The sequence below is a fragment of the Andrographis paniculata genome, unplaced genomic scaffold (assembly GCF_009805555.1).
Source record: "Andrographis paniculata isolate CXL003 unplaced genomic scaffold, ASM980555v1 Contig35END, whole genome shotgun sequence".
Taxonomy (NCBI): Eukaryota; Viridiplantae; Streptophyta; class Magnoliopsida; order Lamiales; family Acanthaceae; genus Andrographis; species Andrographis paniculata.
The window spans coordinates 5,465,749-5,537,837 of NW_026137568.1; the positions used below are offsets into that span (position 1 = coordinate 5,465,749).

The following is a 72,089-nucleotide window of genomic DNA, read 5'->3' on the forward strand; positions in this document are numbered from 1 at the left end:
GGACTTGGTTCCTATTTATCATGATGTTGTGAATTCTTGATGGTTAATAAGTTTGCAATGATTATGAAAGGTATGCTTGTGTTGATTTACTGAATGATTCCATTATCGTTAGTCAGTTCTATAACTTTCCAATAAAAAGGATCATAGATTAATTAGGTTCGATATTATAGATACTAATCATAATCACATGATCATGGCTGTTTTTGCTCAAAATATTATGTTCTTGGCTTAGTTTCTAAAAGTGTTATTTGTTATTTTATTATGCATTAGTTCTAGTGTTGCTAAACTCTTTTGAATTTGAACCGTCTTGCAGGATCCCCTTTCTGTTAGATATTGGCCTCGTGGCATCTTCTGCAGCTGAACGCTTAATTGTCGATCAATCTCTGCCATTGGATACGGCATGGACTACATGTTAAACGGTTTATAATATTATGGCAAGTAAACTCGCCTCTAACACTGGGCCAAGCCACAAGGAAATAGTTCATTTTCTATGCTTGGATCATATATATATATTCATTTAATTATATACAGCTTACACTATATTTAATACACTCTACCGGACATCCAGCCACTACTTTAAAGTTAATTAAAAAATCATCAATGCTAATCTGCTTCAAAAGTTTCATGCTACATAATCCCCCCCCCAAAAAAAAAGCCTTCACCGCTAAATAATTTATATTGTTTGTGTGTTATGCGGGAGGGAAGGTGATGTGGAGCACGGTGTCGGGTTGGCGCAGCTACGGCCGTTGTTGGTCTACAGCCGACGGCATTGCGGCGAGCGAGCTGTGACGGCAGTGGTTTAGTTATTTATTCTTATTATTGTATTATCTGTTATTGTCGTGTTTTATTAGTTGTGAGCCTAATTGTTAGACTTAGGGTTAATCGTTATTTAAGTGTGTGGTGAAGACATTCTTGAGCATATTTCGTTATCGAGAAAATAAACATAAGCCTTCTGGCTATTTGGCAAACGTGATGCGTTTGATTCTTTGAGTGCTAACAATTGGTGCGGTGAGCGTGGAACACTCACTCGGGATGACGAACATATGCAATGAACAGAGATTTGAGGATTTGGAGAATAGACAGGAGGAGATCAGGGCAGAAATGAAGATGATGGCGGAGAATCAGACTAAGGTAACCGAGCAGTTGAAGGAGATCGCTTGTACATTGGCCGGGCTGACGGCTTCCGTCGCTTCCATTACGGCTACCCGTTTAGCGACGGGTGAGGTGCCTGGGACGTCGACCACCCCGCGACAGCAAGCCTGCCATGATGTGGTAGACTCGGTTGCGACCGAGGCGGGACGTGAGATTAGAGCTGAAGTGAGGAGGGATATGACGCCAACGTCGCTGCCCTCTTTTGACGGGCAGATCCAATCGGCTGTTGGCGAAGGCCAATCAGCACTTTGAGTTGCACCATACATCCGAGGAGTTGAAATTGGCGGCTACAATGGTGGCGATGGAGGAATCGGCATTATATTGGTTTCCGTAGATTCGATCCAGAAAATCGGATATGACTTGGGTGGAATTTCCTCGGGTTCTGACAAACCAATTTGATGTTCATTTAAAGGAAAGCCCCTTCGAGAGGTTCACGGCAATTGCGCAAATGGGCATGGCAGAGGAATACTCCAACTTGTTTGTTCAGATGGCCAGTCAAGTTCCAGAATTGAGTGATGAATAGTATTTGGGATACTTTATGAAGGGGTTGTCAGAGAAGGTTCGAGGTTCAATCCGTCTCATGCAGCCGCCAAATTTGAAGACGGCGATGGACCTAGCAAGAGATGTTGAGTCAAATTTGGTAATTGTGGGTGGGGGCCAAGGTTGGAGGGCTAGAAGTAGTACGTTCACGCGGCCTGTTTTCTACAGCCGGCCTACGTCAGGGCAGAGTTTTCCCTCCGGGCCGAGGCCTAGTGTGCCTCATTTGGTGGGGTCCACCGGGTCGCATGGCCCAAGACCCCATAGGGAATTCAGCCAGTGCGGTTGTTCTCCGGGGTGCAGTCGGCCACTTCATCACGTTTCTCCCACATGTCTCTTCAAGAGATGGCGGAACTTCGAGCGAAAAGTTTATGCTTTTGTTGTAAGAAACGTATATGCCAGGGCATCAATGCCCTATATGGCAATTGAATATATTGATGGAAGAGGAGGACGAGGCGTTAGATCTACACTGTTTTGAGTTTCACGGTGATCTTGATCGGCAAGAGAGGGAAACAACTATAGTCGTGCCGGAAGAAGAGGAGAAGGAGGAGGCATGTTGCGAATGTACTCAATGGTGGGGTTCACCAGACCGTAAACCTTGCGCTTCGTGGGAGAAATGCTTGGGCGTCAGGTTACGGTGTTGATTGACAGTAGTGCTAGCCATAATTTCATCTCGAGTACCGTGGTGGTGGAGCTCGATTTGAAGCCTGATGAGTCAAGCCGGTTTTGGGTTCAGTTGGGCGATGGGCGGCGCTTGGATTCGCTGGGAATATGCCGCAATATTGGGTTGTCAATGGCCGGTCTCAAGTTAAAAGCGGATTTTTACGATTTTCCGCTAGGTAGAGTAGACTTTATCCTTGGGGTAGCTTGGTTGGCAAAACTTCGGGAAGTTAAGAAAAACTGGGCCAAATTGACGATATCATTTGTTTTTAAAGGAAGTCGAGTGCATTTGGGGGGAGATTCAGCTCTGTGTAGGGGACCTATTGGGGTCCGTGCGTTGGTTCGAATGGAGGAAGCAGAGTTTTTGGTTACGGTAGTATTGGGGCCACCTCTAGGGGTGTCGGAGCCTGCAGAGGAGGCTATCGTGGAGGTTTTATCACAGTTTGAGAAGGTCTTCGGGGAGCCAGAGGGGCTGCCCCCGATTGCGGTACCGAGCACAGGGTCGAGTTGGCGCTAGGTTTGGGGCCTGTATCGGTGAGGCCATATCGCTATGGTCAGGTGCAGAAGGATGAGATTGAGCAAATGGTTGTGGACATGCTCTTAGCCGGAATCATCCAGCCTAGTTCTAGCCCATTCAGCAGCCCGGTGTTGTTAGTCACGATGAAGATGGTAGCTGGCGTTTTTGTGTGGACTATCGGGAGCTCAATAAGGTGACAATGCTGAATAGATACCCCATTCCTGTTATTCAGGAGCTGTTAGATGAGCTGTCGGGAGCGGTGATATTTTCAAAGATTGACCTTCGTTCTGGATACCACAAAATTCGGGTAGAGGATCGTGGCATCTATAAAATGGCATTTCGCACTTATACTGGTCATTATGAGTTCCTGGTGTTGTGATTTTACTAATCAGTCAATAACATAATCAACATCAACTAGAATGTGTTCCAAATAAAAACAACAGGAAAGCACTAGATATTGATTCAACTTGGTATTCAACTCATAGAACACAATTTATTGTTTAAAAAGAAAAAAGGATTGAAAGCAAAAACACTTCCCTATTTCTTTTAACTCCGGACAGCGGCAATGACCAGGCATTAGCGATCGCAGTCGCAAGGTGGCATACAAAAAGAACGGCTCCCTTCTCCGGCGACTAATGGCAGCGGACGAAAAACAACGAGGATCCTCTTTCGGTGATTTCCAAGCGACCCGACAAACGATATGGGAAACTATTTTGAAGGCTCAGTCTACAACCTAATGACTCACACTTAGGGACTAACCCAACCGCCTCCAAACAAAATCCCAAACCAACGGACTCAATCTTAGAACCCTAAAATTTAATTGACCGATTTCCCCCAAAACCCCACAAAGAACACTCAAATGAACAACTTACCGAAGGAATCGAACTAGAACGACTACAATTTCGGCGAAGAAGAAAACCCCCAAACTTACCGAGAAGAATGGCAATGAAGATGAACCAGAGAGAAAACTGAATCGCGATACACACACTGTGTCTCTCATGAGAAGGGAAGGGAAGAGGGAGTTATAAGGTGTGGGTCGGGTCGGGTCAAAAAATCGGGTCGGGTTAAAGGGTTTTGGGTTGCGGGTTGGGCTTGGTATTAGGTTAAGCCAAAAAGTATCAACACTTGGTTATGCCATTTGGGCTTACTAACGCACCAGAAACCTTTCAATCCACTATGAATGATCTTTTTCGACCTTATCTAAGGAAATTTGTGTTGATATTTTTTGACATTTTGGGTTACAGCAGGTCTTGGCAGCATCATAAGGAGCACTTGAGAGAGGAGCTACAGGTCTTTCAAGATAATCAATATAAGAGGAACCAGAAGAAATGCTCATTTGGTTGCTCGAAGTTGGAGTATTTGGGTCATGTGATATCAACGGCAAGGGTGGAGATGGATCCAGAGAAGATACGGACGGTTGTGGAGTGGCCTGGTCCTCGCAGTTTCTTTGATGTTAGGGGATTTTTGGGTCTTACCGGTTATTATCGCCGGTTCGTCCAGTGGTATGGGCAGATTGCATTACGTTTGACACACTTGTTGAAGAAGAATGCTTCTGTTCCGTTTGCTTGGACGGAAGTGGCCGAGGGGCCGTTTCAAGCGTTAAAATCGGCTTTGACAACGGCTCCTGTTTTGGCGAAGCCAGATTTTCAGAAGCAGTTTGTTATTGAGTGTGACGTCTCTGGGTCTGGGATTGGTGCCGTGCGTACGCAGGAAGGGCATCCAATCACGTACTTCAGTAAGTCCTTGGCGGAGAAAACTCTTGCGCAGTCAGCATACGAGAGGGAGATTATGGGGTTGGTTTTAGCAGTGCAGCATTGGAGGCCGTATTTGGTGGGTCGCCAGTTTACGGTGAGGACGAATCATAGCAGTTTGAAGCACCTCCTATCACAGAAGATCGTTACACCCTCTCAACAAAAATTGAGTGGAAAAATTATTGGGCTATGATTTTGTTATTGAGTACAAGCCCTGTGCAACTAATTCGGCAGAGGATGCGCTTTCTCGGAAGGGGAATGAAAGAGTCTTGTTAGCACTCAGTAGTACGGATTGGGGTGAGTTGGCAGATGTGCTATCCGAGGAGGCACGCGATGGCTTCGTTCAGAGCATTGTTACTGATCTCCGTCGGAATCCGAGCAGTCGACTGGGATTTGAGACGGTCGACGGAAAATTATTCTATATGGGCCGCATTGTGCTAGCTTCTGACTCAGTGTGGATTCTGAAACTACTTCAGGAATCCTACGACACCCCTTTGGGAGACCATGCTGGAGTTTTGCGGACGTATCGCTTCGAGTGTTTATTGGAGAGGCATGTTCCGGGCAGTGCAGGACTACGTGGCAAAACACTTGATCTTCCAGAAGGCAAAATATGAGGCTCTGTCACCGGCCGGGTTGTTGCATCCGTTACCGATTCCGGATCTCATTTGGGAGGATGTTTCAATGGATTTCATCACCGTGTTGCCGAAGTCTTAGGGGTATAGCTCGGTGATGGTATGGTTGATCGCCTCTCCAAGCATGGTCATTTTATAGCACTAAAAGGCAATCTCACAGCAAAGTCGGTGGCCGAGGCCTTCATGCGTGAGGTGGTTTGTTTGCATGGAATTCCGTGGTCCATTTTTAGTGACCAGGATCCTTTATTTATGAGCATTTTCTGGAAGGAGCTTTTCAAGTTGTTGGGTACTCTGCTCAAGTTTAGTTCTGTGTATCATCCTGAAATGGATGGTCAAACAGAGGTGTTGAACTGGGTGTTGAATACTTATTTTTGTTGTTTTGCAGGGGAGCAACCGAAAAGGTGGGTGAACTGGCTGCCCTGGGCAGAATATTTGTACAATACGACATTCTAGACTGCAAAAAAAATTAAGGACATTCAAAGTTGTCTATGGGCGGCAACCCCCTACGCTCCGGAGGTACTTTCCAGGTGAGTGTCACACGGTGGCGGTGGCTGAAATGCTTTAGAGCCGAGCTGTGATGTTGACTCGTCTACATGATAATTTGATGCGTGCGAGGGAGAGAATGGTACGTGCAGCCAACCGTCATCGCCGCGATGTTAGTTATAAGGTGGGCGACTGGGTGTTCTTGAAGGTGAGTCCCCATCGACAGACGTCGTCGACAAAGACCACAAGCTCGCCGCCAAGTTCTTTGGGTCATTTGAAGTGGTGGCTCGCATTGGCCCTACTGACTACAAGTTGGGGCTGCCGGGGACTAGATGTATTCATCCAGTTTTCAATGTTTCGAAGCTTAAGAGAGTGATTAGTGACCATGACCATGCAGTGGAGGCATCTACCGGATTCCTTGGAGTTGCCTGAGGTTCCTGTGTTCGAACCCGAGGCGGTGTTGGCAAGCCGGAGCGTGGAAGAGGCTGATGTTGAGGTGATACAGTTGTTGGTACGTTGGGTTGGTCAACTGGAGGAAGACACAAGGTGGATGAGCGGGCGTGAGTTCCAACTGCTGTTTCCTTGGTGAATACCTTGGGGACAAGGTTGTTCTCGAGGTGAGGGAGTTGATGTGGAGCAAGGGGTCGGGGTGGCGCAGCCACGGCCTATGTTAGTGTACAGCTGACGGTGTCGCAGCGAGTGAGCTGGGTCGGCAGTGGTTTAGTTATTTATTCTTATTATTGTATCATTTGTTATTGTCGTATTTTATTAGTTGTGGACCTAATTGTTGGGCTCAGGATTAATCGTTATTTAAGTGTGTGGGTGAAGAGATTGTTGAACATATTTCATTATTGAGAAAATAAACAAGAGTCTTCTCGCTATTTGGCAAACTCATTATGTGTGATTCTTTGAGTGCTAACAGAAGGGCTTATGACTACTACATGGAAAATTTGAAAACTATGGGGTTTCCTATTGACGGACTTGCATTTGACCCAGAACTGGTATGTGTTATGTCTACTCTTCTATTTCTACTATTCAAGTCAATTAATCTCAGAGATAATCTGTGACCTGAGTGCAATTGCTAATACCATATCAAAATATCATAACAAGGATGTGTACTTTGCAATTGACATTAGAGCATGTCCTATTACAATGCACTTTTAGGTGATTCATGGTCTAGTGACAGACAAAGAGAAGTGAAATTACGTAAAAGCAGATCGATTTGGATATATCAAACTGGCTATGCATAGAACCAATATGTTGTCCACTCAAAAAGTGATGTGTTTCAAACTTCTCTTTGATTGTGGAAACAATTAGTCTTATAATCTACTATGTGTAAATGGTGACATATCTTCCTAGCAGCTCCAAGGGAGATATTCTAAAAAAACTTTATAATTTGTATGATTTCGTTAAGAAAATTATGTTCATTTCATGTTTATTTGAGTTTTCATCCCTTGGGTTCCAAGGAGACTTTCTTAACAATTATGGTTTTCATCCGACGATGAGTTTATGTGGTTGTGGTGCCAGCGAGTTCCTTGGATGCATTGTATAACTTTTGTTTCTGATTGTGTGCATTATTCGTTTATTAGAATACTCTTCTCCTTCCTGGAAAAGTTGGGTAAGAAGCCAGGTTGCTGCCATTGCAGTTTCTCCTGCTAACCAGACTAACATAGCTGCTTTAATTTAGACGATCAAATATTATTTCCAGCAGACACACATATCTAGCTTGTGTGTAAAATATTGTAGACACTGTCAATGAGAAAAGATAGATCTGATCCAAATATATATTATGATCGTTGAACCATTTTACTCATCTTTGCTGGAGCATGCCAACTTTTATTGCAGTGGATGCAAACTTCGTTTAGAAAATTTAAGTTAAAAACTTAATTGCAAGTCTAATGTATTTATTTTGTTGCATGTTGGCAGCAAACCACATATTTCTTAACATTGATCGAGTCTCTTAAAATGCTGATTTATTTATATGTATATATATATATATTTTTTTTTTTTTTCAATTTTGATTGTCATAATATGTGCTTATTTTGTATTTCCTAGAAGTCACTGATCAATTATGGTATTGAAATGTCCAAATTGCTTGTTTTGTAGCTATTTACCTCTTTATATTAGTGGTAAATTTCATTTTTAAAGAAATGAGAGAATCTCAATATTTGTTTTAAATTTTTTTAGTTATTTGTCTTTGTATCCTCAATACGATTACTTTATTTTTCACCATAACATAATGAGGTATAAACTAATAATATGCACAATTTATCCACCCCATTAAGCCAAATCCAAATAACATATTATTAGTTTATACCTCATTATGTTATGGTGAAAAATAAAGTAGTCGTATTGAGGATACAAAGACATTATCTATGTTCATCTGATTTGTAGCATTAATATTGAAATTTGTATTTGCATGATTAATATAAATTATCGACAAAAGGAAGGTTGAACTCTGCCCTCCGTCACCATTGGAGGATGTGGAGTTCGAGCTCCAGGATGGGGAGGACTGTGTTCAAACAGTGACATCTTGCGGGGCTTCGAGAGCGACTTTGTTTAGTATCCTTGAAAATCAGTTTGCTCTCCGATTGCTAGATTGGGGAAAACCACTTTTGTGGTACGTTAGTATAGAATTTTAGGTTCCTTGTACCAAAATTTAGGAGTCAAGTTTGTTCATGATTTTCTATCTTGTGTATTGATTTTTTATTTTTTGGTAGATAAAGTACGGTGGAGATGAAGAAGAAAAGAGAAAGTTGTAGATGGAGATTAGTCTAATGGGAAGATATTAGAGCAACAAAGGTGTTACTTCTACAATGTTGAAGTGTTCTTACACTATTTCTTGCTTCTAAATTTCATTTTAAACTTAAAGTGTCCTTCTTCTATATTTTTCCAAGTGATCTGCTGCATTTAAACTTTCTTGCAGGATAGCCGCGCCAATGTGTTTTATTCCACACCAAATTTATATAATGATGCAAAGCATGCTCTGAATGAGTCATGGCCTCTTAAATCAGATTGTTACTTTGGGAGAGTTTATGATTTTGATCATTTGAATGTCTCCACAAAATTGATAGTGTTGTGCTTACATCAATCATGTGGTAGTAATTAACTTGAATGATGTTACATCAGATATATAGATAGCATAAGTGTTTATTGGACTGAATATTTCATAAGTAGACATACATTAGTGATGAGATCTCAGTGCACTTTAGTATCTGACAGGCAGCAAGACATAATAAGTCCTATCACATTAACTTGTTCTTTTGAATTCTGTTGTTAGACTTGTTTCTTTCCATTTGAAGTGGTGCTCCTTAAACTTCTCATCCTAATGTTATGTAATCTAACCATATTTAATGGTGCAAAAAAATTTGTTGCTGCATGGAAGATTTAGTGAGCATCACTCTATGTGTCATGATCTCTACACAATCTCGTCATGAATGAACCGTTTGCTTCACTTTTTAATTTATTGACATCGTTGATATGTATATGTATATATACATATAAGAATAAGATTATATGACATAGTTGTATTCATAATAATACATATCTAGAAAGTAAATCAATAATTTTACATTTTAATTTTTTTTTTTTTTTAACTTTTGTGATTTGGTTGTTTTATCTCTAGAATGGAACATGTGGTGGGGTGGATATAGATGATAATTAGTATGAAGTAAGAATAAGAAAAAACATTTAGCATATAATGATATTGATAGTAGTATCCTTTGTCGACATAGATAGATCACAACACTAGGACAACCCTGTCACGTGACCACCACCATGCCTCCACCCCTCACAAATTTGTACTTTTTGGTTACTTACATCAATTCATATGTACATACTAATAGTCTATCATGCATCCGTCAATTGATTCTCCGAAGATATGTAATTCCTTTCTTTTATTATAATTTCAGCCTTCAAAATGGTCTTCTAAGTCGCATACAATCTTGAAGAACAACGAACAAGCTTCTAGGTAAATCTCATCTCTAAAGATCTTAATGATGGCCACAATTATTTCAATTGTGGATTGGTTTTTAGTTTAATCAGTTCTGGATTGGTTTTTTATTTAATGAGTTGTGGATTGAATTGAAAGTAGTCCCCAAATTTTTTCATGTTTTGCATTGTAAAATTGCATTGATGGGCGTACGCCTAGTGCTCCAAGGACTAACAGTTGGCTAGTGCGGTTGGAGTAACGGTTTGATTGTTTTGAGAATTATGCTCTGACGATCCTACAACAGTTTGAGAGAATGAATGTACGATCAGACCGCTAAGTATTTTGGTACTAAATATTTGAATTTTAATATTGTACGGATTATACTATTTCAAATGTACGATTATATTTACTATTTTTGTGGTATCCATCAATAACGGAATTGTGCTTATAAATATCGTGTGATTCGATCGCAGTTTGTTTATTGGATATTTGGCTTGGTTAAATTTATTTTATGGTTTGATTTGTGTTTTTGTAATATATAGTTTGGGATAGGTATGGATAAATCGAAATATAATTTTTTTTTGGGGTCGGGAAAGTTACTCACAGAAATTAGTCATTCTCAAACATCATATTGACATGTTGCAAGATAAAATTCCGTGAGTAATTTTTTAAGTAAATTATTCACGGAATTATTCATGGAATCATTCCGTCACAAATAAGGGAGTTTCTTGATTTTTACTCACGGAATTACTCACAAAATTTGTTCTGTGAGTAAATTTACTTACAAATGAAGTCCATGAGTATATTACTCACGCACAAAATTCAGTGAATAATGTTGTAAATTTACTGATGTGGATTACATGATGGAGTATCAGCAAAGTATGATGCAATAGCTGGAGTCTGTAGATATAGAACGTATAGAGGCCTTGGAACATATGATCCGACAGAACGAAGTACGGGCATGGTATTATGGAAAAAGAGTGTCTCCTCGGACTTTTCTTGAAGGATATCTAGTTTGGAAATTCTACCCACATACACGAAAGTTGATCAAATGGGTAAATGGTCCCCGAATTGGGAGGGGCCCTTCGTCATTCACAGGAAAATAGGAAATGGAGCTTTTATTATTGTGAATCAGGAAGGGAAATTGGTACATGAGAATATTAACGGCAAGTATCTGAAAAGGTATTTTCCTACCTTTTCAGAGCACTGTCGTTAATTTTTATTACAACAAATCTAAGAACCCTGTAAGGGTTCGAACCCACAGGAAGGGGTTTTATTCGTCGTCCGAAAGGGTGACGCAAACATGATCATCTTCTGGTTCAGAAACTTCATCCCAATTCGCGGAAACTATTTCAGGTTCCTCGTCCAGGAGGTCTTCTAGGTTGGGACGATAACGATCCCATTGGGCTTGCATTTCTTGAAGGTCTTGTTCGGTGCGAACTTTCATATCTTGTAAAGAGTGACTTTCCCGCTCAACAAGTACGCGTGGGGTGTGTTTGTTTGGGGGTTTGGATTTTGAGTTGAGATTTGAATAGTAAAAATTTTGAATTTGAATAGTTGTATGATGTGATATAAATAGGTGTTGATGTGATGTTTTGAATGTAAAATTGATTTTTAGTATAATATAAAAAATGAAAAATAGGTGTTTGATTTGATGTTTTTGGGGGGAAAAAATGAGATGAATAGTAAAAATCTTTACAAATCCTTCAAACAAACACACCCGTAATCTGGAGAGTGTTGATCTTTGCTGACAGAAAATATTGTTCGAGCTGAGGTCAGGGAGAATGGCCATGACATGATGGTTTATCATATCCATATGATGATCAAGGTCGGATATGCGAGTAAGAATGTCAGTGAGGGGTTTGTAGCTGGTGGACACACGCTCCATTAGGCGAATCGTGCGATGTATGATTTTCCTATCTCTGCCAAAGAACTTGAATTTAAAGTCGAGTTGTTTTAGCACCTGTATCAGGTCCTCAGCATGGTGGCCTATGAGGTGCTTGCCCACAATGAATGGTTGCAAGGAACCCTCCCAATTGGTGGCAGGTACACGAGTTTGAGGAGAAGCCATGTGTCTAAAGAATTGTGGGTTTACTGTGATTTGTTCTTTCAAGGTTTGATTTAAATAAGCAAGTCATGTTTTAATTTTGTGGTGCAAATAAGTGGATCAATAACCTTGGAAAAAAGGATAAAATTAAGGTAAAATTTACATTGTTACATAAGGTTTTGACATTTGTTACATGAGGAGTGCTTTCAGGGCGGTTACTAGATCCACCCATTTTTGCTCAATTCGAGCCATCTTTCGTTGGTGGACGGCCCTTTTGATCCTGTACCAGCCTCGACCAAATGCTTGCCTAAAGTTGATCATGGATGTTGGCGCTGGTCTGGCGTTGCTCCTCCACCAAACGACCTTCCTTCTAGATGCAGTCGTCTAGGGTCTCCAGCTCTTTTTGAAGGCTTTCAAGCTCCTTCATTTTTCTGAGAAATCTCAGCGGCCAAATTGTGGCGCGCCTTCTGGAGTTCACTCAACCTGTTGGAGCCTTCATTGAGGTCCACTGCCGCTTTTGACAGAGAAGCCTCGATGGCCGCAATATCGGGCGTGGGTTGAGACGGTGCAGGGTCGGATGTTGGAGGTCGGATCAGAGGTAGGTCAGTCTGAAGCTCGATGATCCTCTCCATCATCCGACTGAGGACTGGTGCCTCTACAGACTCAGCAGGAATCTGCACCAGTAAGTCGATGGCCACTTGAGCTAGAGAATTAAGGTCCTCAAAACTCAAGTCGGCCAGTGATAGATCGGCGCAGCGCATCACTACTGGTCGAGCAGATGCCAGTAATGGAACTCTTGTGAGAAAGGTAATCTCATGAGTAGCCTGTTAGAACAGAGTAGAGTGATCAGAGATTCAGAAGTAAAAATAAGTTAATGCGGTAATATGGAAGTTACCTGGTGGAGGATGGCCGTGGCTTCGGAAGGGGTTAACAGAACCGGGGCTAGTGGTAGAGGACCAGGTCGGATCCTCGTCCAAGCGACCGATTCGGCGGCCGCGGAATGGGGACCTACGAAGCCTGGTTCCGAATCCTGAAAAATAAAGTTTCAAGTCAAAGAAGATCGGGGTTAATACAAGAAGAATGAAGAAGGGAGAAATACTGACCACAACTTCGCGACTTTGATTAACAGAAGCATCGCCCGACTCCAAAGATGAGACTTGGACTGGTTCGGGGTCTGCTTGGACTGGTTCAGGGTCTGCTTTGACTGGTGCAAGGACCAGCGGAGCTGGCTCTACGGTCGGTTGAACCAATTCAGGAGCCACTGACGGTTGGTGTTCGGCGGAAATCGGTTCATCCGCAGGGTCGGCTGCCACAGGCCCCTGAGATAGGGAGAATAACTTAGACTATGAATGAGGAATATAATTTCACAACTCATTCCATACTCACCGGAAGCATAGCTGGTCGGGAAGGGGTAGAAGTTGATGAGGAAACCTGCCTCAACGTCGGGTCCTCCTCCCGACGGATCACTAGCAGTCCTGCTAGTGGAGCGGTCAGCTGTTGGCCGGTTGGAGCAGCAGGCGGAGAAGGGGTGATCTGTGCTCAAGTAAAGAGGCAAAGTTAGAAGAGATGATTGTGAGAGATAGAGGAGTTTGGAAAATATCTCTTGGGTGAGAGGCTGGTCGGGTGGCTGGTTGATCGGTGGGCTGGACGGCTGGTTGATCGGCCGAATGGTCGGTTGGTTGATCGGCAGGCTGGTCAATTGGTTGCTCAACAAGCGACTCTAAAGACAAGAAGTTGTCAGGAATATATATTAAAAGGAAAAAGAAAGTTAGATTATGGTTTGTCTTTACCTAAGTGTCGGCGCACATTGGTGGGCAACCAGATGGGGTCCACAGGTAAGGACACCAAATAGTCCTCCACCGTCTGCCGATCATACGCAAGTCTCGTGATGGCTTTGGTTCGGGCGGCTCTCTTTCTCTTTGGGGCACTAGGGCCTTTGGTATGAGCCGCCTGCTTCCTCTTAAGAATGGTGGCGAGAGGTGGTGCGCCCAAGGCGAGGGCTGGGGGAGGAGTTAATTTACCCAGCAATTGGTCGGTAGGAGGGGCCACCACAGCCCAAGTGGCCGACCACCAGGAGGGAAAGGCTTCGATTCTTTGGGGATTACGGCGAAAGGGAAAGTAAGAGTTGGATGTGAGATAAGATCACTCGCCCGTCGGGGCTCTGGGTTATTAAGTGTGGACGGGCGAGTGGACCCGGCAAACCTTGACAGCAGCCGAACTGTCGAGACAAAAATTGCGGCTGATAGTTCAAAGTATAAAAAGATTTATGGTTTTTCTTATCAAACTTAGGACTAGAGAAAAGAGATCGTGGTTTGAAGGCTGAGTCCCAAGAATGGGGGTAGGTCGGATGAGGCAAGGGGTCTGGATAAGGATGGGGATAGTTGGTATCCGAATAAGGTCAAAAAATTTCAGTGATGTACTGAACGTAAGTCTCATAAACAAAAAATGTTGAATTGTTGCGGTCGTCTGAAAGAATAGCCGCGATGACAGGGTCGGAAAGGTGGACTGTAGAAGAATTAGGCGTTAGTTGAGCAAGGGCTAACCCAAGAGACCTATGGGGGTTCGGAGATATGGGGAGCCGACCAAAAAAATGCTTTTGGGAAATAAAGTCTCAGCCAAAGTTCTAAAAACCAAAAAGGATCAGAGGCGGTTGTGTCCACCCTCTTAGTGTCTAGAAGGCGGTCGCCGACTCTGGATAAACCCTCGTACAAATTGGTCAAAAAGAAGGTCCCTAAAAAAAAGAAGCGACCACTGGCCAGGTGGATGGCTAAATCTACTTACGAAGTTAAAACTGATTTGGAGGAGGAAAGAATTACATATCTGAAAAGGTATAAGGATAATTCAAACCTCAGAATAAATATATATAAAACAGGTCAAGTGAAAGAGATTATGTACTTGCATAGCCAGAATGGTAGAAAGGTAGTGTGCTCCAGGGCGGTCACTGGAGAACCTTCAGCACCCTGGTGGCGGATGACAAAATTAGTCCAGCTGTGATCCTTCTCAGGGGTGCGAACAAGCAACCAGCCTTCGTGGTCTGGTGCCGGTTCCTGCCCGTCCAACAACCCCAAGATAAGGTCGTCACCAACCACGGGGAGATGGGTGATCATAGCCACATCCATCAAGGTTGGGCCAATCGGGCCAGTTGGGAGAAGGAAAATGCCCAATTGGGCATTGAAGGCCGCCATGGCTAGAAGGACTTTATCATGGAGGTACAGGGTTTGGGTGGAGAGAAAAATGGCCTTGTCAATCCCCTGTCGTCGCCATTGTTCATAAAAAACAAGAGATAGCTTGGAATACCAGGAACGAAAGGCATATTTGGGATCGGTAAGGTGTGTTTTGATGTGGTCATAAATGCGTTCAGGTTTGAAATCAGGGTTGTTAATGGCTAAGGGAGTTACAGAAGAGATGACGTTCCTCATGCGAGAAGCGTCATCGGAGGAGGTACAATAAAGACGAAGAGTGGGAGTAAGAACAACAGAAGAAACAAAGGGGACTTCTGGAATAGAGCCATCGAAGGGATGGGCAGGAACATACTGGTTGGCCATGGTTGAAAGAGGACGAAGCTTGAGTGAGGAAGGAGGAAATGCGATCGCAAAAGAATAGAGTGATTAGAAAGTGTAAGGAAGAAGATGAAGACGAAGGGGTTTTAAGTGGGATTTTTATAAAACCCCATGATTAGACAATGTAATGATGAACAGACTCCCTGACCACATCACATCTCACACTGATCGAGAAGTGACGGTAGGGAGTCGGACGGGAGGAGGCAAATTGTTAAAATATTTAGGGTTTTTATGGGTCTATGATTAGATTCTAACAGTTGGGCCCACAAATAAAACCCAAAAATGGGAAGTGGGCTTCTAAGGCTCATTTGAAGGAAAGGCCAGTTAATCGGTCGCTTGATTGAGCGACCTGTTAATTGATTGATCAATTAATTGGTCGGTCATTTGGTCAGACAGTTGTTCAGTCGCTTGAAAAGCCGGTCAGTTGGTCGCTTGATTAGGCGACCCGTTAATTGCTTGATCGATTAGTTGGTCGGTCGTGTGGTCAGACGGTTGTTCAATCGCTTGAAAGGCCAGTCAGTTGGTCGCTTGATTGGGCGACTAGGTAATCGTTTGATCGATTGGTTGGTCGGTCGTTTGGTCGGACAGTGGTTTAGTCGTTTGCAAGAGCTGGGAAGTTGGTCGTTTGATTGGGCGACCAGTTGGTCGTTTTATCTAGCAACTAGTCAGTCTCTTGATTGGTCGGTTGGTCGATCGCTTGGTTGTTCGGTGGGTTCAGTCGGAGAACGGTCCGGACATTTATCTAGTCGGGTGATGGTTTGTGATTCGTCCGAACGGGTAAAGATGTTTTCAAGTCGTCTGTTCGAGCAGACGGTTTCTAGTATAAATGCAACCGAAGACGATTTTTTAGACGGTTGTAAACACGAAAGGGGTTTCTCCGTCAGTTATAACTGATTGTGCACGATCTGATAACTTATTTAGAGGGCATATAAACAAGCGGTTCACGGGTGGTAAAAGGCATCTTCAATCTGCATCAATTTCAGTGAAAATTGCTTTGGAGATCATCTGTTATTTTTCTCTATGTATCTAGTTTAGTTTACATTTCGTACGGTGTCGATGAATAAATTCCAGATGTTATTGTAGTCAAATTCGAATTTCTTTCAGATTTTATTTTTTATTGCTGGTTGAAAAATAACATCAACAACATCTAATTTTTCCCTTTTATAAACAAGGAAAAATAAATGCAAAAGTTAGAAACTATTACATTCAATCTAGGAAATATGTGAAACAAATTAATACATAACTTATTAAACATGCTAGATTCAATGCATCCACATCTTGAAATTCTACTCTCATTGATGTCATCTTGAAAATCTACTTTCATTGATATCATCTTGGGAATCATCTCTCATTGATGTCACCTTGAAAATCCACTCTTATTTATGTCGTCTTGGAAATCCACCACCATTTATATATTTTTTTTTGAAAAATTAATAATATTTAATTCTTCTTGAAATTTCCTCTAGTCACATAAGAAATTCAAGTAGCATTAAATAAATCATTCATTGAACTCCTCTAGTGGGGCAACGAAAATGCACATTCCGAAAGTTCGTCTTGATCTCGACTTGGTTTGATTGTAATTAGGAAGGGCGAAAGAGGTCTTCATGCTTGTGTTTTGAATTTATTTTCTTCGTCCAATTTAGTTGTCAAGACTGAAACTTGATTTTGAAATTTCCGTGCGTTGCTCCAAGTTATTGGTCCCGGGGATAGTTGAGGTATTTGCATTGCCTTACTTAAGACGGCATCGTCAATTTATGGAGAGCATTTCATATATAACATTATAATATATTATAGAGACATCATTTGTTAAATTATACTCCTCATAAATTCTCGTTGTCTACGGTAATACATTCTTAAACTATACTCCTTCTAAATTATGCTGCTTAGTTATCTTAATTGTAATTTAAAATTATTTTTATTATAATATTATTATTTTCACTAATATATTCTTAATTATTTACTGATTATACTCCTCATAAATTCTCATTGTCTACAGCAAAAGAGACACCGTAACGGGGACGAAGGAAGTAATAAATACATAATTGTTTAATTAATGATAAGTTAAATTTTGAAAGTTAGAATTTTAAAAATTTAAATTTATCATAATTTATTATATAAATACAAACTTTTTTATATCCAATTTTAATATTTAAATTTTTTTAGATTTTTATATTCAATCTCTTATCAACGATTGTTTAAAAAAATTATTGAAAATGAAAAATTATTCTGACAATATATTAATCCGAATTTATTTGAATTATTCGGACTTTTAAATACCATTATTACAAATTCGAATAATTTAATATTTGATAATATAAAAAAATATACAATATTATTATAATTTATATAAATTAATGTTTTAAAATTAAAATATAATATTATATAATGAATATTATTCATATATTATTAGATAATAAAATATATAAAAATAAATAATTGTAAAAGTAATGAAAATAAAGTAAAAGAAAAATAATTCGACGGATGTTTTCTTATAAAAAATTGAAACATTATTTAGCTTAATTTAAAAATTTTTAAAATACTTTGTAAAAGACATATGAATTAAAAATTAAATATGTGGGCCTGGAAGTGTCAGCAAAAATAAGCGTCCAAATTCCTTGTAGAAGACCCTCTCTTGTACAAGTCCTTCCATTTCTCGATGCACCTCCTGATCTCCTCACTCGCACGCCTCTTCAATCAACTTGGCGTTGGTCCCTTGATCCATCCACTGCGAAAACGCCACCACTGGAGTCCACAGAGCAGTGCAGTGCAGTTGTTGTCGGACGAATCCTGACCGTCCAGGAAGGCCGAGGGAATCAACGGTCCGATGGCGATCTCTATGTGCTCCTGGAACATTGGAAGCAAGAATTTCATGGTGCCAGTGTCTGGAGAAAGAAGGGAGTTCTCGGGCAGCTGAATCGGATCGCCGGAATTCGAGATGACTTCGTCTCCGAAGCCATGGAGACAGTAATAATATATACTCCCTCCCCTTCGTCTCTTATCCATATGAAATGATAATATTTCATTTTTCTTTTGTTGTCTCACCTTAAATGATCCTTTTTTTTTTTTTTAAGTAAAATTTATCAAATCAAAATATAATTAATAATAACCATTAAAATTAATTATTTTATTCTATTATTAATATAAAATATTTTATTTTTAATATATAAATAAACAAATCCACCCAAACACATAATAGGAGTAAAACAAATAATTAAATCATAAAAATTCTAACAGTTTTGCAATTCTTTTTCCTCCCCCAACAAAAACTCTAGTCGACTTCGCAATTCTTCTCCTTCCTAACGAAAGAAAGCCGTAGTCGATTTCGCCATGGATTCTAACCCCGCTAATCCAATTTTTTATGGGTCTTGGTCAGTCGCCACCACCTCGCTGCCGAGGATGTCGAAGGGAGAAGTAATCGACTTTGATTCCGAGACCACCGGATTGTCTTTTCCATCCGTGGTTTCGACGGTTGAATATAGTGAGTTTGTTCCTGAAATTCATTTTTCCGATGCATCAGTGGCGACACTGCTTGGTGATGACCAGGTGAGCCTCTCTGGCTATGTGACTGATACCTCCACTGATTTACAAGGATATCAAAGTCTGGGTGGATTCTGATCTTCATTTTGTCCAGAATCACCATTGATGTTCAAACGACCTTTAACAATCGTGGAGGAGTTTCAATTGCTCTACTTCCCGTCAATTTTCACTCTGTGAGAATAATAATAATCTTTACTTATTTATGCTTTTTTTTCTGATTGGAGAAATTATGCCTAAATTTATTTTTAATTTTTGCAATTTGAGGCTCTTTTAGTTGATTTTGGGATATACGAACTCTATTTCTCACATGGAAATTTTATTCACAATATACTGCTTCTATGAGATTTTAGGCTCTTTCGTTGCATTAGATAAATGTGATATGCAATATATATATAAAGAAAATAACTGATTAAAAACAAGAAGAATGCTGACATATTGCAATTACACATAGCCTTTCAATTTATAATCTACAATAATGTTTTAGATGAAATTAGGAATTTACCATGTAGTACACCGGAGTATGTTAGTAGTTAGGCTTTAGAGTGCCAATTATTTTGCTAAAAAATTAATAATTTATCAACCTAAAGATTCACTGGAAAGCCACAATGATTAGATGCTTTTAAGAAAGTGTTAAAAAAAAATTAATAATTTAAACCAATAATAGCCAAGCCAGGACCCATAAACTCAATTGTTTATAGAAACATCTGCATAATGAGATATTAGTGTTAAAAGCAGTATAGAAATTAAAAATAAAAATAAAGAAAGTGAAATTTATAAAATATTGATACTTCTGAGTTCACAAAAAAGCCATTGTTTGCTTAGTCAAGAAAGAGTTATCATTGAGGAGGGAGAGATGATTGCATCTTGAACCTCAAATCCAAGTCCGGACAGCAATAGCATAACATAGTCTTCTTTTCCTTTGTCTATGAGGTATATGAGACAATTAATCACCAAATCCTTGGTTACATTCAGGTGTCTAGGCAAAGCATCCTGCCTAATAAGTGCATCCTTCTTCATGTGTGGAATTTTGTATTTATTTTGTCCTATACTCTTCATTATTTCAATCATGCACCCTTGTAAGCTCAAAAAAACTTTGTTTAGTTTTTCTGCTGTCAATTCTTCAAATGATAACACCACTGCATTCACTAGCTCATCCACGTTAGAGCAATCCTTTTCAATCTGAATACTTTGTATAGTCCTAAACCATCCAAGGTCGTTGATATTCAAATCTGGAGAGTTGGGAGGTTGTTGCACTAAAATAATGTCAAATCCATCACTTGTGGCAGCTTTTCTGAAATCGGCATCATCATTTTTTATATGTGGTCTAGCGTTATCTTGCTGAATATAGATTCTTTTTGTCATGTTGGCTGGCCATTTCTTCTTTATGGTTGGGATAATCTGTCAAAATATTGAAAAATAAATAATAGACACATTCAATCTTTTCAAAGTTAGCAAATGCATATAATAAAATAGAATAAGTTGGATTGTGTTAGTTTGAATGAACACTAGTGCAATCTAATGTTTTATAAATTCAAATAGTAGTATACTTACTTTCTCAATTAAGCAAACCTTAGTAACATCCTTTGTAATTGATTGAATAGGCTTGGTGATTAGGGATCCTGCTGCCCGATTTTTACTACTTCTTTTTGCAGCTTCCTTGTAAGTAAATGGGAAGATACCAATTTTTCCATAAAAAATCAGCAAACCATCAGCCCCATATAGTGGTCTTGAGACTGCGTACATGAACATAAATCTTGGTAATAAATGTCTTGTTTTGACATGTTCTGTGTGGATCTTTCTCTTCCAGAGTCATATAGAATCTATGTGAACCTTTAGTTATATAAAACCACTTCTCATCTATGTTGATGACATTATCCATGCATTTAAATTGAATAGCTTCTTCAATTGAAGAGTAAACAAGTTGTTCAAGTGCAAATTGTAGCCTGAATAACTTGTTTGGTGCTGTCAGATCTGGTTTAAAAGCACTTGTATATGCTCTTAAGGCTCCACTTGAAATCCACCCCCAAACAGTACTTTTAGAACAATTGATTGATGCAGCCATACTTCGAATAGAACTTCTTTTTTTGAGGGGAATACTAGCAATCAACTCATAATTTGGAAGCACTTTCTTTGGTTTAAAAACATTTTCTTTTTATAGCTTGAGTAAATTACTTCGCCATTATCCAATTGTTTTTTGGCATCCCTCCAGTACCGACTGACAGTACACTTAGAATATGAAAAAAAAATTTTGTGCCTCCACCATTTTTCCAAAAGCAGGTTTGCCATTCTTAAGATTTCTAAGTAAAAATTGAACTATTGTGTTACGCTCACTATCACTGCGATTTTTCTTCCCTGCCATTATAGGCTAGTTGTCAAGGAAAAGCTTATACTGAGATGATCACGGGGCAAGCTACAATTTGAGATAAGGTAAAAATAAATAAATGAATAAATTTTACATAGATAAATAATTGTAAAATACAATAATGAAGCAAATTTACCTTTTTCAAAGATATTCCAAAAAATTTTATCCATTCTCTACTCTACTGCATCTTGACTGATCTCTGTATTTTTTTTTAATAGCAGTGCAAAGGTTAAACTTTTTGTGGTCCCCTGTTTATAGCATATCTAATTTTGGAAGGAAACTATTTGAAGGGAAAGCAAAATTTGGGGAGTATTTGACAGAATTTCATATCCAGATTGTTTTTTGGTTACTGCAATTGACTGGTTGATGTTGTATTTGTGATTTGTTATACTCTACCCTGCAGTATCTTTTTGCTACAATTGATTCTGTATAATTTTGTTATTATCAAATTTGAAATGACTTATTACGTTAAAATTATGGTTAGAATGGTTTTTTCTAGTTCTATTATTATTGATATTATGTTTTTATTATCAAATATGAAATGGTTTATTATGTTGTGTTAAAATTGTCGCTGAAATGATTTCATAGTTATGACTGATATAGTATTTTTATTATTAAATTTGAAATAACACGTTATTTTAAAATTATAAGTTAAATGATTATAGTTTATTACAAAGAAAATATAAAACACAATATAAAACTTTTTCTATTAAAAGTAATTTTCATAAATTAATTTAATTTTAATTCAATACAGAATTTCCATTGTTAATTTTTTTTACTAAACATTTAAATTTATTAGATTTTAAAATAAAATAAAAGTATTAAATATTATTAAAATTTAAATAGTATATAAAATTATTAACAATATTATCTATATAAAAAATTAATAAACTTATAATTGTTGATACATTTTTTCAACAATAAAAAAGTAAAATTCGAAAATAGGAAAATATCTTCGAATTTGATATAATTAGTGCCTGAGATTAGGAATCTCTAAACACTGTAGAATACATAAATAAAATAGAAAAATAAAATTAAAGACTGGAAAATAAAGTGGTGATCCGCAAAAGCAATTCTCTTGAATTTGATGTCGATTGAAGATGGTTTCTTAGGTCAGGAACAGACCTATTTAAAACCCTTTAAAGAAACGGTTTGAACCGCCATCTGGTCGGTTACAGTAACCGCTGTCAACCGCCCAGAAAGTTCTCTTCTGTCGACACGTGTGTTAACCGACCCACCAAGTCGAACCTTCAAAACCGCTCACCGGTTGAAACTTCCCTCCACTATAAAAAACTGTTCTCTCGTCCGACCTGCATATCTGCTGTTTCTTTACCCGACTTGTTCATGTCCGACCTCAGTGCCCGGCCTTATTACGCCCGACCTTATCCTGCCTCATCTCCATACCAGACCTTATCATGTCCGACCTCAGATTTGGCCTGATTACGCCCGAACTTGGTGTCTGTCTTTATCGCACCCGACCTTCAATCCCGACCTCATACCGCTTTGCCTATGTGTCCGACCTTATTACGCCCGATCTTTGAGCTTGACTCAACCACGCCCGACCTCATTGTCCGACCTTACTCCGTCTCACTTCTGCACCCAACCTTGTTATACCCGAACTCCGTGTCCGACCTGATCACATCCAATCCTTGCATCCGACCTTGTCACACCTGAACTCAGTGTCTAACCTGATCGCACCCGATCTTCTTTTTCCCGAGGAAGCTATATTCGGACTTTTGAAAGCCCATTAAACTTGAATGAATCTTAACCTAATTTGGTAGGCCCATTCTCAAAAACCCTACCTACCATTTTTTTATGTTCACCAACTTGCCTCCTCCCGCCTAACGCCGAAACGTCACTCCTTGAACTGCGGGAGATGTGACGTTTAGGGGTTTGCAGAGTGTGATCGTTACACTGCTCCGCGTCAAATCAAGGGGTTTATGTAAAACCCTTCCTTCCCCTTCTCAAACTCACGCATTCAAAGTTCTGAAAATCCTTCTCTGTTTCTTCATCCAACTGCTTCCTCTGAAACTTCATTCTTCTTCGTCTTCTTCACCTCTACGCAAATGGCTAACCAATATGTCCCCGCTCTTCCTTTAGATGGGGCTGACCCCTCAGTACCTTCTGTGGCTTCGAGGGTTCTCACCCCTACCATACGCCCTTATTGCACCACTACTGCAGACGCTGATCGTATGAGATCCATTATTTCTCAGATTTCTCCAATCGTCGTTAACAATGCTGCGTTCAAGCCAGAATGTCTTTTGGACAATATCAGAACTCACCTCACTGATCCAAAAGACGCTTATCGTAAATGGTACGCGAGGCTTCTCCCCCACTTTGAAGAACAATGGAAGAACCAAGGAATTGACAAAGCTATCCTCCTCTCAACACAACCTCTTTATCTTTACGACAAGGCCCTACTTGCGATGGCGGCCTTTTGGCATTCTCAGATGGGTGTATTTCTCCTTCCTGCTGGTCCTATCGGGCTGACCCTGATTGACGTGGCCGCCATTGCACACTTGCCAATCGTAGGCGACGATCCTGTTCTAGTCTTTTTTGAGGATCGAGAACCTTTACCCAACCATGCTGGTTGGGCCTTGGCTAAGCTCCCTGAAAAAGAAAGGGGTTGGACCAATTTTGTTAACAAATACGAGGGTAAGGAAGGCACCCCTGTTTCTGAACTGGAACGTACAGCCTTCCTCCTTTTCTGGCTCTACAGGTACATCTTCTCCCTTTTTAATCGCGTACGTATTTTTTAAGTTGGATGTGCTGATTGAATCCTTTTTATTTTCTTTACAGATACATCATTCTTTCCCCTTCTAAACTAGTTCTCTCTTCACAAGTTGATCTGGCTATTCAATTGGCCTGCGGCCAATTTTTTTCGTTGGGAACCCTTTTTTTAGCTAACCTTTTTTAGGGTTTAACCCGAGTGAGCACCCCTCTAACCGACACCAAAAAGGTAGACACTGCAGCTTCGGGACCATTCTGGTTCCTAGAACTGTGGCTCCGTCTGTACTTCCCCTCTGCATTCTTTGGCCGACTTCCTATCGCTCCAAACCCATACAGGTCCATTGGTTATGCCTTAGCCAGATTAACCCCTAATTCTTCCTATCTATATCCATCCGACCCTGTTATTACCCAAATTCTAACTGAGGATCGTAGCAATTCCCGCTTTTATGTCTACGAAACTCTGATACAATATTCGACTGATCTCTTTTAACTTAACCCCGACATATCTCCTTCTCAAACTCATCCCGATCTTCTTCCTTATCCGACCTATTCTTTTTCTTGGGATGTTGCCATGAAACCCCGATCTCTGTTTTCCAGTAGGAGGTCGGACAAGAAAAACCGCAGATTATTTTATACTTACAATTATCAACCCCAATTTTTGGCCCGACAGTTTGGTTGCTATCAGGGCATTCCGGGACCACTGGCTCGACCTCATCTGATACCTCAAAGCCCAGACGGGCTAGTGATTCCCGAGCTTATCCCGACCTACGTTTCCCATCTCACTGACTACATCACCTCCCACTCATACTTACTTTTCTGCCTAAAACCTTCAGCGACCGAAACTTTTCCTACTTGGTGGTCGGCTACCTGGTCTTTGATTGCTCCTTCGACCGACCAATTGGTTGGGAGACTTGCCCCACCTCCTATCTTGGCGCTTGGCTCTCCTCGATTGGCTACTGCCCCAAGAAGAAAAAGGCAGACTCCTGCTGTAGGCGAGTCTGGGGCAAAGAAGCAAAAGCAGAAGGTCACCCCTACCATTGACAGACAGGCTATCGAAGAATATTTGGCATCTCTGCCAGTTGACACCAGTGGAATGCCAAAATATTTGAGGAAACAATTCGGTAAGTCTGTTCCCTTCTATATTTCATTTTCCGTGCAAACCTTTCTTAACTTAAAATCTTCTATTTCAGAGGGTCCTTCATTGCCGCCGACCACTGCCCCATCTATTTCTCAACCAACCGAACATCAACCAACCGAACATCAACCGACCATATCTCAGCCAATTGCGGCGCAATCACCGATCAATCTGACTTCGTCTCAATCAACTGTCGTCCCAACCACAGACCAACCGACTGTGGTCCCGACCGCCAGCCAACCGACCTCGGTCCCGACCGCAGACCAACCGACTATGGTCCCGACTGCAGATCAGCCGACCTCGGTCCCGACCGCAGACCAAACGACTATGGTCCCGACCGCAGACCAGCCGACCTCGGTCCCGACTGCAGACCAACCGACTGTGGTCCCGACCGCAGACCAGCCGACCTCGGTCCCTACCGCAGAACAAACGACTGTGGTCCCGACCGCAGACCAGTTGACCTCGGTCTCGACCGCAGACCAACCGACTGTGATCGCGGCTACGCCCGATCGACTCGTTGCTTTCCCCGATCAAGTTGCGGAACCATCACATGTAACTATTAGAATCTTTCCATATTTTTCTTTTACAGAACCTCTGACACTTGCAATTTATTCCAACAGGAACCTATTGTAATTGCGGTGGTACCCGAACCTGACCAGGTCGTAGAATTGCCCGACCCAGTCGTGGCACCACCCGACCAAGCTGCTGCCGTGCTACCCTTACAACCAGCCGCTCAACCAATCGATGAGGTTCCTCCTGCTGCTCCTCAACCAGTCCAACCAAACCTACCGCCTCACGATATAGAGGAAATCTCCTCTTCGAAGTCAGGCGAGGCTTCCGTCAATTTTGCCCCAAGGGGTTCGGTCAGTGATCTCTCTTATCCTTTTTTTTTTCCCTCCGTTTTTGCTTAACACTCTTTGTTTAGGGAATGGAACTGGCTGTCGCCCATCACCTTCAACCAGGGGATGAGTTGACTGCTGGCCCGACAACTCATTACGGTGCCTCTACAGCGTTCCAACTCATGGCCCCTTCCGAAGCCACGGCCGCCCTAAATCAGGTAAACTTTAACCTTACATCGTAAAGAGTTCACCATGTCTCCCCAACTTACTATCTTCTTTTTGCTTTAGGCTACCCAGGAGATGAATATTCTGGCTCGAGTAAACCTCCCGACCTCCATCAGAGCTATTGTAGAACGCTGCACCGACTTGGCTTTTGTTGACTTTAATATAGCTGACCTCTCGGCACTAGTTTAAGTCGCAATAACCCTGTTGGTTCAACCCACCTTGGAATCAGGAGCTTCCCCCGTCCTTGATCGGATGATGACCAGAATCACCGAACTTCAGGCCGAACTGCCTCTGATCCACCCCCCATCATCCGAGGCCACTTCATCTCAGCCGACTGCTGATCCGACCAATCTTAAGGCAGACTTGAAGAAGGTCGATCAGGACCTTAATCTTGCTAAGGCCAAACTGGACGAACTCCGACAAATGCGGCATATATTAGTGACTGAGATCTCCCAAAAGACGGAAGAACTTAGACGCCTCCAAGAACAACTGAAGTCCCTGGATGATAGCATTCAGGAAGGGAGTCGTCTGGTTGAGGCACATTGTCTTAATCAAACAAGTCTCTGCGAGCAACTCCAGACAACTATACAAATGAGACTTGTCCAGAGACACCAGGAAGCTTACCAACGTCGGCGGGCCATAAAAATCAGAACTAAAGTGGACCAACCTCCGGACTGCTTTAAGAGCCCTGCTTTCTATGTAACCCGACACGACTTGTATAGAGTTCCAGACTTAATTTATAAATTTCCTATTTTCAGAACATAGATCCTATGTTTCTTGCGCTTATACTAAGTCTAACATAAACATAGATCCATATTTCTTGCCTATTTAATAAACCACCTAAATTAGATATCTCAACATCTATATAAACTCCATACCTCTTACTGCAAACTTCATCATCATTTCTCTTTCACTCAACATGGTTTCTCCTCGCCTTCGCGTTCCTTCTTCCAACTGAGAAGGTTCTCTCCAACCATTCTTAGTAGGAAAACATCCCAAAGGTCATCATGCTGAAGATATGATATAGGTTCTGAAACAACTGGATTTTAAATTTAGGTTCTCCGGCAGAGGCAGGAGAACCATTCATCGTACGATCCGACTAATGGAACGTATATCCACCAGCTACGAATCCTTCACCGACATACTCACTCGTATATCTGATCTTGATCATTATCTGGACATGATAAACCATCATGTATCTGCCATTCTCCCAGATCTCAGTTGGAACAACATTTTCCACCAACAAAGATCAACACTCTCCAGACTGAGTGTCCTTGCTGAACGAGAGAGTCAGTCCCTGCAAGATATGAAGGCCCGAACCGAACAAGATCTTCAAGACATGCAGGATCAATGGGAATGCTACCGCTTGGATTTGGACGACCTCTTGGATGAAGAACCTGAAATGGTTTCTGCGGGTTGGGACGAAACCTCTAACCTTTCTGATCAATAGAGAACCCTTTACTAATAGGTTCGAACCCTTTGGAGGGTTCTTAAATTTAAAACATAAGAATTAATGACAATGTCCTAAAAAGGCAGGGTAATACCTTTTCAGATACTTAGCATTAATATTCTCATGTACCAGCTTTTCTTCTTGATTTATGATAATAAAAGCTCCATTCTTGATTACTTTATGAATGATGAAAGGACCTTCCCAGTTGGGAGACCACTTCCCTAATTGATCCACCTTCTTGTAGGTGGGCAGAATTGTCTTCTAGACCAAATCTCCTTCTGTAAAAACCTTTGGGAACACTCTTTTCCCATAGTATTTAGCCCTAATCTCACTCTGTCTAACCACTTGATCCAAAGCGTTTAACCGATCCGTATCCACTTCTTCCAATTGCTGCCACATCCTTCGTGCATACGCCTCGTCGATACATGTTATAGTATTAGTCACTCTGGGTGAAGAAACAACAAATTCTGCAGGTAACACAACATCTTGCCCGAACGTCAATTGGTATGAGGAAAATCCAGTATAAGTATTTCTACTATTTCGGTGGGCCTACAATGCTTGAGACAACAACGTGTGCCATTTCCTTGGATTTTCTTCTACCATTTTTCGGATAATGCCAATAACGATTTTATTCGCTGCTTCAGCCAACCCGTTGCCTGTGGGTAAATATGGTGAAGAGTGATGCAACTTGATGTTAAATTCGGCCAAAAACTCAACGAATTTTTCCCCAGTAAACATCAACCCTTGATCGGTTGTAAGAGTGTGCGGAATTCCAAACCGATACACGATGTGATTAAGCACGAACTCGATTACCTCTTTCTGCATCGCATTCTTTAAAGGAACATCCTCTACCCATTTGGTGAAGTAATCAGTCGTGACCAGAATGAATGAGTGTTGCTTCGATGAGGTCGGATAAATTTTCCCAACTACATCCAACGCCCAGGCTTTGAATGGCCATGGCTTAACCATCGTTTGCAATTCTACTATTGGCAGATGATTTAACGGACCATGTCTCTGGCATTCCTGGCATCCCTTAGCAAATCTGATGCAATCATAAAAAATCTTTGGCCAATAAAATCCCATACGATGGATAGCCCATCGCATATTTAAACCTGCTCGGTGTGCCCCACAGATTCCACCATGAACCTCCTCCATTACTTTAATGGATTCTTCTGGTCTTAAACACCGCAATAACACTCCTTCAAATGTCCTTTTATACGGAACCCATTCGATAAGCTGGAAGCGTAAGGCTTTCAACCGAATGCCCAGAAATGTCGCAGAACTTGGTGATTCCAAATACACCATAATTTCTGTTCTCCAATCAATCCTGAAATCGATACTCCCAATCATTTGTCGGCAGGCACTCTGAGCCAAATTGTCTGCCAACCGATTTTCTGTTCTCGGTACATGCTAAAAAACTACCTCTACAATCTTGTATAACAGATGGAATACCACATCTCGGTATCTACGCAGATGAGGATAGTTACAAGCGTACCATTTCAACACTTGGTTAATGACGAGTTGGGAGTCTCCACAAATTAGGACAGATTGTACTCCTTTAACGATAAGCGCTTCCAAGCCCAAAATTAATGCTTCATATTCTGCGGAGTTATGTGTCATCTCTTCCATTTGAAGCTACAAACTAATTTTGCTGCCTCATGGTCCTTCTAATATCACCCCCGCTCCCGACTTTCCTTTCGACCGAGAACCATTAAAAAATATTTTCCAAGGACTAGTGCCTATATACGGCACTAATTTGTTTTCCAATGGTTCAACACTTGCAAATTCAGCCAACAAGTCGGTTACAACCTGCCCTTTCACCGCTTTGAGAGGTCGGTGTCGTAACGCGAAAGGAGCCAACTTGATAGTCCACTTCATTAATCTCCCTTGCATGGTTGGTCTGTGCAGAATTAATCTGATTAAATCCATTTTAGAAACCACCTCGGTTTCTCTTGGCAGAATATAGTGCTCCAGCCGAGTACACGCAAAAACTAAAGAATAGCACATTTTTTCGGGCATAGTATAATTCAACTCTGGTCCTGCGAAAGTTTTGCTTAAATAATAAATAGCTATTTCCTTACCATCCTCCCGTTCTTGCACCAACAAGCTACTCACGACATCAAAGCTATTTGCAACATACAGCCGAAGGGGGCGATCCCCTCTTGGAGGAACCAACACAGGTGGTTTTATTAACGCCTGCTTGATTTTTTCTAATGCCTTCTGCTACTCCTGACCCCACGCAAAGTTAGTCGCCTTATTCCGTAGCAACTTTGTGATAGGTTTTAAGTTTCCTGCGGCGTTTGATATAAAACGCCTTAGGTAATTTACCTTTCCCAACAAACTTTGTACTTCTTTGACCGACTGAGGCGACCGCATTGTCAAAACAGCCTTAGCTTTGTTCGCATCAATTTCTATCCCTTTTTCATGTACTAAAAACCCTAAGAAATTCCCTGCCGAAACTCCGAAGGCACATTTCGTTGGGTTCATTTTTCGGTTGTACTGCTTCATTTGAATAAAAGCATTTTTTAAATCAACCAGATGTGTATCGAAGTCGGTGGACTTAATGATCACATCATTAATGTATACCTCCATCGACTGCCCGATCAGATCATGAAAGATGGCATTCATCGCCCGTTGGTATATTGCTTCAGCATTCTTTAAACCGAATGGCATAACCGTCCATTCGTAGATTCCCAAGGCCCCTGGGCATCTGAACGCGGTTTTGGGCATATCTTCTTCTGCTAGAGAAATCTGATTATACCCTGCATATCCATCCATTAAACTCAAAATCCGATGCCCTGCTGCCAGGTCGATCAACATGTCTGCTATGGGCATGACATACTCATCTTTTGGAGTGGCGAGATTGAGATCTCTGAAATCAATGCAGATTCGAATTTTTCCATTTTTCTTGGTTACCGGAACAATATTGGCTAACCGTTCTGCATATCGACATGGTCGAATGAATCCAACCTTCAACAGCTTCTCGATTTCTTCTTTGATCTGGGGCATCAATTCTTGACTCACTCTCCTAGGTGGTTGCTTATATGGTTTAAACCCTTTCTTAATAAGCAACCTATGTTCTATCAGATTGCGTGCCAATCCGGGCATTTTAAAATAATCCCATGCCAGACACTCCTTATGATCCCGAATTAACGATACAATCTGTTCCTGTTGGTTTTTTGACAATAAACCACTTACCCTGACCATCTTAGGTATCTGTTCGGTTCCTACATTATACTCAATGAGAGGATCTTGACTCAACAAAGAAGTTTATGTCTTCTCCAAACGATCAGGCTAGCGAAAACCTTCTCCCTCGTCTATATTATTGTTGGAGCCCTCATTATTATGTAACCTAACCATTAATTGGTTTAAATAAAACTGCCTAATGAGGTTATCGCATTTTTTTATTTCTTCCATAATTAAAACTTAAAAATGAATAAAAGTTTTTGGCTAACAGCAGAGCCATAAAGCAGAAGATTTTTTCTAATGAAACACATAACCCTGCGCAGTGAGCCTACAGCCCTTCCAGGGATGCTCATCTACCACAGTCGTCCGTGAAATTGGCGGTACATACTCTAAATAAAGCACCGTTTCTTCCACACCTTCTGTAGAACCGAACGGATTGGTGCTGGCTTCCATGGTGAATACCTGGTCTCCTTCCCAAAACATGATCTGCTGATGGAGAGAAGAAGGCACGCATTTGGAAGCATGAATCTAGTCTCGCCCCAACAAAGCCGAATAAGTAGTGTTGGCATCCACCACAAAGAATACTGTTGAAATCACCTTTGGTCCGACCTCAATGGGTGTCACCAACATTCCCTCTAGTTTGGTCGGTTGACCCGTGAAGCTTGTCATCTCAATATCTACTGGAGACAGGTCGCCAATCCCTTTGCCCAATTTTCTCAGAGTTTTGAGGGGCATGACGTTGAAAAGGGCTCCATTATCAATGAAAACCTTGTTAATCGGCTTACCACATATGTGAGCGTTAACATATAGTGGTTTTAAGTGCGGGATTGCTCCTTCTGGTATAGGCGGAAAAACCATAGGTGAGGGTCCGCCAGTCATCGCCGCCCACTCTGGTTCTTCCTCTTCCTTGAACTTTGCCTAAATGGGCTCTTCTTCTTCTTCGGCGAACCATTGCATATCTGTCATCCTGACTTCGAAGCCAGCTTTATCAATCTTCACTATCTTGCTGCGCAGAACTTTCGTTTCTTCTGGAGCAAAAGACCCGAAGACTATCTCAGGGGTCTCTTCCTCAGCATCTTCTATTTCAGGATCAATGTTGATCCGTCTGCAGAACTGACATCGAAAACACTTGGCCTTCTTGATAGGTTTTCCGGTCTGCCAGTGCTCCTGTAGTCGATCGCTCGAGCGTTTCCTTTAGGGTGACGACTCCTTCTTCTCCTTTCCTTTATCTACTCGTTTTCCATGCCGAGCCGCATACCTGCGCTTAACATTACGAATTTGTGTGCGATTCATACCTGGAAATCGAGGATCTATGTCTATTGGCAGAGGCTTCCTGTTCCGACTCCATTTGTCATGGACTGGTTGTGGTTTGCGCGTTGGTTGGTCTCGTACCACAGCTTTATCCTTCAATTCCACTTCAAAGGACCCGTCTTCTTTATCCCATTTCTCCGCCACTCTGGTTTCACAAACTTTGAACTTGTCTCCCTTATTGTGTTTCCGCTCTTTGGGCTTGCGTTCCTTTCACTTGGTGTTCTCTTTATCATCACTTTGCGCATCTTGTGAAGAACGCAGTGAGATCACAGCAGTAGTCACTTTTGGGAATGGCTGATGTTCCACTCCCATTGTTAAATACTTGAATCTCCCTGCTTTGATAGCCTTCTGTATTTCCTTTCGGAAATATGTACATTGATTAGTGTAATGCGTAAAAGAATTATGCTACTTACAGTATGGCCTCCCTTTTATCTTTTCTTTCATTGCTAAATGTTGCCCTTTAGAGATGCGAATCTGCCCGTCTGCTAGCAGAATATCGAAAATTTCATCCGCCTTAGACGCATCAAAGGTCGGTTGTTCCTTCTCTTCAGTTCCTGGAAGGGGTTTTAGTGTGGAACACACATAAGGCTTGCCGCTTACAATTTCAGCCGCCATTTCTTCAATGATGTTTCCCTGCCCATCATCTAGCGCATACATCTCTGTATCGACAACGACCATTTGTTGGACCCTGTTCCGTCGGGAATTATGATCTCTTTCCCTAAAAAGAGATTCTAACCTTCCTGCTTTGGAAGCCAAACTGGCCAGGTCTTGAATATCATGGCTGTCAACGCATCCCGTAGTCTGGAATGCATATTCCTAACCACTAAATTGGTCATTTCGCTTTCCTCGATGATTGTCGGGCACCTTCCCTTCATTAGACGTATCCGCTCTATAAATTGATAAGCACTCTCTTCTGGCATCGGCCGGATCTCTAAGAGATTTGTGAGTGAGACCGTTGGGAGCGGATTAAAAAATCTTGCATGGAATGCAGCCTCCAGACCTTCCCAAGTTTGCAACTGTCCTAGCGGCATATTAGCGAACCATGAAAAAACGGTTCTTGTGAGCGATAATCCAAACAACTGTAATTTGTAAAACGAATTATTGCCCACTTCCCCTAATTGAGCCGTGAAACGTCCCACATGCTCAATGGTTGAGGATTCATTCCAAAATGCACTCTCAAGACCTAAGCAATGTCTTTCGGATCTACCCTGGGTGGGACAGGATTAAATACAGGAATGGGATTGTGAGCCTATCCTCATAATCTTTCCTCTCTGGGGTCGGTTGGTTCTGTCCTAACACCCAGCGGAATATTTTTTGGGTATGTAAGAGGAGTCTTTCCCCTGTCAACCCTAGGGGCAGTAGCACTTGGAAAAGTGCTATCCACATAAGAGGGCCCCGCAAAATTTGCCTGTAATCTGGATGGTGATGATTCTGGTGGCGTCTGGATGGGTTGCAGAGTAACCCTTGATAACGCTTGATTTAGCATATTTTGCATAAGGCTTTGTTGCTCGCACAACATATTCCGCATAGCCAGATTATGCTGATTGTTCAATTGTTGAACATAGGAAACCCAGTCAGCAGGTGCTTGTGGCATTTCCCCTGCATTTGGCATGACAGGTGGTGAGACAGTTTCTCCCACCGGTGCTGAAGATGTTTGAGGCTGTGAGCCGGCCATGTGGATCCTTCCGATGATTCGGCCAGACCTTAGTCCTATGAAATTCTCTGTTGACGTAGGATCAGCTATCTTGCCTTTCTCCATCTGTGGTCGCCAAATTGTTGATGTATTTTTTCAACAATAAAAAAGTAAAATCCGGAAATAGGAAAATATCTTCGAATTTGATATAATTAGTGCCTGAGATTAGGAATCTCTAAACACTGTAAAATACATAAATAAAATAGAAAAATAAAATTAAAGACTGGAAAATAAAGTGGTGATCCCCAAAAGCAATTCTCTTGAATTTGATGTCGATTGAAGATGGTTTCTTAGGTCAGGAACAGACCTATTTAAAACCCTTTAAAGAAACGGTTTGAACCGCCATCTGGTCGGTTACAGTAACCGCTGTCAACCGCCCATAAAGTTCTCTTATGTCAACGCATGTGTTAACCGACCCACCAAGACGAACCTTCAAAACCGCTCACCGGTTGAAACTTTCCTCCACTATCAAAAACTGTTCTCTCGTCTGATCTGCATATCTGCTGCTTCTTTACCCGACTTGTTCATGTCCGACCTCAGTGCCCGGCCTTATTACGCCCGACCTTATCCTGCCTCATCTCCATACCAGACCTTATCATGTCCGACCTCAGATTTGGCCTGATTACGCCCAACCTTGGTGACCGTCCTTATCCCACCCGACCTTCAATCCCAACCTCATACCGCTTTGCCTCTGTGTCCGACCTTATTACGCCCGATCTTTGAGCTTGACTCAACCACGTCCGATCTCATTGTCCGACCTTACTCCATCTCACTTCTGCACCCGACCTCGTTATACCCGAACTCCGTGTCCGACCTGATCACATCCAATACTTGCATCCGACCTTGTCACACCTGAGCTCCGTGTCCGATCTTATCGCACCTGATCTTTGCACCCGATCTGCTTTCTCCCGAGGAAGCTATATTCGGACTTTTGAAAGCCCATTAAACTTGATGAATCTTAACCTAATTTGGTAGGTCCATTCTCGAAAACCCTACCTACCATTTTTTTATGTTCAACAATAATATAAACTACTATCATTAGTTCACTAAACTACCTACTTTAACTCACTAAATTACATTACCTTAAATACCGTGTGACAATCCAAAAGTATCATTTCAGGTGGGACGGAGGGAGTATATAGTAATATTATTACATTTATCTTTTATGTTGTTGTATTTAATATTAAAAATATATTTATATCTATAAAAAAATTTTGTATAAACTTTATTATATTAGCATTACAAGACACTAATAGAAGTAATTTTGTCATGTTTTTTTAATTTGTACTATTTTTTGATATAAAAATTAATACTCAAAGATCAACACGCTAAAAAAAAATGTAAAAGTTTCAAAGTGAACGGAAGAAGTATATAATAAAATATTTTTGTAAGAAAATAAAATATATTTTTTAAGAAATATAGAGTTTAAATAATAAAAATTTAGGGGTTTTGAGTCCCGTACGGATGGCCGGGTAGTGCGGCGTGAAATTCTGACCATGAGATCATGGGTTGGAACCTTCGACGCCTTTAGGTTCACTTGTCACACATGATTCGTTTAGTGTAAGTTGCCTTGTTCAGACTAATTTGCACGGTATTAGTTTCAGCCGAAAGTTTATCTTGAACACACTCGTCGAATAACAGCTGCGGATTATCAAATTATAGAAAAATAAATAAATAAAACAGGGATTTTGGTGTAAAGAAACACACCCAGACAAATTATATGTGTTGTCAATTACATATAATCTAACTATTTTTTTTGATTAATTTAAATACTCCCTCCGTCCCAGACTATTCTGGGTTATGTTTGGCACGGAATTTAAAAAATATTGATATTATATTAGTAGTGGGTAAAAAGTATGGATAAAAGATTTTTTGCCCTTGTGAGTGTATTAGTGTAAAAAGTAGTGACAATTGTGTAATAATAATGAAAAAATAATGGTTGTTTTATAGTGATATGATTATTTATGGAAATGAGACTATTGTTTTGGGACGACAAAAATGATAAACAAAGACGATTGTATTTGGACGGAGGGAGTACATAATTTCTTATGTTCCGCATAATTTGTCTACTCTTTCTATTTCATTCAGTCTCAAATAATTTATCTTTTTTCTTTTAAATATAATTATACACTTTAATCACGTTTTAAAATTCATAATTTATAATTTTTTATTTTAATTGAACTATTTAGTAATATTAATCTTAATTTATAATTATTTTTTATTATATTATATTTATTTTTACTAATACACTTCTGAATTATTTACTAATTATATAATAGTTAGAAAGCCCCAACTAAATTGGACAAATTAGTTGAGACAAAAAGAGTATTTGTTTTAATAAATATATTTATTATATTTTACAAAAAATTATAAATAATATCGTTAAAAATAAATAAATTAAGGGCAAATTTTTTTTTTTAAATTTTTGTTATTGTACTATTACCTATAAAATATTAATAAACTTAAATCCACGTATAAAAATCAAATGGGTTCACATCCGGATTTTATCTGTCATACATAGTTCGTTTAGTGTGATTTGTCTTGTCGATTTCGTACATAATAAAATAATAATACTATCATCGTCCCATAAAACCAACACCATTTGTTTTTTTGCACGTAAATTTTTTAATATTCTCTTTGTCTCATAACAAGATATTTATTTACTACAATAAAATGTGCATTGAAAACTCTTTGATGTTTACATCAGGGTTCTGTAGAGTACTGACGTTGATTTCCGATTTCAATGGTTGCTCAAAAAAAGAACTAAATTTCACTTTGATGCGGAAACGTATTTGTGTCATTGTATTTAATACTCAAAATATCTTTATATTTGTATAATTTTTTGTATAAATGTCACTATATTAGTATTATAAGACATTAATAAAAGTATTTTTGTCATTTTTTCTTGATTTGTAATACATTTTAATATAAATTTTATTATTCAAATATCAACACGCAAAAACTAAATAGATACTTAGTTATTTGACGTAGGACGTATTAGTATTATATTGGTTTATAATAAAAGTAATGACATTTGTTTAATATATTGGAAGTTGTAAGAGTATTAATTATGTTAAGCAGGTAATACAATCATTAAAATAAAAAATAAAAAATAGTATCATTCTTACGAGACTGGGGAATATCATAATTTACTATCTTTAACTTACTAAACTGTATTTTATTAAATATGGTATCTTTAATCAAATGCGTCAACTGATATGGGACGGAGGTAGTATATATTATGGTCCTCATATTTTCTAAATTATGCTAAACTTTTTTTTATTATTTATCTTATAAATATATTCTTATTTTTTTATTTAGTAAAACATACTCCCTCAAAATCATTATAGATGATTTTTTTTTTTTGATTTGTTCTACAGAGATGACTCATTTATATTTTTATTAAAATTATTAATTTTAAAAAAATTTAACAAATATAAGTCGATTGAATTAAATTTCTAACATCTTACACATAGGATTCACTCAAAATTATTTTATTTCTATTTCTTTCTAATTAACAAATATTTTTATTTACCTTTAAAACTGCTATTTTTTTTTATAAAACTAATTTATAGCAATGATAAAAAATAAATATATATTTTATTTATTTGTATTATATAAACTTTTATACTTTATAAAATTATATCCATATTATATACTCTCTCCGTCTATATCTATCTATCAATTTACTTTTTGCACGAAATTTTAGAAATATTAGTATTATATTGGGATGTAGTAGAAATAAAGGTAAAAAAACTAAACTAAGCTTATTTATATTGTATGATATAAAGGTAATGTCATTTGTGTAATGTATTGTAAATTGAAATGATATTCGTAATGTTAGGTAGATAGTACAATTACTTAAAAAAAAGAAATGAATATTTTATTATGAGACGGACCAAAATAGAAAAATAGATAGATGTTTAAGGGACGGAGAAAATATATTTTATTGAGATATAATGTTAAAAATATTTTAATTTTTTTAATCATGAAATAACTAATCCTCTGTCTAAATAATTAATCTATACTACCTAAATTTTTGTGCTAAAACAAAATTTACCATCTTTTCCTAGACGAAGAAAGTATTATATCACATTTTATGATTTCTTTTTCTATAAATATAAAAAATGTCAATCAAAATTGGGTACATTAGAATTCGTGCGAAAAGTTTGAAGTACAAATTTGAGATATGGATTAAGCATATAATATTTTTATTTAAAAATTCCAAAAAAAGAAAATTATACACATGTATATAATCAGAGAACAATAATATAGTACTAGAGAGGACATTATACATATATATATATATATACTCTCTCTTTCTCAATACAATAGTCTTTTTTATCATTTTTGTCTGTCTCAAAATAATAGTCTAATTTTTATAAATAACCATATCACCATAAAACTATCCTATTTTTTCATTATTATTACACATTTGTCATTACTTTTTACACTAATATACTCAAAAGAGTAAAAAATTCATTTATCCTTACTTTTTACTAACTATCAATATCATATCAATATTCCTTAAATCTCGTGCCCAACACAATTAGACTATACTTTTGGGACGAATAGAGATATGAATTTACCGTACCAACATCATATAATAATATTTTATTCTTTTCGTTTCACATATCGATTGACACTTTTCATTAAGGGTTTATTTGTTTAGTGTTTTGATTTGAATTTTTTTTTTTTAATGTGAGATATATGAAATCGTATCGAAAATATAAAAATTAATATTTTATATTGAATGTTGACTTTTGTGAGATAATAAAATATATATTAGAAATCGTGGCAGAGAAAAACTTTTGGTAAACAAACCCTTTATGTTCCACATACTATTATTTTATTTTTCTCTTTTGGAAAATATTTTACTTTTTAATTATATTTTAAAATTTTAAATTTTAAATTTATATTAATTATTTATTTTGATTTTAATTTATAATTATTTGTATTATGAATTCTCATATCTACATCAACTGTGACACAATATTAGAGACAGAGAGAGTATATAACATATATTGTCAATTAAATTTTTACATATTATATGCAATACTTTTTATATACAATTGAGGGAATTAATATAATTTTGATAAATTTTCAATCTAACACGCTAACTGAACCTTTAACTAACAATATGGGATCAATAGCATAACATCGAAATCACATTTTGTGTTTTGCCGGCCAGGCCACGAGAGTTTAAGAATTCATCGAAAGCATAGCTTGTGTTTCTTTCGGTTGAGGTTGAAAAAGATTAATTGAAATTTATTATTAAAATAATATTTGATTAGATGTTTGTAAGAAAAAAAAAAATTAAAAATGCAGAGTCCAAATAATAAAATTCGATAAATTTTGGTTAAAGAAACAAACTCTTAATTAATTTTTTTTACTCAAAGTTAACGATCCACTATTAAAATTAATAGGCTTTCGGAGAGTTCAATGCAACTTTCGTCGTGGCATGTGCAAAGATCTTTGGAAAAAGTGTTTGAAGGATGAAGCGGAAGAATCGTGATTGTGTGGGATTTTTGAATTGAAATTTTAATTGTAACAAATTTAAATTAAAAAAGTTATATGATATGGTATAAATGTATTTGATGTTTTATATATAAAATTAATTTTTAATATAATAAATAAATGACAATTTCTATATAAATCCCTAATTTCATATTCATTTTTTTATTTACTTTTTACATATTCATTCTATATTTCTTACTCTCTATTTTTACAAATTTATTCTTTTTCACCTCTTATTTACGTAAAAACCAAAGTACCCTCGTATAATTTCGTTAATCATTTTATTTTCACCTGCCCTACAAAGTACTAATTTTTATATTTTAATTCTATTTGTTATTCATTTAAATATAAAATAAAAAATTACTACAACAATTTTAATTGACAATAAAAAAGTATATATATAAATAAATAATAAAAAAATACTCCAAACTATTTATAAGAAAATTGATCTCAATTAAATATAAGTATGAGTAATATAATAAACAAGTTGAAAATAATGATTTTTTATTTGAAATTTTTTTTCTCTATTATAAAAACTAATATATTGTAAAAAATTTGCAAATATTATTAAGTCATAAGTAAATCGATTGTATATACAAAAATTCATATCATAAAAAATAAATCGATTTGTTCCATAAGCAAATAATAAAATTAAATAATATTCACACAAGGATTTTGGATTATATTTGTGAATAAAAATAGGGAAAAATTAAATTTTGGTCCCAATATAATAAAAATTTATCAATTTTGGTCCAAATATAAAAAACTCATCAATTTTAGTCTAATTATAAAAAACTCATCAATTTTAGTCTCATTACAAACAATTTCAATCAATTTTGGTCCCACATTTAAAAATTTAACGGAAATTGCTGACGTGGATATAATGGAGGTGACGTGGCAGATGACCTGGAAACTACACGGCTATATACTATTATACACGGCCATGTTATTACATGGCCATGTATACTTCATTGTATAATATACATGACCGTGTTGTTATACAACCATGTACAATTATACACGGCTATGTTGTTACATGGTCATGTATATTTCAGTGTATAATTATACATGACCATGTTGCTATACAACCATGTATAACTCTATACGGTCGTGTATCTTTATGTTTTAGTTTAAAATTTTACTTTTTTGTTATATTTTTTTTTAATTTTTTTTTAAATTTAGAATAGTTAATATATATTTAAAATGGAAAAAAAAATCAATAATAATCATTATATAATTAAACTGTATCAATTTTAGTCAAATATAAATATTTATCGATAATGTTCTTTTGGAAGATTTTGTCTAAAATTCTATAATTTATTAAATAAATTTCTCTTACAAACATCCAATTATTGTATTGAAAATAATAAATTAACTTTTAATACTACTATAATATACAAAATTAAAAAATAATTGTGTAATTGGATGTTTGTAAGAGAATTTTTTTTTTACGAATAATTGAATTTTAGATAAAAAAAATTTCAAAAGAATATATCTTATAAATTTTTATATTTGAATTAAAATTGATAAATTTTATTTATACTCCTCCGTCCCATAACAAATTATCCATTTTTTTATTTTAGTCCGTCTCATAACAAAGTATCCATTTCCTTTTTTAGTAACTGTACTATCTACCTAACATTACAAATACCCTTACAACTTACAATATATTACACAAATGCCATTACCTTTAGAAATCACACATACTAATAAGGTTATTTTAGTCATTTCTACTTTATTCCTACTATATCACAATATAATACTGTTCATGCGTTTTTTCAACAATAAAAAGTAAAATCCGAAAATAGGGAAATATCTTCGAATTTGATATAATTAGTGCCTGAGATTAGAAATCTCTAAACACTGTACAATAAATAAATAAAATAGGAAAAATAAAATAAAAGACTGGAAAATAAAAATGGTGATCCCCAAAAGTAATTCTCTTGAATTTGATGTCAGTTGAAGATCCCTTCTCTGTACAGTATGAAATCCTTAAATAACCCCTTGAAGGTACGGTTCGAACTGCTATTCGGTCAGTTACCATAACCGCTGTTAACTCCCCCAAAAAGTTCTCTTCTATCGACACGTATGAGAACCGACCTACCACGTCCGATCTTTGAAAACCGCTCGCCAGTTGAAGCTACCCTCCACTATCAGAGACTGCTTTTTTACTCGACCTGTAAGATAGCTATTTTTACTACCTGACCTTTAAACTAGGTCCGACTTCAATGCCCGACCTTCTTACACCCGACCCTTGAAATTTGTCCCGACTAGGTCCAACTTCAATATCCGAACTATTTGGTCCCGACCAGGTCCAATCTCATCATCCGTCTGACTTTCTTACACCCGACCCTTGGAATTTGTCCCGACTAGGTCCGTCTTCAATATCCGAACTATTTGGTCCCGACCAGGTCCAATCTCATCATCCCTCCGACCTTTGGGATTAACCCGACCAGGTTTGACCTTAACATCCGACCCTAAGCTCATCCGACCCAGTTATTGCAGTCATACTTGGACTTTCAAAAAGCCCACTAGACTTTTCGAATAAATCTTGACCTAATCTTGGCAGGCCCATTCCCTAAAAACCTATCAACCATTTTTTGTGCTCAACAACTTGTTGATGCGTTTTTTCAACAATAAAAAGTAAAATCCGAAAATGGGGAAATATCTTCGAATTTGATATAATTAATGCCTGAGATTAGAAATCTCTAAACACTGTACAATACATAAATAAAATAGTAAAAATAAACTAAAAGACTGGAAAATAAAAATGGTGATCCCCAAAAGTAATTCTCTTGAATTTGATGTCAGTTGAAGATCCCTTCTCTGTACAGTACGGAATCCTTAAATAATCCCTTGAAGGTACGGTTCGAACCGCTATCCGGTCGGTTACCATAATCGCTGTTAACTCCCCCAAAAAGTTCTCTTCTATCGACACGTATGAGAACCGTCCTACCACGTCCGATCTTTGACAACCGCTCGTCAGTTGAAGCTACCCTCCACTATCAGAGACTGCTTTTTTGCTCGACTTGTAAGATAGCTATTTTTACTACCTGACCTTTGAACTAGGTCCGACTTCAATGCCCGACCTTCTTACACCCGACCCTTGGAATTTGTCCCGACTAGGTCTAACTTCAATATCCGAACTATTTGGTCCCAACCCGGTCCAATCTCATCATCCGTCCGACTTTCTTACACCCGACCCTTGGAATTTGTCCCGACTAGCTCCGTCTTCAATATCCGAACTACTTGGTCCCGACCAGGTCCAATCTCATTATCCCTCCGACCTTTGGGATTAACCCGACCAGGTTTGAGCTTAACATCCGACCCTAAGCTCATCTGACCCAGTTATTGCAGTCATACTTGGACTTTCAAAAAGCCCACTAGACTTTTCGAATATATCTTAACCTAATCTTGGCAGACCCATTCCCTAAAAACCTATCCACCATTTTTTGTGCTCAACAACTTGCCTCCTCCCGCCGAAACGTCACTCCTCGAACTACGGAAGACGTGACGTTTTAGGGTTATAGAGTGTGATCATCACACTGTGCCGCGTCAAATCAAAGGGTTTATGTTAAACCCTACCTTCATCTTCTCAAACTCACGCATTCAAAATTCTAAAAACCCCCTATGTTCTCCATCTAGCTTCCTCATTTGATTTTACTTCCTTTCTATCTTTCTCATCCTCGCGTAAATGGCTAACCAGTATGTTCCTACACTTCCTTTCGACGGAACCGAACCCTCAGTATCCCTTGTGGCTTCCAAGGTTCTTACTCCTACGATACGTCCTTACTGCACTACCACTGCAGATGCTGAGCGCATGAGATCTGTTATTGCGCAAGTTTCTCCTATTATCATCAACAACGAAGCGTTCAAACCAGAGCGCTTTCTGGACAGTATCAAGACTCACTTGACTGATCCAAAAGATGCTTATCGGAAATGGTACGCAAGGCTCCTTCTCCATTTTGAAAACCAATGGAAAACCCAAGGGATCGATAAAACTATCCTCCTCTCAACGCAACCCCTTTATCTACACGATAAAGTCTTGATGGCCATGGCAGCCTTTTGGCATTCGCAGACAGGTGCCTTTCTCTTCCCTTCAGGTCCTATGGGACCGACCTTAATGGATGTAGCAGTGATCGCGCATCTGCCGATCACGGGCGAGGACCCCGTTCTAGTCTCTCTCGAAAATCAAGAACCTTCCCCCAACCATCAAGGTTGGGCCCTGGCTAAGCTTCCTGAAAGAGAAAGAGGATGGACACACTTTGTTAACAAATATCAGGGTAAGGAGGGTACCCCTGTTTCCGAGTTGAAACACACTGCTTTCCTCCTCTTTTGGCTCTGCAGGTATATCTTCTCCCTTTTAATTTCTTTTGTATCTCCAAAGTTTGGATATTCGAGCTTAAATTTCTTTCTTCTTTCGTCACAGGTATATCATTCTTTCCCCTTCAAAACTTGTTCTTTCCACTCACATTGACTTAGCCATCCATTTGGCCTGTGGCCACTTCTCTTCATTAGGCACCTTATTCTTAGCTAACCTCTTTGAAGGTTTAACTCGAGTAAGTTCCCGTCTTACGGATACTAAAAAGGCGGACACTGCAGCCTCGGGACCATTTTGGTTCCTGGAATTGTGGCTTCGTCTATACTTCCCTTTCGCATTTTTTTGTCGCCTCCCAATTTCTCCCAATCCTTATAGGTCTATTGGTTATGCCTTAGCCAGATTAACCCCGAATTCTTCTTGTCTAAAATCCTCCGATTCTGTAATAACCCAAATTTTGACTGAACATCGGAACAATTCTCGTTTTTTTGTATACACAACCTTAATACAATATTCGACCGATCTTTTCTTCCTTTATCCTGACCCAACTCATCCTCTAACTCGCCCTGATCCTATCCCTCGTCCGACCTACGCTTTTTCCTGGGACGTCGCGATGAAACCCCGATCTCTTTTTTCCAGTAGGAGGTCGGATAAGAAAAATCGTAGATCGTTTTATATTTACAATTACTAACCTCAATTTTTGTCGAGGCAATTTGGTTGCTGCCAGGGCATACCAGGACTATTAGCCAGTCCCCACCTAATATTTCAAAGTCCCGAGGGACTGGTAATTCCCGAATTCATCCCGACCTATATTTCTCAACTTACCAACTATATTACCTCCAATTCATACCTACCTTTCTGCCCAAAAACCTCGACAACTGAAACTTTCCCTGCCTGGTGGTCGGACACCTGGTCTTTACTTGCCCCTTCAATTGACCAACTGGTCGGGAAACTTGCTCCACCCCCACCCTGGTTCTTGGCTCTCCCCGACTAGCAACCAAAGGAAGGAAAAGGCAGGCACCTGTTGCAGGTGGGTCGGGAGCGAAAAGGCAAAAAACAAAGACCACTTCTACCATTGACAGGCAGGCCATCGAGGAATACTTGACGTCTCTGCCAATAGACACCAGTGGAATGCCAAAGTATTTAAGGCAACAATTTGGTAAGTTTTGTTCCTTTCACCATGTCATTTTCGTACGGTCCCCTTTTAACTTCAATATCTCTGTTTCAGAAGGTCCTTCATTGCCACCATCCACTGGTCCGACCATATCTCAGCCGACCGATCATCAATCACCCGAGGCACAATTTCCCATTAATCTATCCTCATCCCGATCAATTGCCACCCACCAAAGAACAACCATCTGTGGTCCGGACCACAGAACAACTCCATGTGGTCCCGACCACAGAACAACTAGCTATAGTCCCGACCACCACACAACCGACTCCCAGACAATCAGAGGTAATAATGGTTTCTGACATTCCTTAGAACAACAAATATTAATTTTAAACAATAACTTCAAACCTTTTATTGTAGGCACACCGACCAGAAGAATCGACGGGAAGGTCACTTCCTCTCCTAGCGTCGGATATGGTCGCGGTGATGCCCGACCAGCCTGTTGTCCTGCCCGATCAAATTGCAGAACCACAACAAGTAAACGCTAGACCCCTTTTCAATGTTGTCCTTTTTATAGAACTCATGTCAACTAAATCCTATTCCGACCAGGCACCCATTGAAAATATGGTATTGCCCGAACCTAACCAGGTCGCGGCTTTACCCGACCCACTCGCTCAACAAGTTGATGAGGTTCCTCTTGCCGCTCCCGAACCAGTCCAACCAGACCTACCACCCCACGATGTAGAAGAAATTTCCTCTTCAAAGTCGGGTGAAGCCTCCGTCAATTTTGCCCTGCTGGGTCCGGTTGGTACTTTTTTTTTTTTTTCGCCCATCCAACGGTGTTAGAAATTTTTTGTCCATTGTTTAAGGTATGGAATTAGCAGCTGCCCATCATCTTTCACCAGAAGATGAATCAGTTGCTGGTCCGACTATTTGTCCAGTCAACCCTTCAATTTTCCAACTCATGGCCCCTTCGGAGGCTACGGCTGCCCTGAATCAAGTAACCTTCCAACCTTATCTCTCAAGAATTTTACCATGTCTCTTAACTTACTAATCTCCTCCTGGTTTAGGCTACCCAGGAGATGAACATTTTGACCCGAATAAACCTCCCGACTCCCGTCAGAACCATTGTGGAACGTTGCGCCACCTTGGATTTTGCTGACTTAGAACTGGCTGACCTTTCGGCGCTAGTCCTAGTCGCAATAACCCTATTGGTTCAACCCGCCTTGGAGTCGGGAGCTTCACCTATTCTCGATCGGATGATGGCCAGGATTACCGAGCTTCAAGCTGAACTTCCTCTGATCTGACCGCCATCATCCGAGGCGACTTCATCTCGACTGGCTGCAGATCCTACCAACATTGAAGCAAATTTGAGGAAGGCCGACCAAGACCTCAACATGGCTAGGGCCCGACTGGACGAGCTCCGACAGGAAAGACATACATTAGCTACTGAAATCTCCCAAAAGACTGAAGAACTTCGACGACTTCAAGAACGATTGGAAGCCCTAGATGATAGCATATAGGAAGGAAGTCGTCTGGTTGAAACACATTGCCTTAACCAAACAAGTCTTTGCGAGCAACTTCAGACAGCTATACAAATGAGACTCGTCCAGAGACATCAAGAAGCTTACCAACGTCAACGGGCCATCAAGTCAGAACTAAAAATTGACCGACCTTAAAACTGCTTTACGGGCTCTTCTCTCTATGTAATTCAAATATCATGTATTTTGCTTCAGACGTAACTTGTATATTAATTCCTATTTTTAGAAACTAGATCCTTTCTTTCCTGCGTTTATACTAAGTCTAACAAGCAAAACACAGATCCATGTTTATTGCCTATTACTAAATCACCTAACTTAGAAACCAAAATATCTATATAAACTCCGTACCTCAAACCTCCGAAACATCATCATTATTACCCTTCTATTCAACATGGTTTCTCCTCGCCTCCGCGTTCCTCTTTCCAACTGGGAAGGTGCTCTCCAACCATTCTTAGTGGGAAAGCACCCCATAGGCCATCATGCTGAAGACATGATACAGGTTCTGAAACAACTGGATTTCAAATTCAGATTCTCCGGCAGAGGCAGGAGAACCATTCATCGTACCATCCGACTGATGGAGCGTATATCCACGAGCTACGAACCTTATACCGACATACTTGCACGCATATCGGATCTCGACCACCATCTAGATATGATAAACCATCATGTAACCGCCATTCTCCCAGACCTTAGTTGGAACAACAATTTCCAACCACAAAGATCAACGCTCTCCAGACTGAGTGTCCTTGCTGAAAGAGAGATTCAGTCCTTGCAAGACATGAAGTCTCGAACTGGACAAAATCTTCAAGACATGCAAGACAAATGGGAACGCTACCGCCTGGATTTGGATGACCTTCTGGATGAAGAACCTGAAATGGTTTCGGCAGGCTGGGATGATACCATTAACCTCTTTGATGACTAGAGAACCCTTTATCAATGGGTTCGAACCCTTTGGAGGGTTCTTATGATATATATATTTTTTCTTTTAATAATTAATGACAAAGTTCCGAAAAGGCAGGGTAATACCTTTTCAGATACTTAGCATTAATATTCTCATGTACCATTTTTCCTTCTTGATTTATGATAATAAAGGCTCCATTTCCAATTACCTTATGAATGATGAAAGGACCTTCCCAGTTGGGAGACCACTTCCCCAATTGATCTACCTTCTTATAGGTCGCAAAATTGTCTTCCAGACCAGATCGCCTTCTACAAAAGACTTAGGGACCACTCTTTTTCCATAATATTTCGCCCTAATCTCACTCTGCCTAATCACTTGGTCCAAAGCGTTCAATCGATCTGTAACTAACTCTTCCAATTGTCGCCACATCTTTTGTAAATAGACCTCATCGATATAGGCTGTTGTACTGGTTACCCTGGGTGAAGGCACGACAAATTCTGCAGGTAATACTGCATCTTGCCCGAATCTTAATTGGTATGGGGAGAATCCAGTAGAAGTACTTCTACTATTTCGATGAGCCCACAATGCCTGAGATAGCAGAGTATGCCATTTTCTTGGATTCTCCTCCACCATTTTCCGGATAATGCCAATAATAATCTTATTTGTTGCTTCGGCCAATCCATTCACCTGCGGGTAATACGGTGAAGAATGGTGTAATTTAACATTGTATTCGGCCAAAAACTCAACAAACTTTTCCCCAGTAAACATCAACCCTTGATCGGTTGTGAGAGTGTGCGGAATTCCAAATCGATAGATGATATGATTGAGTACGAATTCGATCACTTCTTTCTGCGTCGCATTCTTCAAGGGAACTGCTTCTACCCATTTGGTAAAATAATCAGTCGCCACCAAAATGAAAGAATGTTATTTTGACGAGGCCAGATGAATTTTTCCAATTACATCCAACGCCCAAGCTTTGAATGGCCAACGTTTAACCATTGTCTGCAAATCTACTGTTGGCAAATGATGTAAAGGACCATGCTTCTGGCACTCTTGACATCCCTTGGCAAATCTGATACAATCATCAAAAATTTTCGGCCAATAGAATCCCATACGATGGATAGCCCATCGCATATTTAAACCTGCCCGATGCGCGCCACATATTCCTCCATGGACCTCCTCCATGGACCTCCTCCATTATTTTAATAGACTCCTCAGGTCCCAAACACCTCAACAAAACCCCTTCAAAGGTTCTTTTATATAAAATCCCATCAATAAGCTGAAAACGCAAAGCCTTTAAGCGAATACGAACAAGAGTGGTAGAATTTGGAGATTCCAAATACACCATAATCTCTGTTCTCCAATCAGTCCTAGAATCGACACTGCCAATCAACTGCTGACAAGCACTCTAAGCCAGATTATCACCCAACTGATTCTCTGCTCTTGGTATATGCTCAAAAACTACTTCCCCGATTCTATATAACAAATGTAGCACTACATCTCAGTATCTACGCAAATGGGGAAAATTACAAGCGTACCGTTTCAATACTTGGTTGATAACGAGTTGAGAATCCCCATAGATTAGTGCTTTCAAACCCGAAATCAGTGTTTCATATTCTGCGGAGTTATGTGTCATATCTTCCATTTGAAGCTGCAAATTAATTTTGCCGCCTCCTGGTCCTTCTAATATTACCCCTGCTCCCGACTTTCCTTTCGAACGGGAACCATCAAAAAATATTTTCCAAGGACTGGTGCCAATATATGGCATTATTTTTGTTTTCTGATGACCCATCGCTTGTAAACTCAACCAACAACTCAGCCAGAATCTGCCCTTTCACAGCCTTAAGAGGTCGGTGGCGTAATGCAAAGGGAGCCAGCTTAATAGCCCACTTCATTAATCTACCTTGCATGGTCGGTCTGTGCAACATTAGTCTGACCAAATCCATTTTAGAAACTACTTCGATCTCTCTTGGCAGAATATAATGTTCTAACCGAGTGCAAGCAAAGACTAAAGAATAACACATTTTTTCGGGCATACTGTAATTCAACTCAGGTCCTGCTAAAGTTTTACTTAAATAATAAATGGCTCTTTCCTTACCATCTTCCCATTCTTGCACCAAAAGACTGCTTACCACATCAAAACTGTTCGCCAAATATAGCCGAAGAAGTCGGTCGCCTCTTGGAGGAACTAACACAGGCGGGTTAATCAAGGCCTCCTTGATTTCTTCCAATGCCTTCTGTTGCTCCTAACCCAAGAAAAATCGGTGGCCTTATTCCGTAATAATTTTGTGATAGGTTTTAATTTCCCTGCGGCATTTGATATAAAATGCCTTAGGTAATTCACCGACTGAGGCGACCGCATTGTTAGAACAGCTTTGGCTTTGTTCGCGTCAATTTCTATCCCTTTTTCATATACTAAAAACCCCAAGAAATTCCCCGCCGAAACTCCAAAGGCACATTTGGTTGGGTTCATTTTCAGGTTGTACTGCTTCATCCGAATAAAAGCATTTTTTAAATCAACAAAATGTGAATCAAAGTCCGTAGACTTAATGATCACATCATCAATATATACCTCCATTGACCGCCCAATAAGATCATGAAATATAGTGTTCATAGCCCGTTGGTAAGTCGCTCCAGCGTTCTTTAAACCGAATGACATAACAGTCCATTCATAAAATTCCCAACGCTCCTGGGCACCTAAATGCAGTTTTAGGTATATCTTCTTCTGCCAATGCAATTTGGTTATACCCTGCGTATCCATCCATTAAACTCAAAATCCGGTGTCCCGCCGCAGAATCGATCAACATGTCTGCTATAGGCATGACACATTCATCTTTTGGAGTGGCGAGATTGAGATCTCTGAAGTCAATGCAAATTCGGATCTTTCCATTTTCTTGGTTACCGGAACGATATTGGCTAACCATTCTGCATATTGACATGGACGAATGAAATCAACCTTTAGTAACTTCTCAAGTTCTTCTTTGATCTGGGGCATCAATTTTGGACTCACTCTCCTTGGTGGTTGCTTGTAAGGCTTAAACCCCTTTTTAATAGGCAACCTATGTTCTATTAAAGTGCGCGCCAATCCGGACATTTCGGAATATTCCCATGCCAGACATTCCTTGTGATCTCGAATCAACGCTACCATTCGCTCCTGTTGATTTTTTGTCAGTAAACCACTTACCCTGACCATCTTGGGTATCTGTTTGGTTCCCACATTATATTCAATAAAAGGATCCTGACTTGACAAAGAAGTTTCTGTCTTTTCCAAAAGGTCAGGCCAGCGAAAACCTTCTTCTTCACCAACATTATTGTTGGAAATTTTACTATTATGTAGTCTAACGATTAATTGGTTTAAATAAAACTCCCTAATCAGTTTATGATATTTATTTATTTCTTCCATAATTTAAACTTCAAGTAAAAGTTTATTTTGGCTAACAACAGAGCCATATTACAGAAGATTGTATCTAATGAAACATACAACCCTGCGTAGTGAGCTTACATCCCTTCCAGGGATACTCATCTACCATAGTCGTCCGTGAAATCGGTGGTACATACTCCGTATAGAGAACCGATTCTTCCACTCCTTCTATAGAGCCGAACGGATTTGTACTGGCTTCCATGGTAAAAACCTGATCTCCTTCCCAAAACATAATCTGTTGATGGAGAGAAGAAGGCACGCACTTGGAAGTGTGAATCCAATCTCGCCATAATAAAACTGAGTAGGTAGTGTTGGCATCCACAACAAAAAACACGGTCGAAATCACCTTTGGTCCGACCTCAATGGGTGCCACCATCATCCCTTCTGGTTTGGTTGGTTGTCCTGTGAAGCTCGCCATCTCGATGTCTACTGGAGACAAATCACCAATCTCTTTGCCCAGTTTTCTTAAAGTTTTGAGAGGCATGACATTGAAAACAGCCCCATTATCAATAAAAACCTTATTAACCGGCTTACCACATATGTGAGCGTTAACATAGAGTGGTTTTAAATGCGGGATTGCTCCTTCTGGTATAGGTGGAAAAACCATAGGTGGGGGTCTGCCAACCATCGCTACCCATTCTGGTTCATCCTCCTCCTCGAACTTTGCCCAAATAGGTTCTTCTTCGACGAACCATCGCATATCCGTCATCCTGACTTCGAATCCTGCATTATCAAGTTTTACTATCTTGCTGCGCAAAACTTTTGTCTCTTCTGGGGCAAATGATCCAAAAATAATCTCAGGAGTCTCTTCCTCTGCACTTTCTATTTCAGGATCAATATTGATCCATTTGCAGAATTGACATCGAAAACATCTGGCCTTCTTGATAGGCTTGCTAGTCTGCCTATGCTCCTCAGGCTTGTCATTCGAGCTCTTCCTTTTGGGTGATGATTCTTTCTTCTCCTTACCCTTATCTACCCGCTTTCCATGCCGCGCTACATACCTGCGTTTAGCATTACGAATTTGTGTGCAATTCATACCTGGGAATCGAGGGTCTATGTTCAATTGGCAGAGGCTTTCTGTTTCGGCTCCACTTCTCTTGGACTGGATGTGGTTTGCGCGTTGGTTGATCTCGTACCACGACTTTATCTTTTAATTCTACTTTAAAAGACCCATCTTCTCTGTCCCATTTCTCTGCCACTCTAGTCTCACAAACTTTGAATTTTACTTCCTAATTGGATTCCCGTTCCTTTGGCTTGCGTTCTTTTCGTTTGGTGTCCTCTTCATCATCACTCTGCACAACTTGTGAAGAACGCAAAGAGATCATTGCAGTAGTTACTTTAGGGAAGGGCTGATGCTCTACTCCTATTGTTACATATTTGAATCTCCCTACTTTAATAGCCTTCTGTACTTCCTTTCGGAAATGTGTGCATTGGTTAGTGTAATGAGTAAAGGAATTATGCCACTTACAGTATGGCCTCCCCTTTATTTCTTCCTTCGTTGCCAAACTTTGCCCTTTAGGAATGCGAATCTGCCCATCTGCCAACAGAATATCGAAGATCTCGTCGGCCTTGGATACATCGAAGGTCGGCTGCTCCCTCTCCTCTGTTCCTGGTAATGGCTTTAGTTTCGAACATACATACGGTTTGCCATTCACAATTTCAGCTGCCATCTCTTCAATAATATTTCCTTCATCTGGCGAATAAATCTTTGTATCAACACTAACCATTTGCTGTACCCTGTTCCAACGAAAGTTGTGATCTTTTTCTCTAAACAAATATTCTAATCTCCCTACTTTGGAGGCCAGACTAGCCAAGTCCTGAACATCATGGGCTGTCAATGCCTCCCGAAGTCTGGAATGCATGTTCCTGACCACCAAATTGGTCATTTCACTTTCCTCGATGATTGTCAGGCATCTGCCTTTCATGAGTCGTATCCGTTCAATAAACTGATACGCGGTCTTTTCTGGCATCTGTCGGATCTCTAAAAGATCTGTGAGTGAGACTGTCGGGAGAGGATTAAAAAATCTTGCATGAAATGCTGCCTCCAGACTCTCCCAGGTTTGCAACTGCCCGGGTGGCAAATTTGCAAACCATGAAAAAGCGGTCCTTGTAAGCGATAACCCGAACAATTGTAATTTATAGAAAGAATTATTGCCTACTTCCCCTAATTGAGCCGTGAAGCGTCCTACATGCTCAATAGTTGACGCCCCATCTTCTCTAGAAAAAGAATGAAAATCGGGTGGTCTGTAATTCCTTGGAAGCGGATGCTCGTTGATGATTCTTTCTGGAAATGGCCTCTGGTACGCAGGTCTGTTGACCGTCTGGGGGTTCATTCCAAAATGTACCCTCAAGACCTGAGCAATGTCCTCTGGGTCTACTCTGGGTGGGACTGGATCCAATACCTGAATGGGATTGTGAGCCTGACCTCCGAATCTTTCCCCCCTGAGGTCGGTAGGCTCGGTCCTAACACCCAACGGAATATTATTCGGGTACGTAAGAGAAGTCTTCCCTCTGTCAACCCTTAGGGCTGTAACACTTGGAAAAGTGCTGTCCACGTATGAGGGCCACGCAAAATTTGCCTGTAACCTGGATGGTGATAGTTCTGGTGGCGTCTGGATGAGTTGCAAAGTAACCCTTGATAACGCCTGATTTAACGTATTTTGCATAAGGTTTTGTTGCTCCCGCAACATTTGTTGCTCGCGCAACATATTCTGCATGGCCAAATTATGCTGGTTGTTCAATTGCTGAACATAAGAAACCCAGTCAGCAGATGTTTGTGGCATTTCTCCTGTATTTGGCATGACAGGTGGTGAAACTGTTTCTCCCACCGGCGCCGAAGATGATTGAGGCTGTGAGCCTGCCATGTGGATCCGACGATTCGGCCGGATCTTAATTGCATGAAACTCTCCGTTGACGTAAGATCAGCAATCTTGCCTTTCTCCCACTGTGGTCCCAAATTGTTGATGCATTTTTTCAACAATAAAAAGTAAAATCTGAAAATAGGGAAATATCTTCGAATTTGATATAATTAGTGCCTGAGATTAGAAATCTCTAAACACTGTACAATACATAAATAAAATAGGAAAAATAAAATAAAAGACTGGAAAATAAAAATGGTGATCCCCAAAAGTAATTCTCTTGAATTTGATGTCAGTTGAAGATCCCTTCTCTGTACAGTACGGAATCCTTAAAAAACCCCTTGAAGGTACGGTTCGAACCGCTATCTGGTCGGTCACCATAACCGTTGTTAACTCCCCCAAAAGAGTAATCTTCTATCGACACGTATGAGAACCGTCCTACCACGTCCGATCTTTGAAAACCGCTCGCCAGTTGAAGCTACTCTCCACTATCAGAGACTGCTTTTTTACCCGACCTGTAAGATAGCTATTTTTACTACCTGACCTTTGAACTAGGTCTGACTTCAATGCCCGACCTTCTTACACCCGACCCTTGGAATTTGTCCCGACTAGGTCCAACTTCAATATCCGAACTATTTGGTCCCGACCCAGTCCAATCTCATCATCCGTCCGACCTTCTTACACCCGACCCTTGGAATTTGTCCCGACTAGGTCCGTCTTCAATATCCGAACTATTTGGTCCTGACCAGGTCCAATCTCATCATCCCCCCGACCTTTGGGATTAACCCGACCAGGTTTGACCTTAACATCCGACCCTAAGCTCATCCGACCCAATTATTGCAGTCATACTTGGACTTTCAAAAAGCCCACTAGACTTTTCGAATAAATCTTAACCTAATCTTGGCAGGTCCATTCCCTAAAAACCTATCCACCATTTTTTGTGCTCAACAAATACTAATATTTCTAAAACTACGTGCAAAAAGCAAATGGATATTTAGTTCCGGGACAGAGGGAGTATTATGATTACTATTGATTTTGTCCATTTTAACTATATCAATTATTTTAAATTCAAAATAATTTTTTAAAAAAATATAGCAAAAAAATACAATTTTAGACTAAAACAAAAATGTACACGACCTAGTAAAATTATACATGGCCATGTATAATTATACACTGAAATATACATGGTTGTGTAATAACATGGCCGTATAGTTTTCAGGTCAGCTGTCACGTCACCTTCGTTATGTCCAAGTCAGCAATTTCCGTTAAAAGTGAGACCAAAATTGATTGAAATAGTTTATAATGGGACCAAGTATAATGGGGATTTTATGAGAATTAATTCTAATATATAAAATAATAGATTTCATATTTTAGAGAAAAAAAATTAAATAGTAGAATTCCTGAAAAATTTGTCAAACCAACACAATGTAAAAATGACATATTTGTTTATTTTATACTTGATTTTTATATTTTTGTTTGAATAATTTGCATAATATTATTTATACTACCTCCGTCTCGGAACAAATAATCTATTTGTTTTTTAATACAATTATTTAAGTAGTGTAAATTAGTATGTTATTAATAGTAAATTATGATATTATTTTATATGAGTAGTATGGTTAGTATTTTAAAAATATGAATTAATATATATATGATTAAAAAACTTAGAATGTGTATAAATATTTTTAATATTATATCTCAATATATATGTAATATGAATATTATTTGTGGATAGTAAAAATATATAATATAAATAAATAAATTTCTTTATATATAATTAACTTAAACTAGTTTTATAAAAAAAATTGGGACTTTTAAATGTACATAAAAATATTTGTTTATTGAGGAGAGAAATATAAATAATAAAGTTTTGAGTTAGTCCTAAGATGTTAAAAATTTAATTAAATTTATTTAAATTAAATATGTTTAAGATGAATAAATAAATAAATTTACTAAAAATATAAACAAACAATCTCCTGGGACAGACAAAAAAAAAATTGAATTATCTGTTCGGGAAATGAATAAACAATTTATATTTTATTTATCATATAAACTTATTTTATATTGTATTAATATTTGTATAAAATATTATTTTCATCCAAAGCTCATGATTATAAATATGTACTTAATTATGTAATTGTTACGAAGGTAGAATATATGAAAAGTCTTAATTGATTTTTTTTTAACAAAATAAATAAATAATTGATTAATAATTCGTTTCAATATTTGTAAAATGAAGACAACCTTTATTTAAGTTTTGCAAACTTTGAAATGAATGATTGATTAATTTTTATTTTTATTTTTAAAAGAAGAGTATTTAAGATATTCCATATTCTTTGATTACAAACAAGTTAAAATTTAGTTATTATTATTATTTTTTTAAAGAAAATGTAATAATTTTGTAGAAAAAGACTTTTGTAATAAATTAATGAATTTAGTCTCCTATACCGTGTCGGTAAAGATATTTGACGAAAATCTTGACTTTTGGAAAGAATAATAATTTTTTACAATGAAAATATGAAATAGATTTAATTATGAGAATATAATTTTGTAACTAAAACGCTTATTATGAAAACAAAATTTCATATCGAATAGAGTTTTAATAACAAATTATACTTCCTATGTCCACCTCTAATGCTTAAATATTTTTATTTTTGATTGTTCAATTAAAAGATATAGATATTTTTAATAAATATCAATCCTAGTTTTACAATTTTTACAATCATACAATTGCATTTTAGTAAGAGCACATATTTTTATACAATCAAATTCTATAAAGTATTATTAAAATAATAATATTTCTTAATACATGTGTCAAAAACAAATATGTACTTTAGAAGTGGACGAAAATAGTATGATTTTTCTAGCCAAATAATTTTAGTTACAAAAATATAATATCATAGCTAAAATCTTTTTTCTATGAAAATAGAATTTATATTAAAAACTTTTTAGAAATGAAATATAATTTTTATAACGAAAGAGTTTTTGATAGAACAAATATATTTTGTAGCAAAAAAGTCTCTACTAAAAAAAATTGGATTTAATAGTTAAGAGCTTATAACGATAAAGTAATTTTCATAGAAATATCATTTTAGCTGAAAAAAAGAATTTCAACTACAAAATCCTATTTTTATAGCTAAAGCTAGCTATCAAATATAATTTTTGTAGAAAAATATTTTTAGCTAGAAAAATAGGATTTCATAGTGATTAGCTAGATAAAAGCACAATATTTGTTGCATAAGGATGTCAACTATATTTCGGTCTCGTTGGAAGGGTGATGTTTGCTTGTTACACGTAGATTTTTAAATATTAGTATTATATTATTGGATTGTAGTAAAAAAGACAAAAATACCCCTATTAGTACGGTGTAATATAAAAGTAATGGCATTTGTGTAATATATTGTAAGTTGAAATGGCATTTATTATGTTAAGTAGGTAGTACAATTACTAAATTAGAAAATAGTAATCTTGTTTTGGGACGAACGAAAATGAAAAATGCTAACCTTTCAATGGGACGAAGAGAGTATTGAAGATTTAGAAAATAAATAAATTAGTAATTCAAACTTTAATTCTTCGAAAGTAGGAAACAAAGATACAACAATTAGTCTCGCAGGAAACAAAGATACAATAATTAGTCTTGTAAGTTATGACCTGATGGCGTGGGGATTTGTGATCGTGAAGTCACGGGTTCAAACTCCCGACGCCTTCAAGTCACTTGCCACGCATGGTTCGCCTAGTGTGACTTGCCTTGTCGGGCCTAGTTTGCAGGGTACTAGGTTCGGCCGGGGGTTTACTCAGTGCGTACTTTTGGATAGCGGCTGCGGATTCCTACGTCATAAATATATATATATATACAACAATTAACTAGATAGCATCATCACTTAACACATTTATTAAACAAATCATCATAAAAAGGTAAAATAAAAATACTAGAAATATTGAAAGTTGTAATAAAAATAAATGAAAATCTAAAAAGATTTCTACTTAGCTTGTACAAATCAATCCAAAATAAATAACTTATCAGAGGAGTGAATGTCATCAGTGTTATTGTCCTATCATCCCACTATTTTATGGATGTGCTTCAACTTCCAGGGGGCTATCTTGTTTGGACAAATATGTACATAAACTGGAGTAGGAGGGTCTCTTGTATCACCTATAACGTAAGCACAGATAACTAACGATCGAGTTGCGTGTTTGTAGGAAAACCCAAAAATATTTGATTCAAATTGTGTGACATTAAGGACCACAACAAAAGAATAACAATTTCATCCACTGATAAACAACTATGCATCAAATATTGTATAAAGGAACACAACATAATATTTTACTCTCCAAAATTAATAAATGAAATTGTTTAAACCAAATGGATACATCAACCCATTTTTCAATAGAATTTGTGTATCAATATACCTCAATAACAACTATTGTGCCTATAGTAGTGGCAAATGAGCGAGGTGTGGATGGTTACCAATTGGAGTAAACCTACACTTTTTTTTTTTTTTTTTTTTGAAAAAAACATCAATAGCAAGATGTCAAACCAGCAAAGCCATGGAAGACCAAGATCTATGTTTACGAGTAATTATTCAAATGAAATTCAATGAAATCATGATTACCTACACGGTTTATTAGTCAAAAAATTATAGCAACGTACATCGACAGTAGCATCAGCCAAACATGCAAGAATATGTAGGTTTAAAGGACACAATAGCTTATGTTAGAATATAAAATTGAAATTTTCTATTTCAATCATAAAAATACGTACATATTTATAGTGATATACAAATCGTTTAAATAAGACAAGAATTCTACGAACCTCTTGAATAAAATAACTACCATAAATATAATATATTGCTTCTAAATATATTTTAACACCCCATCTCAAACTCAAGATATGATGGAACAAACTTGAGTTTGTTAGAAGTGACCGAAAAAGATATAGCCGAGATCTTCCACATACGAATTTGAATTCGCCAATATTGAGTGAAAGTGGTGTAGCCGTCCACTGGATCAGATTCAGAAGCAGAACTCTCAACACCGTTAGAGTTGGAAATAAGACTCGCTCGCTCAGTACGGAACTAGAGCCGACAACAGGACTCGCTCACTCTATAGAGCTAGAGTCGGAAACAGGACTCGCTCGTTCACGACAGAGCTAGAGTCGAAAACAAGACTCGCTCGCTCACAATAGAGCTAGAGTCGGAAACGGGACTCCCTTGCTCTCAATAGAGTTAGAGTTGAAAACAGGACTCGCAATGGCGTTAGAGTCGAAAGTAGATTATGTCAGTGGAGTAGTAGAGACGGAAACAATATAAAAATAACAGTATGATCGTGGATAGAAGCAAATATATTAATAAAATATAAAAATATAAGGGGATATAACGGGTCATAGAGGTACCTGGAGAGAATTTGGCTCAAATACCATGTTACAATATAAAACTGAAAATTTCTATTTCAATCATAAGAATACGTACATATTTATAGTGATATACAAATAGTTTAAATAAGACAAGAATCCTACGAATATCTTAAATAAGATAACTACCATAAATATAATATATTGCTTATAAATATATTTTAACGGCTTCAAAATAAGTCATTTATAGATAGTACCTATAAACTTAAAAATTATCTACAACATTAACTATAACCAATAGATCATTATCCATTAAAAGAATTTTTATCGAACTATCATTAGTGATAATTAACAAAATCAACCTTTTCACTTTCTTCAATGAACCTCAATTAAAAATTCATACTTATTTTAACTTAATCATTAGTTAATACAAATATAAGAAACCCAAAAACATATCCAAAGCATGCAAACAAAATAGAGCAACACACAAACCATAATTTTGTTGCTAAAGCCTCTAAAACCCAATAAATGCCATTATAAGTGTTATTTTACCAGCATAAAGCTTCTCAACTAATTATGCAAAATGCTACATTATTTAAATTTCTATGCTTAGCCCCAATTTAGTGGTCTTTGTACTTTTCTTTTTAATTTGTGTACTGTGTCTATTCCGGATGGAAGGGCTTTGAGAAGAATAGAAAAAATAAAAAATAAAAATTCACCATAGCGAAGCTTTATAGTCTAAACTTGGAGATCCAGACACACATCGCAAACAAATTACAAACTACTTCATTATGCAAATAGTAATTTCTCAAAAGAGTCAAAAACTTTTTTCCTCTTATTCTCCTGATAAGATTACCTGTAGTCATGAAACATATAACAAAGTAAATGTGATAAAAAAAAATCAACATTCAATAATAATAATTCAAAGCACCACCACTTATACCTAAGTATGGCAAAAAAATTAATTAGTGCTCTATATTATCATACTACACAACTTATAGTAATATATTTGTTTTATGGTTTCCCATATTTTATGTATGTAGGTATATATTAAAAATCACAACTCCATATAGTAATATATTTGTTTTATGGTTTGCCATATTTTATGTATGTAGGTATTAAAAATTAAATGTTTAGATTAACTTAAAATGGAAGATATCGTACAAATATTACGTGTATAAATAGAATCATTATAAATTTGGCAGCAAAATAAATTAATCTCGTCCATAAAAGAAGTATTTAATTTAGTATCTTTCGAGAAAGAAAATAATATAAAGATCTTGGCGTGAAAGGAAGACGCACAATCAAATTATTCAAAAATAAAAAACAACATTTGATGGAAAATGAAAGATTACAAAATTTTCATGTTGGCCACATGGCATCATTAAAAAAAGAAGTTGAGGCCACCCCTCCCCTATAAATAGGTGTCGTGGCCAATTCATTTGACACACTGATGTCATTTGAAGACTCATGCAAGGGTAAGTCTCTTTAGACACTCTGCATTATTCTTCATGTTCTTCGTGTCCTTTGAAGCGTTCTTCATTGAAAATTCACCGATTTGGAGAAATGATCTAATATTGGTTGATGAATCAATGAAGTTAACATTCTTCGTCGTATGCCCAAACCGGATGAAAGATCAAAGCTAACCAAAGCCCCAAATTCATCCAAAGCCAAAGTCCACGAACAAATCATCGTAGGGAGACCAAAGCACTCTAAAAGTCAGCAAAGCCAAACCAAAGATCAAAGCTTCAAATTGTCAAAAGAAGGCATCAAATCCAAAAGCGACGATCAAATCGCCCACACTGAGACCAAAGCCCTCCAAAAGCCGCAAAGCTAAACCAAAGATCAAAGCCTCAGATCGTCGAAACAAGACATCAAATCCAAAGCCGACGACCAAATCGCCCACACAAAGACCAAAGTCCTCCAAAAGTCGGCAAAGCCAAACCGAAGACTAAATTCCTTCGGATAGTCTAAAGAAGACATCAATCTAAAGTCAATGATCAAATCGCCCGCACGGAGACCAAAACCCTTAAAAATCCGGCAAAGCTAAACCGGCGACCAAATTCCTTCGGATCGTCCAAAGAATACATCAATCCAAAGTCAACAATCAAATCACCCACACGGAGACCAAAACCCTCCAAAAGCTGCCAAAGCCAAATCGAATACCAAATCCCTTCGGATCAAATAAGCCATTCAAAATCAAGTTGGACAATAAATCGACCCGGAAAGAGAATTAGAGGATCCATTTAAAGAATAGGACCCACATTAACTCCAAATCAAATATAATTTGCACAAATTTTGTATTTCTTAAAAATAACACATTTTTTGTCTACAGATTTTTGGCATGCTCAGTGGGACAAATCTACCTTTCATCTCTCTTCCCACCGAATTTTCAACAATCAATGGGTTCCTTCAAGATCAAGACTTCCAATGCTGCATCAAAAGCTGGTGCTCAAGCCGCCGCCACCGCCAAAAGAATCGCTACATCCACCATATCAAGAACTTCAAACAGTTCAACAAATGCTGGAGTGATGACACGAAGCATGACCAAGAGGACAATGTCTTTATCTGAGGACACTTTTCCAAGAATAACGGAGCAAATGCGCTTTTCGCAAATGACGAAAGCTTCAAGAGTACCGCTACACTATTCACCCCTCAACAAATTGCAAGTCATTCAACTGCATCAAGCTCTGTTCCGGTGATGGCTACCAATGTTTCAAATATTAAGGACTCAAAGATTGTGATCAAAGTCTGCTCTGCGAGGAAGATCAAAGCTTCTAAGGCATTTTTATGCCACCCACTTATCGGCCAACTTCAAGTCATTCGACTGCATCAAGTTTTGCTCCAATAATAATTATCAACGCATCAAATATAGAGGACCAGCTTACTGCATTGGCCAAAATCATTGAAGGGATGTTGCAACCACATGCAACAACAAGACGCCCTCATCGGAAAACTTATCACCAAGTTGGAAAAGCCTAAAAAAGCCGTTCATGCCATCGAAAAGCAACCATCTTCCCCGGTGGCCCAAAATAAAGTGGCAACATCTGAAGATTAACATCATGGTAAAGAATAGGTGGCGGAACCCAATATATTTCAAGGATCATCCAGCTCCTTCATCCATATATCCCAACTTGACAAATAAATCAAGGAGGATCTCAAAAGAGAACTCGAAGGGAGTCCAAGGCCGACGCACACTTACGCCAAGCCTTACACTGCAAGGATTGACACTCTCAAAATGCCAACGGGCTATCAACCACCAAAGTTTCAACAAGTTGACGGCAAAGGCAACCCAAAGCAACATATAGCACACTTTGTCGAGACATGCAACAATGCTGGAACATATGGAGACCTCCTAGTCAAACAATTTGTGCGGTCACAAAAGGACAACGCCTTTGTCAGGTACATTGACTTAGAGGCTGTTTCTATCGGTAATTGGGAACAACTAAAGTACGACTTCCTGAATCGGTTCTACAGCACAAAGAGAACCGTCAGCGTTACCGAAGAAGCCAACAGCCGTCAATCGAAAGATGAGCCAGTAATTGACTACATCAGCCTCTGGAGAAGTTTAAGTCTCAACTGCAAAGACTGTCTTTCCGAAGCTTCCGACATAAAAGTGTGCATTTAAAGAATGCAGTAAGGCTTGAAATACATCCTACAAGGGATTCGAGCCCATATTTTTTAAGAACTCGCCACTCGCGCTCAAGACATGGAATTAGCATGATGTCTAGTGGAATGTATGGATGACCTATTGAAGATTTCTTAGAAGACAAGAAATACGACAGTTCAAATAGTGGGGGTAGTCATACCTTCAATACTCAAAGCAAAAAATAAATGATTGTTAGGGCGATAAACAAAGGTTCGACCAAAGTTCAAAGTAAAGACAAAAAAACAATGGCGAAAAAGAAAATGACTAAAACAGAACTATCACTAAAGCCAACACTAAAAGAAAACAAGTCAAAGACATATCCTATCTTGAATTCTGATGTCTCATGCATTTTCGATGGTTTACTCGAAGCTAGCCTCATTGAGCTTTCAAAATCCAAAAGACCAGAGGAAACTACAAGAGTTGATGACCCAAAATACTGCAAGTATCACCGCATAATAGGTCATCCCATCAACGATTGGTTCATCTTCAAAGAAAAAATCATGGAGTTAGTTCCCGAAGGGAAAATAACCCTAGAAGAGTGATAGTGCTACAACCAGCGTCACTTCAATCACAATGGATCTCTCCCAACAGACATATGAAGATTCTCAGCTCAAGCGCAAAGTCTTATTGACTCATGCTTCATTGGACTCAAGCATCAAAGATAAAAAATAAATAAATCCGCCGAAGATTGCAAAACAAATCTCTTCATTAATGATCGCTTGAAGAGTTAAAGTTTCTTCACAAAAAATCACAAACTCAACAAATATTGGAGTGTTCACAATAAGAAGAAGAAAATTCAAGATCAACTTCCATTCCGGAAACAAATTTTTCCAAGAAGAATGAATCATACATCATCATAAAAGTCTACTAAGTGACGACTAAAGATGAAATTCAAGTTGATCAAAGAAAAAGTCTCCAAATCAAATTAGACTATCTCATAGAAATGAGGATAAACTTTCTACAGCCTTCTAGAATCGAGGATAAACTTTCTTCAACGTTCTGGAAACGAGGATAAACTTTCTTCATTCTCCTGAAAATGAGGATAAACTTTTTATAATCTCCTAGAAATAGGGATAAACTTTCTACAAGACTACTTAACACGAGAATAAACTACCTAACAAAAATAAAAAAATTCAATTTGTTTTGAACTACGTAATGACTATATTCCTTCACCGGATACGTAGACAACTTGAAATATCACTCCGAATTCAGTCAATTATGTCAGATAAAAAAACCTCTAAAAAATAAATTGGGCAAAGAGAAAGAAAAACCCTAAAACATAAATTAGGGAAAAGAAAAAAAAAAGCCCTTAAAGAACGGGCTTAAAAAATTATTTGGACAAAAAAAAATCTAGTCCAAAAAAAGCCCTTCAAAAAAACATATTGGCTAAAAAAAATTAAAAAATATAATAGCTATAAAAAAATACTATATCAGTCACAAAAAATTGAATTGCTTGATATTTTGAGACTTAGTCAAGCTTTAAACGCTTTGCTTCAGCTTAAACAAGTCTCGAGAGGGCATTTTGTAGGCATTAAAAATTAAATGTCTAAATTAAATTAAATATCATATATATTGGAAGAGAATAAAATTTTGATATAATAAATGTGTGATATTTAATTATGCACATATATTAATTTTTGTACAATAATTATCAGCCTTAATGAAAAAATTTGTTTAAAATGGAAGATATCATACAAATATTACGTGCATAAATAGAGCCATAATGACAACAAAATAAATTAATCTCGTCAATAAATGAAGTATTTAAATTAATATCTTCCGAGAAAGGAAATAAGATAAAGATCTTGGTGAGAAAGGAAGGCGCACAATCGAATCCTTCAAAAATGAAAAACGACATTTGACACACCAAAGTTCATTTGAAGACTCGTGCAATGGTAAGTCTCTTTAGACTCTCTGCATTATTCTTCATGTTCTTCGTGTCATTCGAAGTATTCTTCGTACCTGATTTGGACAAATGGTCCAATATTGGTTGATGAATCGATGAAGTTAACGTTCTTCGTCGTATGACTAAGCTGGATGAAGGATCTAAGCCAAACAAAGCCCCAAATTCATCCAAAGCCAAAGTCGTCGAACAAATCATTGCATGGAGACCAAAGCCCTCCAAAAGCCAGCAAAGAAAACCAAAGATCAAAGTCTCCGCTCGTCCAAAGAAGATATCAATCAAATCGCTCACACGGAGATCAAAGCCCTCCAAAAGTCGGCAAAGCTAAACCAAAGATCAAAGCCTCGGATCACCCAAAGAAGACATCAAATCCAAAGCCGATGCTCAAATTGCCCACACGGAGACCAAAGCCCTCCAAAAGTCGACAAAGCCAAACCGAAGACCAAATTCCTTTGGATCGTACAAATAAGCATCAATCTAAAGTCAATGATCAAATCACCCGCACAGAGACCAAAATCCTCCGAAATCCGACAAAGCCAAACCGAAGACCAAATTCCTTCAGAACGTCCAAAGAAGACATCAATCCAAAGTCAATAATCAAATCGCCCGCATAAGACCAAAACCCTCCAAAATCTGGAAAAGCCAAATCGAAAACCAAATTCCTTCGGATTAAAGAAGTCATTCAAAACCAAGTTGAAAAATAAATTGACATGGAAAGAGAATCAAATTATCCATTTAGAGAATAGGACCCATATTAAATCTAAATCAAATATAATTTGCACAAATTTTGTGTTAATTAAAAATGTATTCATCTTGTTTTTTCAAAAAAGAATTTAAGTATGCATTTGGAAATTTTAAAATAATGAAATCTTACAAAAAGTTAAAAAAATTGAAAATCTACTAAAAATAAATACCTCGCACAGAGCCTCATTGAATGAGCTCTCATGATAAGTAACAATTCTTATTTCATTCATCATGCTTGGTTGGGGATAATCCACAAGGCCTCCATCTTAGTATTTTTAGTGCTAATTTCCTAATAGATGAATTAGTTGAAGAAAAATAAAATAATGGTTATTTGAATTAGCTTGTATCAATATTTCTATTAGTCTTAGACATAACATGTCTCAAATACCTTGCACTTTATTATTGACATAGTAGCTACATTTTTTTTTTTTATATTATATAGACTTGATATTTTAGAAGGACTAAATGTGAAATGCAACAATTTTCCTGAATTTGATCATGAATGGCAATGATTGCCGATAATGGATTAATTTACTTTTTAGAAATCTTAGAGCCATTTTGTAATACATGCATGAAAATTTTCAAAATTAGTCATTAAATATGAAAAATAATTAATGAAAATATCATAAAGTTAATATCATTTACATATTACCATAATCATATGAACAACAAACTTTACCGAGAAAGAAAATGAGTTTAACAAGTTGTTCAAAATGGTTAAAGTCTAAACTTATCAAATAGAATATAAGTCACTATCATCTCCATTATTTTCACATAATTCTTCCACTTTGTCAAGTACTCATAAATTTTATCATCATTTTCCTCATCTTCATTATCACATCGTCAATTTCAATAGATTGTACGATTTTTAAAGCAATAGCCAATGGATCAACATCTTCCCTACACAAGATCGAAGAATGAATACCCTTGTCTACTTGAACAATCCTTTCCATCATTCTTACGTTATCTTGATATGCATCAATAGGGGCAGACGTTTCACTATTCTCCGTAGTTGTATTTTCAATGGTACCCAATAAGTGTTGATGCTAAATATTTTGAACAACTTACCAACTTTTACCCAACTTTGCAAGGTAAATGATTTCTTATACATGACTAGCTAATACATAGGAATCATTCTTATACCATCTACAACAAATATTTAGTCTGGTGTAGTAAACATCCATATGTATCCCTGAATTTGGATTTGTATTAAATCACTCACATTCGAACACTACAAGACACTTATATCTTATGTATAATAATTAATACACATTAGTCAATACGCCATAGTGATCAATTGTGTTCTTCTAGTGGTCACATTTCATTGTAATTACGCAATATTTGGATAAAAAATTATTATCTCATTCTTGAATATGAAATCTTATGTTATTGACTATGCACAACTTATGAATTCTTGCACAATTACTAGGCCCACATGCAATTATGTATAACAACTCAATTGCTTCATCCAATATGGCATTATAAGACGCCAACATCTAGACAATAAATAAGAAAATATAACACTTCCACTGACTAAAGTAAATAATACTAAAATAATAATTTAAATATAAATAATATATTTACAAACTTACACGACTTTTAAACCGTGTAGGGAACTGATCTCAATGCCTTTTCGCTACACCCAAACCACTTGTTACTTTTTTTTTAATTCATCCATGTGGTATCTAAATGCCAAAAAGAGTAAATGCATATTTGGAATGAATGATATTAAAATCAAGTAAAGTGATTTATAAAAATAGTAATTTAAGTTACTTATAAATGTTTTGCGCATACGAACAATTATGTAGTATGTATCAATGTATTTTCCAAAGTTCTACAGGATTTATGAATTCAAACTCCAACCTCCTAAAACTGTGACCATTTTGAAAAAATATAAATATTTTATTTTTTTGCGAGCTCTGTCCTCCATTATAATTTTTTTCCTCTCTATCAAACTTTGTCTCACTATCATGATGATACATAGAGCAAAATGTAAGAAACTTATTGGCAATATAGCCCTTTTCAATTAAACTTTCAAGATAAGCTTTATTTGTTATATATGATTTACTTGTCCAAATATTTCTTTCGATTGAACACATCCACCTATAAAAAATCGGCTAACTAACTATAGCTTCAAGGGCTAAGTGACCATCCATGTGAACCATTACATCAAAGAAAGTAGGTGGAAATTTTTGTTCCAACTAACACAAGATAATCACAATATCTTTCTCCAATCTCTCTTAACTTTTTCACTTTCAAGGTATTAGAACATAAAGACTTGATGAACTCTCCGAGTTATAGAACACAACTATGCACCCTACTATGTAAAAATCACACATTCCAATTTTATGAAACCATTGTAAAATTAGATGACAATCGAGCATTTTCAATATAGATACTTTACCTTCATTTACATTCACACACTTTGATATGTTTTATGCATATCCATCACGAAACTTCATAGACTTAAAAAAAATTACAAAATCCCTGTCTTTGGTGCTTCATTAGTAGGTACGTTGCATGGGGCATTATTAATAACTTTTCATCTGTACTAGATTTTGAATATAATTCATACCTAATCTTTATGTCTGCTAAATCTATTCGAGCCTTCACTAAGTCCTTTGTTCTCTTTCAATGTCTTTCAAAAATATTTTTGTCAATGTGTATGATATCGAGATTGTGTTATAGTTTAAGTTTATACGAGAAAGATAACTAAAAGAATATGTTTTTCTTTGTCCAATTAAGCTCCTCATCATTTCTTTTTTCTTTTCTTGTTATTAGGATGCTTTCTTAGGGTTAAAGATGGAATGTTGTTGAGTTGCTGCAATATATCATCCCCTGAAAATTGTTGCGGCTTAGTACCTTTTTTTGCTTTACCATTAAATATCCTCTTTTTACGCCAAAGGTGACCATTCTCTAAATATCGATGATATTTCATTTACCAAATTTTACTTTGCAGCTTTTGTGAACATGTATCCTTGTTGCAACAAGGGCATGTTTTGTACCTTCTTGTACTACACCCGGATAAACTAACATAAATAGAAAAATTATTTATTCTCCATAAAGTCATAGTATGCATCCAGAAGTTTTTCCTGCTATATGCATCGATTGTTTCAACCCCTTGATTCTATGATTCTTTCAACTCCTCTATCAATGGTTGTAAATAAATTTCTAACAAACATGATCACATTCATCTCTCTAGCCCTTTTTGTTGTATACAGATGTATTCCACTAGATCACCATCACTATTTCGTTCATTTCATCCAAAGTAATCTAGTCATTAAAGAACACAAAAAATCTCAATCATAAACACATCACTTCATCATTCAATGCCATGTATATTTGCTCAAAATTGCATTAACACATTCAGCCGTAATTCACTGACATTCATCTTGTTATACATATATGATTTCGCTCATCTCCCGCCCTCACTTCACTCACTACTTAGCCAAACTCTCTCACTTATACTTTATGCATTTTGTTCAGTCACTTTGATACAACACTTATTCATTAGATTTTACTTTACTGTTTTCTTAGACTGAATTTCACTATCTTTTCGTTGATTATAGTCCCTTACCACTTTAATCGTTCATTCAAACTCACTATAAATATTTCTTTGATTTTATTTCAAGATTTAAAATCTCTAAATTCGACTTGGAAAGTCACTAGTAAAAAGAAGTATAAATACTTTTTATAGCAAGTTAAGCAACTACGACTTCATTTTTGCTTATTCAATGTGCTATTGACAATATTCCTAGAACATGATATTTTAATCATTTTGCTTAATATATAGCTTATCAATATTCTTGGTAGATTTCGGTGTTTGAATTTCTACTATATCTTTGGTCTTGTTAGCATCTATCGAAAACCCCAAATGCACACTTGATCTTTAAGTTTTATTTTCTCATTCGGATAATATCTTGTTCTTATTCGATTAGATGCGTATGGAAGTCTATTGACTTGATGATGATATCATCATTATACACCTCCATACTATGATTGATTAGATCATTAACATAGCATTCATGACTCATTTGATAAAGTTGCACCAACAATTTTAATCTCGAATAGCATAACGGTCCATTCATAAATACCTAAGGCGCCAGAACATCGAAAAAAAATTTTTTTACGTCTTCTTTAGCTAGGAAAATTTTCTTATATCCCGTATAACCATTCATAAATACCTAAGGCATTAGGACATCAAAAATCAATTATTTTCAGCTAGGGAAATTTTATTATATCCCATATAACCACCAATTAAAGAAAAATCTTATGTCCTACAGCCAAATCAATTAGCATATCCGTCCTGGGCATAACATATTCATCCTTAGGAGCATCCAAATTGAAATCACTGAATCATTGCAAATTTGTATCTTACCATCATTTTTGGTAACAAGGACGATAATTGCTGACTATTCAGCATATTGATAGAGCTGAATGAATCCTACTTTTAGTAATTTCTCAAACTTCTCTTTAATTTGAGGCATAAACTATGGATCGATGCGCCTTGAAATTTGTTTATATGGTTTATACTATTCTTTGATTGGAAATCTATGCTTAATTAGGTATTGATCCAAGCTTGGAATTTCGGAATGATCCATGCAAAGAAATTTGAAAACTTTTTAATTACATTAATCGTTTGGTATTGCTACTCAGTTGTTAATAAACCATTGACTCGAACAATTCATGGGCCAAGTTCAATACCTAGATTGGAATCCACTAATGGATCTTGAGTTGTTAATGATGGCTCTGTGTTTTCCATTATATCAGATCATTTGAATTTAGTTTCTCTATGCGCATTCATCCTTCTATCTTTGAACGAATTTTGTGAGCATTCTAATAGTTGCTCATAATAATATTTAGTAATAAAATTATTAATAGCATGTATAGTAATTTTTGACATAACTTACTTTATTCAAATTATTAAAGGCATGGTTTATACTTATCCATAAGATACATCTTTGTTCAAATTAATAGAACAATGCCCTTGATTGGTGCGTTACAACTTCTCAATGGTAGTCATTATAAAGCGATGTTTGTGAGATAGGTGGGATGTGATCTAAATAGAACATTGTTTCCTCTATTGAATTGGCCAATTGAAATGGGTTCAAAATGGCATCTATTGTGAGAACTTGATGTTCTTTCCAAAATATCAACTGTTGATGAAGCATGGACGGAACACATTGGGATGTATGTATACAATCTTGACCCAACAATACCAAATATTTAGTATTTGCATCCACCACAAAAAACATTAGTCAAATTATTTCTGTGCCAAACTTCATTGGGGCTTTTATCATTTCTTTAGGCTTAGTAGGTTGTCCTGTGAAGCTGGTCATTTTTATGTCCACTTAGGCCAAACCGGACACACTTCTGCCCAATGTCCTGAGTGTTTTTACTAACATAACATTGAAAATGGCTCCGTTATCGACGAATACTATGTCCACATGTTTGCCATTGATGTGTTATGTCACATACAGGGTTTCAAATAAGGTGTATCATTTCCTTTGAGATGGTTGCAAACTCACTGAGATCAACGAATTCAGCCTATGAAGCCTCTATTTTTTCAACAAAAACTCTTGTCATTCGAAAATGTACCTTTGAGTTCATCGATTTTAAAATGTTATGAGATGGACTATTAGCTTCAATGTCTATCATGATTTCGTTATCCTCTGATAACTAAAGATCCTCATCATTGAAATCCATCAGATTATTCAACATTAAATCATTCTTCTTTAAATCTTTGTCCACACATTTTCGAATTTCCTCTGTCATCAGGGCATGCACTTTTGAAGGTGAAAAATACGAATCTGACCTTAGGTTCCTCATGAATTGCTTGCTCTTGGAGTTTTGGGTCCACATTGAGTTTATTGTAGTGATTGCATCGGTGATATTTGGTTTTGTTTTTTGTGACTATGGTTTTACCATTTTAAAAAAAGAATCTATCTTTCTTCCTTCATTCTATTGTTATCCTGCTACTTGGTCCTGTCCATATTTTTCGGCTACGGATGTTGGGGTATACTTTATACTTTGGATTTTTTTTTTCACATTTTGCCTGAGTACTTCTTATACTCATTTCCTCTTCGGACTTTCTCTCTATAGGACTTTTCTTTATCTTCATGTATCAATTGGGTTAACATGGCGACTTTTTTCCTTTTGTGGTTCTTATTGTAAACCTCGCCCTCCACCTTTGATGGTCTTCAAAATATCTTTTCAAAAGGCATATTAATTTATCATATGGTGAAAGAATTTTGGCACTTGCAGTAAGGTCTTTTTACCCTTATTTTTCTCACTTGAAATCAACCACTACCTTTTGGGAATGCAAATTTCTCTATCAGTTAATAAAATATAAAAAATGTCATATTCTTTGGAAACATCAAATGGTATCCGATCTTGATTTCCTTCGTCTCCATGTGTACGCTTCAACTTTAGAAAAATATAAGGTATCATTTTCTTGATTTCGGCAGTCATTTCCTTTATTTCCTTCATGCTATCCTCTATCGAATAACATGATTATGAATCCATATTGGCCATCTATTTTTTTTAGTTTTATGGAGTGACTGATCTTTTTCTCGAGAACGATTCTTTAATTGGCTGGACTTTGATACTAATTGGGCCAAATCAGGTAGATCATGGGCAACTAATTTCTCTCTCAATCGTACGTGCATGTTTTGGACCATTAAATGATTATTTTACATTCTTCAATAAATATATTGCATTTCCTTTTCAAATGCAGAATTTTTCAAGAAAATATATGGTATTTTCTTTGGGCAGCTTCTTTGTCTCGCGTAAATTGGTCAACGAGACTGTGGGCACAAAATTGAAATCGTGTATGAAAAGAACTATTTATATCTTCTCAGGTCGTAAACTGCGTTGTTGGCAATCCCGTGAACCATGAGAAGACTGTTTTAGTCAGAAAAAGACTGAATAACTGTAGCTGAAAATATGAATTGTATGCCAATTCTGCTAATTGGGTTGTAAATCGAACCACATGTTCAATGGTTGAGGCTTCATCTTCTACCGAGATATGAAAATTAG

At 37.7% G+C, this 72,089-nt stretch overlaps 2 protein-coding genes and 2 long non-coding RNA genes across 4 annotated transcripts; 3 read left to right on the top strand and 1 right to left on the bottom strand.

Annotated features, from left to right (window-relative positions):
- Positions 1–1,507: 1,507 nt before the first annotated feature.
- Positions 1,508–5,231, top strand: LOC127249174 (uncharacterized). The gene is made up of 8 exons (XM_051271869.1): positions 1,508–1,651; positions 1,697–1,973; positions 2,092–2,240; positions 2,321–2,836; positions 2,908–3,018; positions 3,099–3,241; positions 4,114–4,733; positions 4,852–5,231. The coding sequence occupies exons 1-8, from the start codon at positions 1,508–1,510 to the stop codon at positions 5,229–5,231; spliced, it is 2,340 nt and encodes a 779-aa protein (XP_051127826.1).
- Positions 5,232–8,216: 2,985 nt separating this feature from the next.
- On the top strand, positions 8,217–8,721 carry LOC127249415 (uncharacterized). Its single transcript, XR_007838313.1, has 3 exons — positions 8,217–8,352; positions 8,453–8,534; positions 8,659–8,721. It is a non-coding gene; the product is annotated as an uncharacterized LOC127249415 (long non-coding RNA).
- A 9,893-nt stretch (positions 8,722–18,614) lies between these two features.
- Positions 18,615–21,487, top strand: LOC127249330 (uncharacterized). The gene is made up of 4 exons (XR_007838294.1): positions 18,615–18,813; positions 18,902–18,980; positions 21,172–21,234; positions 21,388–21,487. It is a non-coding gene; the product is annotated as an uncharacterized LOC127249330 (long non-coding RNA).
- Positions 21,488–51,776: 30,289 nt separating this feature from the next.
- Positions 51,777–53,411, bottom strand: LOC127249175 (uncharacterized). Its single transcript, XM_051271871.1, has one exon. The coding sequence runs from the start codon at positions 53,409–53,411 to the stop codon at positions 51,777–51,779; it is 1,635 nt and encodes a 544-aa protein (XP_051127828.1).
- Positions 53,412–72,089: the final 18,678 nt, after the last annotated feature.

Bases quoted from the DNA above. Each gene is read 5' to 3' on its own strand.
- LOC127249174 (XM_051271869.1), top strand. From the start codon at position 1,508: ATGACTTGGGTGGAATTTCCTCGGGTTCTGACAAACCAATTTGATGTT. The intron at 2,241-2,320 runs GCATGTTGCGAA...CTTGGGCGTCAG, and splicing joins AAGAAGAGGAGAAGGAGGAG to GTTACGGTGTTGATTGACAG. The intron at 3,242-4,113 runs GTGATTTTACTA...GGGTTACAGCAG, and splicing joins CATTATGAGTTCCTGGTGTT to GTCTTGGCAGCATCATAAGG.
- LOC127249175 (XM_051271871.1), bottom strand. From the start codon at position 53,411: ATGGCAGGCTCACAGCCTCAATCATCTTCGGCGCCGGTGGGAGAAACA.